Genomic DNA, 69128 nt, shown 5'->3' with positions numbered 1-69128 from the left:
CTGTTCCCTCAGCAAGTTGGTCTGTTCGTCAAAGAGCTGATCCAAGGAGGCTAGGTAGGTAGCTACTTGGTACAAGAGGACTTCTTCATGGCGGCGCCGTTCCAGGCTTCTCATTCGAGCTTCCCAAACTGGTGTCCTGATGGCTGGTGGGAAGAACCTCATTGGTGTGGGGGTGAGGTGTCCTTCGAAAATCCGGCACAGATAACGAAGTGCTTTCCTGACGGCTAGGGGATAGGTGTCCTGGTGCCTAAACCCTGTAGCAGTCACTCGCCATGACAGGATGTCGGGGTAGCGGTCACTTCTGGCGACGACTAGGATCACCCTGCAGCGGAGAGTGCCATGATGCTCGTACTCTCTGCAGTAGTACCTTGGGCGTTCCGTGACGCCAAGGCTCTCCAGGGCGTTAATCAAGAGGCTGGGGAAGCCAGGTGCAGCTTGGCAGTCGCCCTGGGTACATCCTTCCTCAGCCATCTGAAAACAAAGATATGGTGAAAAACTTGCACAATTATTTGAGGTACACAAAGGGGTAGATGATTTTTATTTATGGCGTCATGGGGGGTACAACTTCATGAGTACATGATTATTATTAGAGCAAAGGTTCTAGCTTAGAGACTACTCCTATCATGGGGACTCTTCCTCGATCCTAAGAGAGCGCTTCTTCAGTGGGAGATACTGATCCGTGGTGTCATCGGTCTGAGTACCCTTATCCCAATGGGTTTCCTCGGGCTCTTCTTCCTCTGTCTGAGTACCTACGTCCCAATGGGTTTCCATGGGTTCTTCTTCTTCATCTTCCTCTATCCATCCGCCTATTCCCCAGCGAGCCTCGTACCTCCGCATACGAGCTTGGAGAGCGGCTAGCGAGTCCTCGGCGCGTGTGGCTCTTGCCCGCTGTTCTTCCAGTTCTTCCTCTTTTTCATCCATTTGGACTTGGAGGGCGGCTAGGGAATACTCGGCATGGAAAGTCCTCGACCGTTGTTCCTCCATCTCCTGGGTTGCTTTTTCTGCTCTGTGGACCTGCTGTTTCAGTTGTGCTGCTTGTTCGCGATAGAGCTCATCCAGGCCGGTGAGATAGATGGATAGGTGAGAGACCGTGTCTTCTAGGTCCTCTTCCTCTCTTCCAAGTCCTCTCATCCTAGCAATCCATGTGCGTCCTCTTCCTTCAGTCGGCGGGAAAAATCCCATAGGAGTCCGCTGGAGGTGATGCCTGTAGATCACACGCAGACGTCGTAGGGCTTTGCGGGCGGCTTTCCGATAGGTATCCGGGAAACGGAATCCAGTGGTGGAGATGAACCAAGAGTCCACATCAGGATAGCGGGTGCTCCTTGCTATGAAGATCATCAGGTCGCACCGAAGAGTGCCCTTGGAGTCATACTCCTGGTAAAGAAACTCTGGCGGATCCACAACTCCAATGCGTTCCAGGCTGAGTATCAACAACTTAGGAAGGCCGGGCTCTGCGAAACAGATTCCGCCGATCCATCCATTGTCAGCCATCTGGAACAGGGCAAGAACCAAAGGTAAGTATTTGTGTGAGGAAAGGATTAAGGATAGAAAAGTCCTAGGGTGAAAGGTCCTGAAAACGGGTTTCGCTCCTAGGGTCACGTCCTACGGCCAACCTACGGCTCTGATACCACCTGAAGCGTCCCCTCATAAGAGAAGACTTAAATGTGGTACAAAACATCAGTCCCAGGAGGCTGATGCCACATTTATTACATCAGATGGTTCAAAACCTTACAAACCTTGGCGGACACTCGATACAGATGATAATAATAATTAACCAGGCTACGACATAACACCAGACCGCGAACCACATAGGGTCTACTACGGGCTCAGAGTACTGCGACAGCGGAGGCATCTCAACAGGGCCGGTTCCACAGGCAAGGTTGGGTGTAGAACGATAACCCTACTCGGCGTCGTCTGGTACGAAGTCCGGGTCTTCTTCTGTAAAAAGTAAGAGTGGGGTGAGTACAAACGTACTCAGCAAGTCCAACCACACCCACGGAGGGAGTTATAACAGAATAATGTGCATAGGTAAATCAAGGATAAGGTTACGGTTTAATTTGCAGAAAAACTGTATTTTATGCAGGGGTTTATTTCAAAGAAAAACCTTTTAGAAATCAGTTTTTGAAGTGACACGGGGTTTCCAATTTTAAACTGCTACCGGACTCCCCGTCCGTCGTAGCACACGGCACAACTGCCGGACACAATTCCAAAACAACTCACACCAGCCCATCCCAAAGAAACACTAGTTATGTGACCACACCGTAACTCGCCCAATACCGTGGGCACGGACTATTCGAATAGATTCTTATCTCTGCAGAGGTGTGCAACTTTACCCACAAGTAGGATACCACAACTCGAACACCGTCGTGTCGATGTAGCTCCCAACATAGCCATTACCCACCATAGCTAAGCCTGACTAGCCATCACGGGGTGCACCAAGGGGTCATCGACCATTCACTTAGGTATAACCGGGCATAAGTCACTCTGGGCTTATCCCTTCTCCTTAGTTACCCGTTGCTCTCAGCTCTCCTGATGGCTATCACACCAACTAGTGGGATTTATGCTACGCCGTTGCCCATTCAACGGTCGAGTGGTTTGCACGATAATGGAGTTAGGTGAGATGACACACCAACTCGGTCCTTAGACGCGACAAGATGGATATCTCCCTTCTTTGCCCTGCCACACCGGCATAAGCACACCAATCGGCAAATCACACAGAAATGCCGTCCATCTCGCCCATACTCATCTTTCGAAAATCCACATTTTATCCCTTCCCACACGCACACATTTTCTTTATAAAATAAATAGCATTAAGAATAAAGTTCTAAGCATTCCAATATCGATTAACGTCCAAGCAAAATCAGACATTAATCTAGGTGGTCAAGGAATGGTCATCACAAATCAAGGGGTGGCTATCCAACCGTGTTTTCATGCAAGCAAAACATATGCAGTTTTATAAAACAGACCATTGGGTTGTGTTTATAAACTAGGACAGAAACATGCATCAAAGGATGGGATTGAACTTGCCGTCTTCGTAGCCTTCAGGGAAGTCCTGTCCTTCGGGCTCGGTGTCGCGGAACTGGTCCTCGTTCTCCTGCTCACAGCACTGCTCGTGGACGGGCTCTCCTTCGTTCACTCCGTGGTCTACAGCGCACACAAACAAGAACACAATCAATACACAGAAAATAAAGATTTATCGTTGAGCTCGAATCGGGAACTCATAAGATATGGAGCACAGAGTAATATTTTTGGGTGGATTCCTAAAGGCATGGTCAAAACTATGCTATGAAAGGAATGGTAGAGTTTCGGGTTGACCAGAGTTTATTTGGTGCATGAAATGATAAGCCGATCGAGTTAAAGGATTAAATCCGGAGCTTTAGGATTAATCGGTGATTACTTTATAAATGAGAAGGGCTTAGTTAGAGATGTTAGTGCTACTCTAAAAATGAGCTCGACAGAGACCAGGGTCACTGAAAATGATGGTATAATAGTTGGGTGGAATTTAGAAGAGAGAATCAATGGAATCGGAGTTGAATTGGAAAAGCTACGTGGGACAAATGGCTGGCTATTTTAATAATTCCGAAAATGGAAAAAAGATTAGGTGTGTGACGTGCTCAATTAGCAGCACCACGTGAGTCTGCCTGGTGCATATGGGCTGGACGGCCCAACACCTGTGGCTTGCCATAAGGATTATACACACGAGCTTAAAAGGTCAGAGGAACGGAGCAGCTCGTGTTCTCCTCTGCTGCGGCAACGCCATGGCTGGGCAGCTCGAGCTCGAGCTGCCGGCGGCTCCGGCCACCGTTCTCTAATCCGAGGGTATGGGGAGAGACAGGAGGGTGAGGGGGTTCCACTTTGGCGACTTCGGGCATAGAAAATGGAGGTCGACTACGGCAGCCGTGGCAGCCATAGCTGCAGCTCCGAGAGCTCGTCGTGGGGAGCTCGCTGGCAGCAGGGAGGGGGCAGGTCGTGGGTTGGGTCTGGTAGGGGAGGGTCATGAGGTGCTCACCGCAGGAGGAATTGAACCGAGATGGACCGGGCGACGAGATCGACGGGGAGGTCTGTTCTTGGGGAGAAAACAGAGGAGCGGTGAATTGGAGCGAGGAGGAAGACGGGCGGCGGCGGCGCTGGCTACTCCGGTGGCGGTGTTAGTGAGCTCGGGGAGGGGCGGCACGGGGTGGTGAAGCTCGCTGTGGAGCTCAGGGGTGCTCCTCGACCCTCTAAATAGGCGGCTAAGGCGGTGGAGGCGAGGGTGCGGCGGTGGCGACGTCAACGGAGGCGCTGTGCTAGGGTCGCCGGCGTCGTACGTGCACAGGCGACGGCGTGCGCGGCGAGGCAGGATGGGACGCTTCGGCAGGCGGCGACCGCGCGCAGGCGACGCTGTGCCGAAGTCGCCGGTGTTGTGCGCGTGTGGCTCGGTACGGCCGTGCGTGCAGACGGCCGGCGTCGCGGCTCGGTGCGCCGAGGCCGTGTGCGTGCGCGCGGGCACACTGGCAGGCCGGGGCGGGGCGCGTGTACGCAGGGGAGCGAGCGCGCGGGCTGCGGCGTGGCACGGCTGCGCAGCTGGCGTCGCGGCGTGCACGGCTCGGCGCGCCGCGGCGCGGCTAGCGTGGGCACGCACGCGTGCGCGGGGTGCGGCGCGTGCGCACGGGCGTGGGCAGTGGCGAGCTGCTGCTGGTGTCGTGGTGTGCGCGCGAGCGTGGCGAGGAGCAGGGCCGGCGCTGGCAGGCGGCCGCGGCGTGGCGGCCGAGCTGGGCAGGGGGTGGCGTGGCGTGCGGGGCAGCGGCCGGGAGCGGGGTCCAGGGGGCGTGCGGGCCGCGCTCGGGGAAGGAGGGAGGAAAGGAAGGAAGGAGAGGGAAATGGAGAGAGAGGAGGGGCGGGATTCGCGCCGACGCGATGTGACCCCGGCCGGCCACGCGCGACGGTCGCTCGAAAGCAGGCGGGATTCGTGGCGTGGTCTACGGCCGGTCGGCCACGCGCGCGTCGCGCGGAGAGGAGGATGGGACAACGGGTGTTCGGGAAGGAGAAATGATCTCGGGATTTGGGTTTAGGGTTTTAGAAGGATCTCGAGCTCAACGACGAAACACAACATTAGCGCATGATTTATTTTAGTCAATTTTCAGTGGGGGGCTGCTCGTGGCTGCGGCGACATGCATCCTGGGAGGTGAGGTTGGTGTGGTTGGCGGTGACCTCGTGGCGGCTGCGGGCAGGAGGGTGCTGGGAGAAATCCTGCTTGGCGATGCTAGGCCGACAATGGCGACATCCTGGATGCCGTTATCCTGCTGAGGACATTGTCAAAGCATCCTTCCTGTTTCGACGGTGGAGTCTCCGGGTGAAGACCCTGCCCATCTTGGGTGGGCGGCGACGGCGCGCATTAGTGTCGTGTTTCTTCCTGAAGACGTTGCCCTAGGAGCTCCCCGTCTCCGTTGTCCGCTAGAGTCTTCACTGGTTGGTTTGGCGGCGTTCGGCCACGCATAGCGTCGGCCGTGCCGGTGCTGGACCCCAACCGTATTGGCGGCAAGGTGCAGAGGGCCTATGGGTGCTGGAGGGCTTGAGCTGGCGCGTAAGGTGCAGTGGTGATCTCGGTGACGGCTGGGCGGAGGTGACACTTTCATAGCAGTTTCAGATATCTGAGTCCTTAGCAAAGGAGTGTGAGGCGGTGGGAGAGGCGAGGCCAGGCCCCCACGCAGAGTGGCCAGGATCAGTGGTTTTCATTGGTGCTGCGACGGGAGTGTTCTACTGAAGCACCGCTGGAGCAGAGGGATCGACGATCGTGTGTGCGCGGCTTGAGAGTGCTAGTCCCATGGTGGAGGAGTTTAGGTAGCCACTCGGGCTTGCAGCGGGCTACATTTTTGGCGTGGCACAACGTTGGTGACGACGGTGCTTTTTTCGACGGCTTGCCTTCAGCTCCTCTCCCAGGTGGTGGTGCTGTAGCGTTGTGTTGTGTGCGTTTGTTTGTGTGGTGTGGTGTACGTTTCGGCACGTTATATATGAATGCTTCTTCTTCTTATATGACAGAGCAGTGCTCCTGCTATCTTTTCAAAAAAAAAACTTCTACTCCTCTAACCAGCCTTGATATTTTGGCCTGTTGGATTTACCGGTTGGTCTAGATGTTAGCAAAGTCTTCGGCCCAAAACCCCTCTAATCAGCCTACAGGTTCGCCACACACCTATCTTTCTGGAGTCTCCTACATATCTCGTGAAAGATGGTTAAGCAAATCATCTATAAAGCCCATTAAGTTCTAGTTGATGTTGAACTAGCATTTTGAAAATATTGAAACAATATTTTGAAAATGTTGAAACTCAACATTTTTACCACTTTCTTCTCTGGTGGCGGTGACCGGCGACGGGCGGCGGCGGCGGCACGCAGGAGGCGGCGAGGGCGCAGGAGGCGGCGGTGCGCTGGAGGTGGCGGGGGCGGGTGCAGGCAGCGACAGCGGCACGTAGGAGGCGGCGGCGGCGGATGCAGGCGGTGTCGACGGCGTGCAGGAGGAGGCGGCCAGGGCGACGGTGCGACCCCTGGGTGGCGGCGGGTGCACGGGAGGGAAGGAGGCACGAGAAGGTTAGAGTTTGATTGGGTAGATCCAATGGCTATAGATGATTATACGAATCTCAAACAGTGTAAGGTGGAGAAGAAAAAATCTTCGAGGAGATATATAGGATTGGCGTGTCTCTCTAGCTCTCGCGTGACGCCGGCCGCCGACTCATTGCTGCCCCTGCCGTCGTCAAGCCAACCCTCACCAAACTCATCTTGGTCTCCAATCCAACTCCCACCGCAAGCATATGCTCTAATTCCTTGTCCTCGTAGCCGCGACTGTTTTTCTACTGCGCTGGAATCGCAAGATCTGTTCGGATGCTTATCTTCTTCTCTGTTGGTAAGGAGGGAGCTGTCTTGACTGATTATGCTAGAATGTTAGTTTTGTTCTGGATCTCTCCTTACTTTGCTATGACCAATCAGAGTCTAATCTTTGTTTTTGAGATTATCGATATTCCCATTGCTACAGCACAATGACTGATCAGATCTTAAAAATTAGATATGCATAACCTTTAATCTTTATTATTTCATCTATTATATTAAAAAGAAAAGATAGGAGTATAGAAAAGACATGTCACAACTAGTTGATTTATACCTGAGCACCCCTATCTCATAGTAGGGCTAACAGAAAAGCTCGAGACTCACGAGCTATTTAAATTTAACTTGCTAAAAGCTCAACACGAGCTGAGTTATACTGCGAATCAAGTTGAGCTTGGGCCTATCTTGGAGCTCGCGATGTTAACAATCTGAGATCAAGCTATTCGATGAAGCTCCAGTATTTCTATTTGCATGGCATGGGCATGTTACTCGCTACTCTATTGAATGTCCAACGATCTGAAGTTAAAATAATATAGCTGGAGGGCAGAGCCTTTTAGGTAGCAAGCTGCCATGTCTCACAAGCTAAAATAGACACAAAATAGTAAAGCTAAATGTCCATTTATTTCTCTTTCTATTTATTTATCAAATTAAATTCATCTTTTATATATGCACTTCCTCACCTATCGTCAATGGCTACTGTCGCGAAGTTCGCTTTGTCGCGGTCTCCCAAAAATTAAAAACATCTCAATCTCATTGTGACCTGGCACGACCCCACCTAGGCACGGCTTGCTTAGGCGCGGTTACCAAACGGGCCGTGCGGTGCCCGTTCATGGGCTGACCTGCCAGTCCAGGCATGTCACGATGATGTTTTTACGTGTTGTGCCGGCCCGTTTGGCATGAGAGCCCGGCGGCTGCTGGCTGCGCGTCGTGCTGCTGCATCTCGCTGCCGTGTGCCGTCTGTCAGCCCGGCCATGCCACCGCGCCTCGCCATCCATTCGCTCGACCACGCCGCTGCCAGTCCGCCCGCGCCGATGGCCCTCGCCGTCGCCGCCGTCCGCCCGGCCACGCCACCGACTGCCGTCATCCTAGCCACGCTTCGCTGTTGCCCGCCTAGCGGCGCAGCCGCGGCTGTCCGCCGCCCGCAAGGTCGCGCCACACCATCATCGCCCGCCTTCTCATTGGTGCCCGGCAGACGGGAGCTGGTGAAGGGAGCAGCAGCCCGTGTGGAGGAGGGGTGGGAGAGTAATGTGGTAGATTTTATACCCAGGATTTAATTGGGGATGGACCGGTAAGGAGGGATAGGGTGGTTTTTTAATGGACTTGGTGGGATGGAGCTAAAATCGTGTGTTGGCCCACATGCCAGAGTGGCGCTAGGCACGGCAACGGGCTCGTGCGATGCCAGGCCGGGCACGAAACAGCCCGTGCCGTGCTTGGGCTTGGCTGAAATCCCTTTCGTGTGCCGCCCATGGGCCGTGGATCTGATGGCCAAGGCCAACTATAGTTCGACCTCGGCTCGGGATGCTCCGGCTTGAGGTGGCAGGCTCGCTCGAGCTCGGCTCATTGACAGCCCTCCCGAGTCAGGGCTCAGGGCTCAGGGTTCAGGGAGTCGGGGCTCGGCTCATTTCTGGGTGATCCTCCCTTACTCTTCCTTCCCTAGCGGTGGCGACTGGGCGAGCGGCGGCGCACGTCTTCGTCCAGCCCTTTGCCGGCGACGAGCATCCTCCAGGTATGCCCGCCCCTTCTCTTTCCTTCTGCTGCGCGAGATGGAGCACCGAGCACCCCAAACCCTAACAAAACTATTTGTATTCGGATCTGAATCCAGTTAGAATATATAACCTACAAACTTCGATTTCGTTTTGCAAAAATTATCGGGTGTACATGTGCACACCCATGTCCTTTGCTGGGTCCGCCACTGCAGAAGCACCTGGTTTTCCGAGCGAGCGCAGGAGCGGAGATGCAGAGGCTAGGGGATTTCAGGCTGCCTCCCTTCTTCAACTACCCGCCTTACTTCACGTAATCTCCCTTCTCGCAGTCGCTCTGTCTGCCGCCTTTTGCTCTCTTCCAAACTCTCCTGTGAAATACAAATACTAGGCCTTTCCTGTGCGTGCTGTCAGCGAGAATTGCCACAAACATGTTCCTGTTGTCTTCAAACATGTAGACTGCAGGAGGAACAGATGACTGAATTGGTGATGGCTGTAGTCGTAATTAGAGAGTTTTCTGGGCGAGGAGTTCAATAAAAGTTTGTGCTCCTAGTGTCCAAGTACTATGTTTGTTTAATTGAATGGAACACCTAGATGGTGCTCCTTTTTCTGTCTCTGTGGAGTTTCCAGTTTAGGAAATTCACCATCCATCCGATTATATGTAGATGAATTGCTAGTTTACAATTGTGGTTTCTGGATGGTATTCCCAGCGCTTAATGGCTTGGAATTACATTTTCGTTGGACCGAGATACTTCTTCCATATTTCAACAGCCTCTTTGAGATCCAACGGTACATTATAGCATTTCCTCGCTTTGTTCATTAGTAAAATTACATTTTCATTCTCTTCATATCTCGCTAAGGAAAACTCCACTTGAACCTGTTTTCAACTGCAATCTCAATACCAGAACTGAGAACTATAGCACTATGCTGACCTAACATATTACCCTCAGTTTGCAGCCTGTGCGCGAAACGCGGGAAAAGCAAGTCCAGTTATGGAAAGATCTGATACTTGATTACTGTAGAAGTCACAAGATACATACAATATCCCTGGAAGAAGATTTCCCCTTGTTCTCCAATCCAAAGATCGAGAGTACTATACATTCATATTAATCCTCGTTTCCTGCAAGTTCAGAGAAAACATGCTTTATTATTAGAGTATTTGTTAGTTATAGTTGTGCCTAGCAATCAAGCATGCTGATAATTTACACATAATACCTATCATGAATCATTTTGTACATACTGTACTGGTCTACATACATTAAATGATCTACAATTCAAAATTACTATATTTTTGCACACTTGTTTAGTCATTCCACTGCATTTACAGGTACTTTGTAATGCAGGATCTCTTAGCCATGAAGCGAAGGAAGTGTTCCTTGCAGCTCTTGTTAGTGAAGGTTCATTCTATAAACATCAATACTAATTTTAGTTACTTTATTAGTAGCTTATGGTAAATATGTGCAGTGTGGTGCCATTTTAGTTTGACAATCAGGCATCAGCATATGTTTAAATTTGTGCTGAAACTGCAGGTCGTGCAGAATGGATGGACAAAGGTCACAAGAAATGCCTCATTCTTTGGCTAAGAATACAGGATTGGGCCAATTTCATATTAAATTTTGTAAGACTTTTTTTTCTATTCAACATATTTCCTAAGGAGCTATCTGCTTATCTATTTATGACATAGGGCAATTTATTCACTGCAGGATGATATTTCTCTTTGCATTGTGCTTGTAGGTAAAGGATAATGGATTGGAAGTAATGACCATCGAAGAAATACGCTCTGGAATCGATACTCGTGGAACTGGTAAGTTTGAAAAACTCTGAAGTAGCCTATTTCCGTCACTCCAACATATCCATGACTCACTTGACAACAGCTTGCAGTAAAAGCACTACCGTGGCCAGATACATCCCTGAACTTTGCTCCAAGGATAATTTTGGTCCCTAAACTATCAAATAGGCCACTTAAGTCCCTCAAATTTCTATTTTGGATTAAAATGCTCCCTAAGTTGACTTGGCATACCATGTGCTCTTGCCATATCAGCAAGGGCATCATTTAAATAAGTCAGCATGATAAAGTAGTAGATTTTTCCACTTTGATTCACCATACCTATTATAATGGTTGTATACTACTCCCTCCGTTCCAAATTATAAGTCATTCCAAGAATCTTGGAGAGTCAAACTATCTCAAAGTTTGACCAAAATTATAGAGAGAAATATAAAGATTTATGACATCAAATAGGTGTATTATGAAAATATAGCTAACAAAGAATCTAATGATACTTATTTGGTATCATAAATGTTATTATCTTGTCATATAAATTTGGTCAAACTTGAAAAACTTTGACTCTCCAAGATTCTTGGAGTGACTTATAATTTGGAACGGAGGGAGTAGGTATTATTTATTATTAATATGTTTCTTGCAAACTATCAACTCCATGTAATGTATTATTTATAATTGGATGGGACAAGGGTTAAATGAGACAATATAACATATTGACTCATCAAGGACAACTAAAACTGACGTGGCATGAATATATGGCGTGCCACATCAGCCCAAGGACCATTTTGATCCATTGTGAAAAGTTGAAGGACTTAGGTGGACTATTTGATACTTCAGAGACCAAAGTGACCTTTGGACTAAAGTTGTGGGATGTATTTGGCTATTTCACCTTATTTATACTAAAAATGCTGGTGGTACTTCACCAGGAATAAAGCAAGCATGTCTCATAATCCAATTGCTTTATTTATACTCAGTTTATTTTGATTTGTGTGCTCTCTTACAGAACTTGAGGGAATCGATCGTGGTGTTCTCATGCGGGCTCTGAGGCAATTGGAACAGAAAGGCAAAGCAGCTATCTTCAAAGGCACTTCGGCCGATGACGAAGGCGTGAAGTTTTCTGTGTAAATTTCTTTGCGATCCTCAAACTGGCAGGCAAATAAACTGATCGATCAGCAGTGTCTTTGAACATGACCTGAAAAATCACATCGTTGTCAAATAGCGGTATTTTTTTCCTGCATGTTCTTCAGCGCTGTGAATGCTAAACTACCCTAATCCGTCTTTTCCTGGTTTGCTGTGGTGAAATTTGACAAAAACCTTATTAAACGTCCGCCGAGTGGCTGACAAGAAAAGGTTGAACTGCTCATGCCTCTTGTGCTGATGCGGTGATGCCGTAGAGCTGACCCTGATCTGACAATGCTGGTTAGCAAAGGAACTCGAGAACCTTCCTAGAACTGGCTGTTGATCACCCAGTTCACTGTAAAAGAAACCACCAGCGGCCCGTCCGGCAGAAACGGATCCACAATTCCACATAGTACTACATCCACTCGACTGTTTTCTCACGCAAGAATTGGATTCCGCCGTCCGGCCGCTGACAGGTAGACCACGCGGAATCAATCAGCAGCAGGCTGTCCCAATCACCGGAATCTGTGGGCGCAGCAGCATCTTGCATCCCCATCCATCCGTCGATTTATTTATTACTTTGTCGTTGTTCAGAAAAAGAGAAAGAAAAATTCTCCGATCATGAGGAGCAGCCAGCGGCTGACATGATATGAACGGGGGTTAGTGGATGGCAATTGGCATTTGATTTGATGCCGGCCGCTTTCACTGATCAGCTAGCCATGGCATCGCATCGCCATTCGCCACTAAAGTAAGGAAGGCCCCAGGAAAGGAGCGATGTGGTTCGATGAAGCTGAATAAACAAAGCCAGCACGCAAACCAGTAGCGTTCAGAGGACGCTCATTTACATAAATACCCTCCGTCCTGGTTCCTTCCCCCAGCTCCAAACTCCATTATTGGTTGATCCTTGAGAAGAGAGGAGGAAGAGAGGCAGAAGCAAAGGAGAGACAACAGTTCTTCAGCTAGGCAGGTTTGTTTCTTTTGCCCAATTCTCGGGTCATCTCTGCTGGTATGCTGTAGGGCTAGCTTTTGATGACAACTACTTGGTAGGAGTAATTTCTTTGATCTTGCTTGCTGGATATAGGAGGGCAAGGAGAGAGGAGATGGCGTCGAAGAGGATTCAGAAAGAGCTCAAGGATCTGCAGAAGGACCCTCCCACCTCGTGCAGTGCAGGTCCTACTGCCTTCTTTCTCGCTTCCTCATCTGTTGATTTTGCTTTTTTTTAGTCATATCCTTGTGTAGGTGTCAGATTTTTTTGCACATGCTTCTGAACAACTTCTTGTTCACACGCATGCCTCATTTAGTAGAACTGTAACAATGGATTTCTGACAAAACCAACCTGATAAGTAATCACCCTTTTGGTCCCAAGGAAATGAGTTGGTTCCATTTTCATTTTTAGGCACCAAATGACCGTTGACAATCTGCAGGGGGTGGCCTTTAGTATTGTTGTGCAAACTTATCTTATGTTTATGGAATTGGATTACTGTGATTGAAATCGTGCCACAAAATTAGTTTGTTCAGGGGTTATGGTCTTTGGCAATCTGAAGAATGGGATTAAATTAAAGCATTTAGAGTTATGCCACACACTTAGTTTTTTCTGCTCCCCAAAACAATAGAAGGTGATTTGTCAAATTATATGATTTCTTCGCTAAGTAACTGATGTGAGGATTAGTTAAAAAAAAAGAAATATCGATGGTAATACAGTTTAAGAATATCTACCATGCAAGCAAGGCATGCTATCCAGTGCGTACTTTTACTTTTACCTTGAATGTGCTTTTTTTTTGGGAACTTACATTGAATGTGCTGTTCACTAGAGCATAACAAGCTTTACATGGCATAATAATTAAAGTAGACCGTATATCAAAAAAATATAATTTTCTGGTTTGACACTTAATAGTGCAATGTGTAACAATCAAATTGGAAGTCTGTTAAAAATTGATCAGTAGTAACTATTCATTGATCTTTATTTTGTTTTGAATAATTTATAACATATCTGAGTATTTCAACTAGCTACACCCATGCTGTTTCATATTGATAACTTGTCAGTTATTAGTATAGAAATGCTTTAAGGGGAAGGGTATAAAGCAGCAATATATCATTTTGTGGAACCTAAGTTCTTCTGATCTTCTCAAGGGATCAGGAGACATCCTCTAGTTTATTTTCAAAAGATGTAGTGTACCAATGTTTCGGTTGATAACTTGATGTCTTCGTTACACTAAAAAAAACTCGACCGGGCGGGGGAAAGACCGCCCCCGCGGCATTATATTAAGAAGAGGCCAAGTTGACCCCGGCCGAGAAACCCCCCGAACCCCGGCTCTTGATCTTGGGTCTGGTGCCACGTTCCTGGGACCGTTACCCAACGGGCCAGGACCAAGCTGACCACTCAGCCCACTGGGTCTGGCGCCACGTTCTTGGGACCGTTACCCACCGGGCCGGGTCCAGGCTGACTACACAGCCCAAGCCATCAAGAGCACAGCGAGGGGGATTTTTTTCCGCAGGCGGGGGAATCCGCCCCGGTGGGGGTTCGAACCCCCCACCTGCGGGTGCCGCCGGTTGCGCCCAGACCGACTGAGCTAACAACCTTAGGCATATCTTCGTTACACTAGTTTATTGGCATGTGAAAATCAGGACATTAATATATCCAGAAGAACCACATGTCAATTTACATTATGGTGTGTTATTTTCTTTTGATTGTACTGGTGATGATATGTGTACATCTCATTAAGTGTTCACGTGAAGTAATAAGCTATCGAGCTTTATTAGAGGAGGAAACTGTCCTTGCAATTGCTTTCTTGCAAACAATAGGCTCTGAACTAAAAACTAAGGCCTGGTGACACAAATATTTTTTTCAGCATTCTTCGTGCTATTTGGTTTTACCTAGTTTGAAGATCTTTTAGTTGTCAAAATCTGTTTATATAAACTGTATATATGCCCGTCAGATAAGACATTTCAATGTTGTGCATAACCTAGAATTTTGTTCACTCAAAAGTCACATCAAATACCTAGTTGGTGACGACAAAAATCATATTTGACAGGTCCTGTGGGTGAGGATATGTTCCACTGGCAGGCAACAATAATGGGTCCATCTGATAGCCCATATTCTGGTGGAGTTTTCCTAGTTACAATCCATTTCCCTCCTGATTATCCTTTCAAACCACCAAAGGTATGGTAACTGATTAAGAATTTGAGCAATATTGTATCAATCCTTTGTTTCTGTGCATTTTGTATGGTTGTTGTTTTTGCACTTGTATTTTGTAAAAATAAGGATACGCACACACTCATTTCACATCCTAGGAGCATGAGTTTGGTTCATATGCACCTAAAGAACCTTTTTAAGGGGTTGAGAGTTTATTGGTGAGATGCCATGCCATTGAGCACATTGGTGAGATGCCATGCCACTAAGAACACTTGCTGAAACACTGAAATGTTTAGGAAGAAATATAAGAAAGAAAGAATCAAAGCCGTCCCATGTAAATTTGTTTGCAGTGGTAAATATAGGAGTATCATAAGCTAATGTTCGGATTGATTCTTATACATCAACTATCAAGTTGTGATATGACAAGAACAGCTGCACCATGAATGATAGTTCAGTTTTTTTTTATAGTTTTCCAATTTCTTTTAGGTGCTGCTTTCATTTTTCTAGATTTGGGCCATGAACCAAGAATGCTTCTGCAGTTGCATGTGCCCTTTCTAATCTAAATTATCCATCTAGTTATTGCGACGGAATAAGTCCTTGTGGTTTGTGATTCTAACCATTCATGCGCAAGCTTGAAAATTTCCCAAGTCCAGGAATTCATGCGCCATGCAGAATATCCATGCATCCTTACAATCCAAAGTCCACGGTTCCAAAGCATGTGACCTTGATCTATGCTATGCAATGTGCAGGTGGCGTTTCGCACCAAGGTGTTCCATCCAAACATTAACAGCAATGGAAGCATCTGCCTTGACATCCTCAAGGACCAGTGGAGCCCCGCGCTCACTATATCCAAGGTTGGTGACTCTCGTATGTAGGAGTAGCGATCAATCAATCTCTTTCCATGGCTTGAGCTTCCTACAAACACCGTGTTGGGTTCCAGGTGTTGCTGTCCATCTGCTCCCTGCTGACGGATCCAAACCCCGACGACCCTCTGGTCCCCGAGATCGCGCACATGTACAAGACGGACCGGCACAAATACGAGAACACCGCGAGGACCTGGACCCAGAGGTACGCCATGTAGAGGACCGGGGGTCACCGAAGCCGGCGCTGCTCCGCTTGTGTATTGTGTCGCTGGACCTGGGCGTGTCTCCTTTGCGTTCGATCGTGTGCTGTACTGCTGTATGATGAATCAAATTGGGTTTGCAGTGCACTGTGTGGTGCCGAATGTTGTATTGTGTCACTCCGAAGCAGTAATTCTGAATGTCCAGAAACTGGTGTGTGGTACTGTTTTGCGTTGGGTCATGTTGCCAATTGCCATGCGACGAGTCCATGTGTTTGGGTTCTTCCCTTCACCATTTGTTGGAGGAGAAGGCGATACGGGAGTTCCATATTTTTACTGCGTGGCAGACAACATTGAATATGTGAAATATCACGGAAAAAATGAAGCAACTTTTTTTTTTCTTTGAGAGCATGCAAAAATGAAACAACGTTCGTAAATATGAGTGACAGGCGGCAGCGATCAGAGAACAGCTCGTGAAGGCCAAGGAAATATATGAATACTCCGCGGGCCGGACGTGGGCTCGTCTGTAACTAGAGATAGGGGGCCGCAACTTTAAAGGCCCACAATTGAGGACGAGAATTTTCACAGCGGCCTGTGAGAGGCGGCCCTTGTAAATCCGTTATCGAGTGGGATTTGGCCGGCGGCGGCGACTCTGGCGGCCGCGGCAAGCCGGCAACCAGCAAGAGGCGCTCCGGATCCTGCCCCGGATCTCTTGAGCTCCGTGGCTCGGACGGCTACTGTGCCAGGAAGATGGTGTTTTTTATCCCGACTCCCGTGCGTTCTTCAGTACTGTATCTGCTTGCGCTCCTCGCGTTTGCAGATTTTTGCCCACCTCACATGTCGGTTAGATGCATGTTCGATCGTATCTTGGGAAATTCAAAATACTGTCTACTAGTATTGGTTCAATTTATCTCGGCGGATGAGCCTTGAGCAGCCATCCGCCGCTATGAAATCGCAAGCAAGATGATTTAGCGGCAATTGATGCTGCGCGTTGTCGCATGTCACTGTAACTGATCGTCCTAGTATCACTAGTAAATAAAATGTCCAAGTGTACGATGATTTCACTGGATCGAGTAAATAAAACCAGTACGCGAACGTTCAGATCGAGATTGTGAAACAGTGAGATGGTGGCTACTGCTGGCTGGCTGTGGCTGGTAGTTGATGCTGATTTGGTGTGAGAAAAATACTGCTGGCTAATTACAGCCGAACAGAGTGAGTGGATATGTTGAATGGGTGAAAAAGGTGACCAGCCTCATGCAACAGCGCAGTGGCGGACCCAGTGGGTACGCCATATAGGCTTAGGACTATCCAAAATTTGAGCAATCTTTTCTTTACTAGTTGATTTCCTTTACTACACATAATTATTTGAAAACTCTTATAGTTGTATTACCTAATTGTATACTGAATTATACCGTTTTGTATCTTGAAGTTTTAGCTAGGCATACCCTAGATTCAAATCCTGAGTCCGCCACTGCAACAGTGCATTCCAGTAGCAGGTTGGCATGTGTAACGAGCCATGATTATGATTTTGACGAGTCTTTTTTTGGATATAATTCAATAACATCTACTGCCCGTCGAGCATGGTGATGCATCATGCGCAGCACTGTACATGAAAACATCACGGGCGCCAGAGTGCTTATGGGTGATGCATATACATGTCTTAACGTATGTCCACGTAAAGTAACCAACTGCAGAAATTTTGCAGGCGGCCTTTAACTGAAACTAAGCCTAGTTGTGCAAATAAGGGTTTCCTTTGGGTTTTTTTTTTGTTCAGTGCTGTTTGATTTTGCTTTGTTCAAACTCTACTAGTTGTCATGCAATCTACGTTTCTTGAGAAATAAATTAGCATGCACAAGGCTGTAGCCCTGTATTTTCTTCAACTCATGTCAATACCCGTTTTGGCAATGCAAGTCTTAATTGGCAGATCGTACGGGTGAAACCATGGTCCGTTTGGCCCATCTTACAGCCCATAATGCTGGTAAAGTCTGACGCCGATATTGACTTTCCTGGTGATTATCCTTTGAAACCACCAAAAGGTATTGCGCGTGATTAAGAATTTTGCTGGATGGTCTGTCATCCATTGTTTCAATGCATTTTTCCTCTACTACACACATAACTCTGCAGGCACAGCTCATCTGGATAATATGACACAGACAGAGAAGTATGTCATGTACAGTCTTATGATTGTTGCAGCTAACTGTGGCGTGTCATCTGACTGTCGAACTGGTATTGGGTTCGGATGTTTTGATTTGATGCTGCCATTCATGCAAGGGAAAAACAATGCATCAGTACCAAGGTCGTTATGCCTGCCTGAGTGCCTGTTCTGCTCTGTTCGACTGTTCCTCCGGGAACCACAAACTCCTACAACACTAGCAGAAACGTTGGCCGTAACTGCATCGGCGTGTGCTCGCCTGATTCGCAGCCGTACGCACTCGTCTGACGACTAATATTTCTTCCGGCCTTAGAGAATCGAATCCAATCAATCGATCAGCGTACTAGTATGTGTTTAATCTTTGCTATGATGCGATGGTTGGTTCAAAACGCCAAAGCTGTGTTTACTTCAAGAAAGTATCGGATGTCTCCGAAGAGACACTTCAAGAAAGTAGTAGGTGAGGTTGGCCGCAGGCCTTTAGCTGTAAAATCCAGGAATGTCGCTGGGGGAGGATGCTTTCTCTGCTGTCCTCTGCTCCTGCGCGCTGTACCCCATGCGTTCTTACTGTGCAGCGTACCAACTCCAAACATGCACGCCCGTTCTGCTTCTGCTGGTACTGGCGAGCCAGAGTCCGCGAAGGTACAGTACAGTTCAATGTTCAAAGTTGGAAAAGGCAGGAAAAGGAGAGGAATTCGACGCGGTCGTGCTGTTGCCTTCCGTTTCGTTCCTAATCCTCACCATCCTCTTTACTACAGCTAGCTAGCGCACTTTACTTTTACTGCCACCTAGTACAGCAACTGAATCTGCTTGGTCCTAGAATGAAATGCAATGCAACTGGGATGACCTAAAGTGTCGAGTTCACCAAAGGTCGTGGTACTGGTTCGTCCATCCAGATGCAGGTGGGTCTGTTCCGACTCTTGTTACTGCCCTGTGAGCTGGTGGTACCTCGCTACAGATTTCATCCGGTTGAACGCTCCTGCAGCCTTGTCATCACCACTGGATGCCGGGCGGGGCAAAGTGAAACCAGAGAACGAGTCGTGAAAAAAGGGAAGGCAAGATCCACACAGTGCCGTCACGCCAAGCCCTACTACCCAGGCCCAACTTTTGGGATGGCCCGGCTTGATGAGAGCGAGAAAGAAAGAAAGGTTAGGGCCGTGTTTGGTTAGATGAAAAAATTTTCGCGCACGTTTTTCGAAAAAAGAATCTCGTACGCATGGAGTACTAAATGAAGTCTATTTGCAAAACTTTTTTAGGGACGGGTGTAACTTTTCGAGACGAATCTAATTGTTGTAATTAATTGATGATTTGCTACAGTGATGCTACAGTAACCATCCTCTAATCGCGCGGTCAAAGGCCTCATTAGATTCATCTCGAGATTTACACGGGGGGTTGTGGAGGTGGTTTTGTAATTAGACTTCGTTTGATACTCTAAATTAGTGGTCAAAGCGTGCTACAGTAAAAACACGAAAAAAACCAAACACGGCCCGATGGCCATATGAGAGGAGGGCATGCATCTGTCTGCTGCGCCTGCAGGTACTGTGCTGCGCCTGCAGGTACTGTGCTGCGCTGCAGCCTTGCGGCGGACGGAGCCAGTGTGGCCCCCGGACTCCGGTGTCCGGTGCCTGGGCAATAATGCCGGCGGCACGGGCGCTGTTGGTGGTTGCGGCGCCCCAGAAATGAGCCGGTCATCATGCCGCGCTCACGTGGCTACGCCCCTCCGTTCCGTCGCCCTGCAGCTTTCACTACCGGTGGCGTGGTGGCCGGGTGGAGTCCGGTGGGGCGTGGGCGTGCGCGCCGGCCGGGCGGCGGCGGAGATCGATCGATCTCGGCTCCTCTCCTCCTCCCCCAACCGTGGTCAGGAGGGTTGGTGAGCCGGGGCCCCGCCGTGCGGCCTGCCCTGGAGGTCTCCTGGACAGGACGGCTGGCGTGGGATCCGGAGGAGGGGACGCCCGGGCCGGCCGCAGCTGCAGTGCAGGGTACTCCATGGCTTTTGACATTCGATCACCGATGGAGATCAGAAGGTGGAGACAAAAGTCAGGTCATGGGCTCGGCAACAGCGCACTCTCCCGTCAGACACTGTACCGTGAACTACCAGCACCTCGAACCCTCGATCCAAGACACCTGATGCGAGTACGAGAGAGGAACTAGAGTACGTACTAGTAGAAGGTAAGCACCACGCCGAGCACCCTCCGGTCAAGCCCAAGCCAGCGTAACGCCCGCTGACGGCGAGGAGCCACTCCTGCGGTCGGCCCTGCACATCGTTGGGAACGTGTCACAGTTTTAGAAATCGAATTCTACTTTCTTTCTTTTTTTTTGAAAGAACAATCGAATTCTACTTTCGCCTGTCCCCTTCGGCCCCTCCCCTGGTCGGGTAGGTGGTGAACCAATCAGGCCAGTGCCAACGCCGGATTCGACCCCGTCCAGGTAGGTACTAGGTCGACGAGGTTGACGCGCGCCCTCCCTGTTGGTCGGTTTCCGTGAGCACGTTGGCATTGACACCACCGTAGAAGGCCGGGCAGCAACACCACCGCGTTTGCCAACTCGCGCTTCGCCGCCATTTCTAAAAAGAAAGCAGCGAGCGTTCCAAGTGTCCGCCGCGCCGATCCCAACACGAGGAAAAGAAGCGAGCCGCTCTGCTGCGGGCCGGCGAGGGCAGAGGAGGATAGGAAGCGGCTATCCCGGCGTGCGCCGCGCGGCGCCGCGCCGCCCAAGAGCGCGCCACGACGACGACGACAGGAAAGGGCAGACGGCAGCGCGGAACAGGACGAGCACCGCCCCGGCCCCCCGCGGACCACGCGACGGGCTCGCGCGCGCCCATGCCCATGCGCAGCGCAAGGCTCCAACGGGAACGGCGCGCGCTACCCAACCCACCACACCACCACCAATTCCATGCGATGCGTCCGCCCCCTCCTGTGGCCGCCTGTCCTCTGCGCGCGTGAACGCTGAACCCGTTGCCCTGCCGTGGCCCGTGGCTCCACCGCCCTGCCCTGTTGCCCTGCCAAAAGCCAATCACCTTCGCCGCCGCTACCTGCCAGGCGCGCCGGTTTTTGTTAGGGAACGGCTTCCGACGCTATCTGCTGCTGCCGCCTGCCTGCGGCCTGCCGCTGGTGTCTGGCCGCCCGTGCAAGGCTGGACCAACGCCGGCACGCCGCCTCTCAACCCTGCGTCCGGTTCCGGCTGCGCGCGCTTCTTTCCCAACGGCGTCAGCAGACTCGCTACGGTCACTCCCCATTCGTCCGTGGCCCGGCCCGAGGTAACGGAAAGTGCTCACGTCAATGCTGCGCGCAGCGCCTCTCTGCTGGCTGCTGCCCAGCGGTCCACGCTTGCCGCCGAGCTTGGCCGTAGCTACTGTACCCGGTCAAGCGGTCAGTCCAGTCGCACAGCACTAGTACAGCAGCGGCATGTGAAAATATCCATCTGCTTTTGGAGGGGTAGCTATCATGTCATCTCGATTGAGGCTCTCTTTTTCCCCTGATGCTTGAGATTGGCTCGATTAGTTAGATGAATCATGTTCATAATCTGCCGTGATGTTGGTGCTAAGTGCGGCAAGTACGAGTGTGCCATCTGTCATGTCCATTTGCCAAATCGTTGGGAGGCATGTACTCATCTGATCAAACAGCTCTGTTTAGGGACATTACGGTTTGGATGATGACTGGTTATTTCATTTTGGATGTAAAAATCACAATTCACACAGCAGCTCCAACGCATGTGCCACCGCAGCGGAAGCTCCTGTTGCTCATCTCGATGTTTTCCTTTTCCATTAGATGGACCATCTTACCATATCCTAGACTGTGCTTTGGTGCCTCGGTCAGGTGATCTTCCCGGTCCATGTGTTATTTCCTCAGTTTCAAATTGTAAGTCGTTTGACTTTTTCTCGACCCCAAGTTTGATCACTCGTCTTATTAAAAAATTATAGGTCGTTTGACTTAAATTTAACTATGTTTATATAATTTTTTTAAATAAAACCAGTGGTCAAATTTGATGTCAAAAAAATCAAACAACCTATAATTTAGAATGGGAGGAGTACAAGATATCCGGATGCCTTTGTCCTTAAGCCGCATCAATCTAAGATTGATACTTAATTTTCCGTATAGACTTTATAAAAAAATGCACGGTAAAAATACACTGTTTTAAGAGTTTAAATGGTGATTAACAATACCTTCTCATTGCTCATAAATGCAGGGCTGAAAGTATCCAAGGGATTGGAAGAAAAAGGGCACACCAAACTTACTTTTCCAAGCACTTTATTGAAGATTGATGAAACTTTTTACTACGTAAGCACTCCAGATACACTACTCCTAGTAGCAGAGGAAGTTTGCGCACAAAGGTCATTACAAGAAGCATTGAATCCATTGTACCGATCGAGCACATACTCAAATTAAAAAGCTCTACCTGCCAAGATCTGGGGCGCGCTCAAGATCTAACCACAGTAAATTTACCCCATGGTACGGTACAAATTAGGCACGTCCACTCCTCACCGCTTCTTTAGTGCTACATCGGTCCATAAAAAAAATACAATTCTCGCTTTTTGATAAGTCAAACAGTTTGAATTTTGACTAAAATTATATAAATAATAATAATAATATTCATAATACAAAATAAGTATCAGTAGATTAGTTATAGAATATCTTTTATAATAAATTTAATTGGAGACATAAGTAAGAGCTAATAATATTTACTATAAATTTAATAAAATTTGAAATAGTATGACTGGTATGAATTTTATAATTGCATTATTTTGTGTATGGAGGAAGTAACTAATCTGCGTGCGCGGCGGGGATGGGAGTTCATGCACGCATGGGCATGGAGGTAAGCGAGGCAGGATTGCAGGAGCGCAAGGATTTAAAATGTGCTAAAGCCGCGGAGGGTGTACGGACGGGCAGGGCCACCATACTATACGGTTTGTCCCTTTTTCAAGTGTCTAGTTAAAAGTAGCTCGAGCCAAACTTGATTCGATTAGGATTTACGAGGGACCTCAAACCGTAGCAAAATCTGCTACCGACGGTGGGCCTGGGGCCTGGCCTTTTGTGGCCCAGCACGGGGCTCACTTTGTCAGCCAATAATGCTACGGTACTCACAGGTTCCTCTGGCAAAGGGTACCGTGAAGTACTCACTACTACTTAGAGCAAAGTATTGTAACTGGCGATATGCGGGCGTATTCCGGTGGAGAGAGAAAGGAGGAGAGAGAGTAAACCGAGCGGATCGCGAGACGTCGACGGAAGCGAGCGCATGCATTAAATGAGCCCTCCCACCGTCTGTTCATCCAGTTCTCATTGGCTTATTTTTACGATGTGTATTAAAAAAAACGGAGTCCACCACCACTATCTTATTCGGTTGGGCTGACGTGGACATTCATTTCGCTGGAGAGCTAGCGAAACTATAAACCATGCTTTTAAACATGGCTTTAGCTCAGTGGATAACTAAAGAAAGGCCGGAAGGGTCGCCCGTGTGCCGCGCGTGGTGGGAGGTGGAGCCCTGGTCGCCACTCGCCCATCATCGCCTCATACAGAATAGGAACAGGCGGCCTTCTTCCTAATCTTCCTGGTGTCCAGTCCGCCGGTGCTAACCTTGACCGTCCACTACTATCCTATTACAGCAAGCTCCAAAAAGACAGCGCTAGGCACCTACAGCTAGGTAGCTAGTGCTAATAGGGACCCTACGTCAAGTAGTAGCTGCTCCTCCATTCCAAACTGTAAATTATTGCAACTTTCTTAGAGATTCAAAATATTTTAAATTTTATAGATTTACCCAATAAACTACAAACATCTATGATACTCAATAAGTTACATTAGATTTTTCATTAAGTATACTTTTATAGTATATCTATTTGCTGCTATAAATTTTTGTAATATTTTCTATAATGTTGGTTAAACATAAAAATAATTTGACTCTAAAAAAGTTGGAATGGCTTACAATTTGAAAGGGAGGGAGACAGGGAGTACCTGTTTGGTGTTTGGGCTGGTAATTAAACAAGTGCTTTCAGTGCGAAATGACGCTCCCGGACGCGAAATGTGGAGCAATAATATACTACATAGATCTTGCATGGAGAGAGAGAACAAAGGTTCTTACACCGTCACATACTGCAGGCACGACGCTAGCTCTTCGCTCAGATCCAAATTACGGGAGGTAATTGCTTCGGCTGTAAGCATTTGTAATTCTGTTGGCCTATGTAACACCCTGCCTCCGGACAGTCCGCTCTGGAGCGGCGGACAGTCCGCCCAGATAACACCCAGATATTTATCTGGTTGTGGACCCCGGTTGTCATATCCTCCTTTCTCCTCATCCCATCGACCAGAGACGAGCTCCGCTCGCTCCGCCATCGTACTCTTCCTTCGATCTCCCTCCTCCAGCCACCATACCTCGATTCCTTGCGCGAGCATCTTCCCCAGCACCTCCTCCACCTTCCCCAAATCCCAGCCAGCACCTTCCCGGCCGGAATCGCCCCAACCGCCGCCGGTCACCATTGGAGCCCGCTTGAAGCTTGCTCCACCGTCGATCCGCTTCTCCGGTCATCCTCCGCCCGAACCGACCGCGAGAATGGATTCGTGATGAGTTACTTGTGCTCCCTCGCCTTTTTCCCCCTCCTATTGTGCGTCACCGGCGCCGGGGACGGCTGCCGCCGCCGCTGCCGCACCTGTTACCGCCTGTCGTGCAGTGTCAAAGAGACGAACCGCGGACGGTCCGCCCAGGAGGGCCGGACAGTCCGCAAGTCAGGTTAGAAGTTATCCAGGGACATTGTTGTCTCTGATGGTTTCGCAGAATTGAACTGCGGACGGTCCGCTAAGGAGGGCCGGACAGTCCGCCGTTAGGATTAGAAATTTGTCCAGAGACGTCGTTGTCTCTGGTGGATTGGCGAAGGTGTATAGCGGACGGTCCGCTAAGGGTGAGCGGACAGTCCGCTAAGGGTGAGCGGACAGTCCGCCAGTCAGTCTAGAAATTCTCCAGAAACATTGGTGGTTCTGGTGAGTTTACAAAGGTGTACTGCGGACAGTCCGCTATCGGATCGCGGACAGTCCGCAGTATAGTTTTAAGTTTGTCCAGAGACGTTGGTAGTTATGGTAGGTCGTCAGGGTTGAACTGCGGACAGTCCGCCAGTTAGTTCATTTTGAGTATGGTTCTTTTGTAAGTAGGGAATTTTAGCTACACTAGTTTATATCATATGCGTGTGCATTAACTGGCATTTCATATATATTCATGCATATGCATTATTGCACCCATTTAGGTACACTAGATGTACACGTGTGGACACGAAGCACGCGATACTGGAGTCGAACCACAAGACGCTGTTCGATGGACATCTCCAGAAGCTGGAAGGAACCGCTGAAGCAACCGAAGACCCGGCCCAAGGTCGGAAGGGCCCAAGGCCTTAATAGCATTAACACTGACTTAGTGTTACCCCCAGGCAAGCCCCGGTACACATTCTACTATTTCAAATTATGACACCTATATGTGTCTCTATTACTTGTGCATTAGGTTTAGAAATTGTTTGGAACCCTAGTTGTATAATCCCTAGGTTTCCTTGAGTTATACTAGTATGTATAGGACGATAGTAACGCTATGCTTAATAGTTTCCGATAGAAGTCGAGTGATTTCTGTCACTTGCGAGATATATGATGTTTAGAAGTCGAGTAATCTCTGGTTACTCGCGAGATATATAATATCTTTATAACCAAGTTCCTGAGTTGTTGAATTTGATATAAAATGAATGGAAATTTGAGACCGAACGGGAAATGATGATGATATATAGGTGTGGCAGTAGGACAGGGTTCCTGGGTGTCTTAGTCCCGTCTGTGTCGGTTAAGGACCGTACCGTTGTCTGGCCCTGCCGATCATGTTTGAATTGTACTAGCCACATGCCGGGAGTAGGAGGTAGTCGAAACCGGTAAGTCGAGTACTGCATTGCTTTGAAAGTACAGAACTTCATCACCACCCCTTAGGGCGAGTCGAGTAGTCGCGGAGAAACGGGATGCATGTATTTACTTTTGGTGGTCTCTCGTTGAGCTCGGCTGACTATATGTAGGTAGGGCGGTTCTGTAGATCGAAGCGGGGAGGGGAATGGTTGGTGCGTGTGGTCCGACGGGGCCTATGCGTGCCGTGTTGGTTTGGTCTACCTTGCAAGGTTAAATCGGATTGATTCGCCCTCAGTCGCTCTCGAATATGAGCTGCAAGACTCGAGCTCGGATCACTGGGCCGCAAGGCTAGCCTCCTCCTTGGCAATAGCCTCCTCCCGTAGCTCCAGGGCTTTCTCCCGTCCCGCCGCCGCGAGCTCCCGGTCGAACACCTTCCGGAGCCCTTTCTTGTAGGACTCAAGGTCGGCCTCAAGCTCGGACCGGGCGGCGGCAGCACGGGAGGCTTCGGCCTTCATGCGCTCCTCCAGGCGGATGTGCCAGTCGCCGAGACGCTGACGCTCGCTCTCTAGAGCTGCCCACTCCCGCCTGAATGCTGCCTCGGCAGTAGAAGTTGCCTCTTCTATCGTCCGCCGGACCCGGACCAGCACCCGGGCGAGGGGAACCGCATCCTCCTCTGGGGGACCCTGCAAGAGCCCCCTACCAGAGACCACCTCCAGCTCTTCCTCTGCTGCAGGTTGGGAGCTGGGGGTGGGGACATCTGGCATAGACGTCGGGCCCTCGGGTACCGAGGTGCTCGCCGTTGCTGCGTCCGCTGCCGCTGTGCTCACCGTCGCCAAGCCCGGTGTCGGCGCGTCTGCCGCCGTAGCCGGGGCCTCGGGGGCCACCACGTCGGGCGTTGCTGCGCCTGGCACTGGCGCATCCGCTGCCGCCGCGTTGGGCGCATCGGGTTAGCAGAGGTCGCCGCACCCGAGGTTCAAACATCCGCCGTCGCCGCCGAGGCACCGGTCGCCTGGACCCCCGCTAACGAGCCAGCGGCGGCGGAAGAGCTGCTTGGGCGGAAGGCCCTGGCGAACGAAGAGAAGAAGCTCTTCAGCAAAAAGCGAAGCACCGGGAATAAAGGGAGTGAACGGAAGAACACTTACCCTGAACCACCGGGCTTCCAGCGTCCACGGAGGCTGGGCGACCGTTGCTGGCCTGGTGGTGGCGGTGGTGGTGGAGGTTGTCGCTGTTGTTGTTGTTGTTGTTGCTGCTGCTGCTGCTGTTGCTGCCGCCGAGGAGAGGCACGGTCCGTCGGCGGTGGTGGCGGCGCAGCTACTCCAGGGGTCCCGCGTGATCCGGGGGCCCGGGAGCTACCCTGGCCCGCGTCCTCAGCGGCCCTCTGACGCTTTGCGGCGGGCTCCTCAGCGGCCCTGTCACTACGGTGCAACCTGCACCGGCTCGTCTCCTCCGGCGAAGCGCCGGAGCTGCTTCGGGCCTGGCTGGGACCGCTTGCGGCGGAGCTACCAGCCACGGCCTGCTTGCCCTTGGCAGAAGGGCCAGACCCCGCGGCGCTCGGCACGGCCTGTTCCTCGGACGCACCGGGGATCCGGATCCCACGGTCCGGGTCGCCCCCAGTTTGGCGCGGTGCTAGCCCACCATCGTCAAGGGTCGGCAGAGTGGCCAGCACCGCGGTTGGCAGGCTTGAGTCCTCGCAGAGAGGAACGACACCCTGAGGAATGATCAGGTGCTCCGGGATGAAGAACTCCCCCGTCACCACCCGCACCACGACCTCCAGGCCTTCCTGGGTCAGATCGCTTTCCTCCCCACGGTGGGTCCTGCTGCAGTCTTGGGGCCCGGTGAAGCTCCAGGCAGGACGCGGCCGCTGCTTCAGAGGGGCAATCCGGCGCTTCAGGTAGTCCCCGAGCACGTGCAGTGAGGTGAGGCCGCCCTCCGCCAGCGTCTTGATCTTGTTTAGCATGGGGTCAAACGCCGGCGGCAGGGACGGCTTGGCCCTCGAGGACTGGCGGTCGGAGGCGGGTCCCTCGATCGGCATGGCGAGGCGCTCGTTGGCTTCGGGGTGGCGATCACCCATTCCTTGTGCCAATCCTCCCACTTTTCGCCAGTAAGCCCGGGGATGTAGGGCGTCTGCAGATCGCTCCTTGTCTGGAAGTAGTACGCCCCCACTTCATCCTTGCTCTTCCCGGACTTCACCAGCACGAAGAAGTGACGGAAGAGAATGACGCAGGGCCACACCCCCACGAACATCTCGCATAGGTGGACGAAGATCGATGTTAGGAGGATGGAGTGGGGCGTGAGATGCTGGAGTTGGAGGCCGAAATCCTCCAGCAGCATCAGGAAGAACGAAGAAATCGGCAGCCCCACGCTGGTGGAAATGTGCGAAATAAACAGCACAAATTCCCCAGCGCGCAGATCGCCGAGGGGAACCGAGCCTGCTCGAATTCCCCAGGCGGTCTCCTGTGGATTCCACCCAAGCAGGCGGCGCACCACGTTCAGTTCCGCCTCGGTTTGGAAACGACGGGGACGAACGAGGGACGCCATCTTGCTGTGGAGGCGAGGAACAATCTGCGCAGAAGAGCAAGGGGCGAGCAGGCTCGAAGGCAAAGGGTCGCAAAGGTTTGGAAGGAAGAAGGCGAATGCGGAAAAGTAACCGCAGCATGCGGTTCGGCCTCTTATGAAGCCTGATCCATCCGGCACGCCCCGAAACCGTCGCTGGAAGCCAAACGACGCTCACGCCTGGTGTTAGCCGCCCAGTCCATGACAAGGGGGCCCAGGCCCGCCTGTTAGGAGAGGCGGGTAACAAACGAAGGTGTGAAAAGGCGGGATTCGAACTGTCGTGCACGTGCGGAGCGAGGCGGAAGACGAACCGACGCGCCTGTACGAGCGCTGATAGGGTCAGACCTTTCGGGAACCGCGCTGGCGGAAAAGAATTCCTTTTACCCCGGCGGCAGTAGTACCGAGCGACGTACGCGTGACTAGGCGCACCACTGTGCATGGGGGCCTTGAGTCAGTGAGCCGTTGCGATGTGATGGGCTTGTAGGGAACCCAGTGGATGGAGAAAGCCAGAAAAGACTCCTGCAGCGCGCACAGTCTAACACTGGAGGCTTCAAGTTATACAGAGCTAGATCACAGTAGTGGCCCCACCTGTGGGTTCGTATCCTTTCCCGAGGTGGGCCCGGGGGCCACTGTCAGTACCCTGTAGCAGAGATACACACTCCTACTGCAGCAAGTCAGGACTCGCGTAGTCATCCATAACTACGCCCTAAGGGGAGGAGCTGCCGGGCCCCAGGGGTCCGGCTCTTACCACACCAGGCCAACGGCCCCGGACCCATTCCCCGCTCTGAGAACGGGTCCGGTGACGCCACGTGTCCCTGAGAAGGGGAAGCTCCGCGCCAACAGCCGAGGGCTCGGACCCCCCATAGGGGTCCGAGACCTCCCCGCGTCCGTCCGGACCTCCCACGCGCGTAGAACCAATATACCGCCGGGGCGGTCCGGGGGCGCCACATGTCCCGCAGGCGCAGGCGCGGGCGCGAGTCTTCTGCTGGAAGACTCGCCCACCCAACGTATTCAATGCGGGTGGTTGATGCGTGCTCTGCCGCCGCGGCATGCGGGGCAGCTTTTGTCAGGCCTCACTGTAGACCTTATATTACCGAGGTACACAGTGCAGCCACATGTGCCGCATCCACGCAAAGCTCGTCTGCCGCATTAAATGGATATGACGGCACGGCACCCTTTCATCATACCGCCTGCGCCGCAAGCTACACAGCCCGTTCAGCTACGCGGCAGGCTACGGCAAGTTACGCCGCAAGCTACGCCCTGGCACCGTTTCGACAAGACAGGGCATGGCTATGCCTGACGGAAGATTCCCACGGGCAAAGCAAGGAAATCCAGGAATAAGGTCTCCGTCGCTTGCAATGCCATAATGTCTGTACAGTATGTTATTTTATACTACATCGCTGGGCCCAACGGTTATGTACACTCCTCCCTTGAGATATAAAAGGGAGGAGTACGTAAAGCCAGGCCAAGCCAAGGGCAGACACAACACAAGCTCGGATTCACTCCGAACAATCCCATTCTCAACCTCTTGAGAGCACAAGCAATATAACACACAGTGGACGTAGGGTATTACGCTCCGGCGGCCCGAACCACTCTAAACCTGCTGTGTTCATCGTGTTCTTGCATCTAGATCGGACTAATCCTAGGTACCCCCGAGTACTCACCCTCTGGGTTTAGGCGGGTGCACTACGCCACCCGGCTGTGGGTTTGCACACCACGACAGGTGTTATTAGTAAGTTTTGTATAAATTCCTTCACACCGGCACATCTCCTTTCAGTAATTTCGAACTATACATGATTAGGAAAACCTGAAAATCAGTGTATCGTGCTTGAACAAAATGTATCTATTTACTTAAATAGTTGAAATGCGAAGTATGATTGATCTTATCATCTTGAGCGTCAAAATAATGACGTATAGGGCGTGCATGCACCATGTTAGTCATTTAAATTCATGCACTATGTCATTCATTTAAATTCATTTCTTGTGTTTGTTGGTTGGTTGAAAATTTTGTGCTATGCTGTCATTCGCAGTCCCCACCATTAAGATCATTTTAATGATAGGAAGTTTTAGGAAGTGTGTTGATTAGGACTCTGTTTTATAAAAAAAAATTGAATTTTTTTTGAATAAATTCATGGTTTCAAAGTTGTAGGTAACTCAGTTTTAGGTGTTGTCAAGAATTGTAAATTTTTAGATCCTTAGTTTGTGGGTTCTGAAATTTGACTACTGCCGCATCGAGATGTTAGACAAAATTTGTACTCTGCAGGGTGTCTCCAATTTGGCCATTTCGAAATATGAAGATAATAAGAGAAGGACCCTAAGTAGTGGTAGACCTCTTCGATACCTTTTCAATATAGACTTTTTTTATTCCGTTTAGATTATGACCTAGGAAAAATAGCTAAGATCATTCTATCTGTGGTTCATTGACTATTCCAATTTATTCAAATATTGATATTCCTACTGTTGGTCAATGTTAATTTGTCTCTAGGCTGTTCCTTCAAATGCTCGAAGATCACCCGTCCCGATCATTCTTGATAACTAAAACCACCCTGTTGTTCTTCTAGTATGAGAATTCGTTTATTTCTAATCGCTTTGATTCCTATACCTAAAGTGGTTCCACTTGCATTCTTGCTCAAATAAATATAAATAAATTAGAAACTTGATCACATTCAGTATAGTTATCCTGCATTAATAAGGTTCCATGTATATTGCATGGCAACCATACTATTGCATCACATCATATTGCATTTTGGTGGTAGTTTGGCTGACCATGTGGATTTCATGCCTTTGAACGCATTTTCTGGCTGCTCTCTAATCTCTTTGTATCCAATCGTGTTATTCGGATTTCTATTATGGGTTCTTATAGGGTGGAGATTTGTCCCACGCCCTATAGTGCCGCGACGGGATCTAGGGCCTCGCGTGTGCGGCCGCCACGCGATTGTGCTCCTGGGAGCGCGCCGGTGCTTAAGTGTGTGTGGATGAAACTGCACCATCATGTCTTTTTGTGCAATATTTGGAATTTTATTTCTCATGCGTTCATTCTTTAAGGGGGTAGGCTCTCGGAGAGTATGCTAACGGGTTGTTTGACGTTTGAATCTCTGGGGATCATAGCCACTAACCTGCATAGTAATATGTGCATCTTGCATAATACCACCTAATTAATAAATGAAATTGAGCAAGAATGTAGGCTTGGTGCCCTCTCTTTCTGATTTCATTTAGTCCCTCGAAGCTTTCAATGTGTAGGTAATGATTCATGTTCCAACCAAGCAAGAATTCACTCCCTTTAAGAATCGACTTGATCTATGGTTATTAAGAGTAATGTCGTTATTCTAAATGTAAAGAAGGATGAAAATATGCCGAGGGTTTAACCATGGTAAGGTTGAAGTTCATAGTAGGTGACCCATTAGCGAATCCACCACGAAAAATGTACACCGGTTTTGTTGAAGAGAGACGGCAAGTAGAAGAAATCAACTTGACCTAGCTTAGAACCTTTCTTCTCTACAGGATCCTATTAGAAACCGGCCCCTTTTCAGCTGACTTTGATAGTGATTGAGACCACACATATTATCCCCAGTCACTCGCTGCAAAAGCTGAAATCTAGGAGCTTTCCTGTGACACAATTGATTACTCCACTCAGCGGCACGGTTAGTCTGCGTTTAGGTAATGACCGTCTGGTTGCTAGGGAACTTATGTCCTCCAGAACCATATCAAGTAAGAAATTGTCAAATCAGCTGAAACTTAGAAATCCACTTTCGGCCTTTTTCCTTAAATCTCGGGACAAGATTTCTTTAAAGGGGTAGGATTGTAACACCCTGCCTCTGGACGGTCCGCTCTAGAGCGGCGGACGGTCCGCCCAGGTAACACCCAGATATTTATCTGGTTGTGGGCCCCGGTTGTCATATCCTCCTTCCTCCTCATCCCATCGACCAGAGACGAGCTCCGCTCGCTCCGCCGTCGTCCCCTTCCTTTGATCTCCCTCCTCCGACCACCATACCTCGATTCCTTGCGCGAGCATCTTCCACAGCACCTCCTCCACCTTCCCCAACCCCCAGCCAGCTCCTTCCCAGCCGGAATCGCCCCAACCGCCGCCGGTCACCATTGGAGCCCGCTTTAAGCTTGCTCCACCATCGATCCGCTTCTCCGGTCATCTTCCGCCCGAACCGACCATGAGAATGGATTTGTGGTGAGTTACTTGTACTCCCTCGCCTTTTCCCCCCTCCTGTTGTGCGTCGCCGGCGCCGGGGAACGGCTGCCGCACCTGTTACCGCCTGTCGTGCAGTGTCAAAGAGACGAACCGCGGACAGTCTGCCCAGGAGGGCTGGACAGTCCGCCCAGGAGGGCTGGACAGTCCGCCCAGGAGGGCTGGACAGTCCGCAAGTCAGGTTAGAAGTTATCCAGGGACGTTGTTGTCTCTGATGGTTTCGCAGAATTGAACTGCGGACGGTCCGCTAAGGAGGGCCGGACAGTCCGCCGTTAGGATTAGAAATTTGTCCAGAGACGTCGTTGTCTCTGGTGGATTGGCGAAGGTGTATAGCGGACAGTCCGCTAAGGGTGAGCGAACAGTCCGCCAGTCAGTCTAGAAATTCTCCAGAAACATTGGTGGTTCTAGTGAGTTTGCAAAGGTGTACTGCGGATAGTCCGCTATCGGATCGCGGATAGTCCGCAGTATAGTTTTAAGTTTGTCCAGAGATGTTGGTAGTTATGGTAGGTCGGTAGGGTTGAACTGCGGACAGTCCGCTGCTACATAGCGGAAAGTCCGCTGCTACATAGCGGACAGTCCGCCGGTTAGTTCATTTTGAGTATGGTTCTTTTGTAAGTAGGGAATTTTAGCTACACTAGTTTATATCATATGCGTGTGCATTAACTGGCATTTCATATATATTTATGCATATGCATTATTGCACCCATTTAGGTACGTTAGATGTACACGTGTGGACGCGAAGCATGCGATGTTGGAGCCGAACCACAAGACGGTGTTCGATGGACATCTCCAGAAGCTGGAAGGAACCGCTGAAGCAACCGAAGACCCGGCCCAAGGTCGGAAGGGCTCAAGGCCTTAATCGCATTAACACTGACTTTGTGTTACCCCCAGGCAAGCCCCGGTGCACATCCTACTATTTCAAATTATGACACATATATGTGCCTCTATTATTTGTGCATTAGGTTTAGGAATTTTTTGGAACCCTAGTTGCATAATTCCTAGGTTTCCTTGAGTTATACTAGTATGTATAGGACGATAGTAACGCTATGCTTAATAGTTTTTGATAGAAGTCGAGTGATTTCTGTCACTCACGAGATATAAGATGTTTAGAAGTCGAGTAATCTCTGTTTACTCGCGGGATATATAATATCTTTATGATCCAGTTCCTGAGTTGTTGAATTTGATATAAAATGAATGGAAATTTGAGACCGGACGGGAAATGATGATGATATATAGGTATGGCAGCAAGACAGGGTTTCTGGGTGTCTTAGTCCCATCTGTGTTGGTTAAGGACCGTACCGTTGTCTGGCCCTGCCGGTCATGTTTGAATTGTACTAGCCGCATGCCGGGAGTAGGAGGTAGTCGAAACCGGTAAGCCAAGTACTGCCTTGCTTCGAAAGTACAGAATTTCATCACCACCCCTTAGGGCGAGTCGAGTAGTCGCGGAGAAACGGGATGCATGTATTTACTTTTGGTGGTCTCTCGTTGAGCTCAGCTAACTATATGTAGGTGGGGCGGTTCTGTAGTTCGAAGCGGGGAGGGGAATGGTTGGTGCGTGTGGTCCGACGGGGCCTATGCGTGCCGTGTTGGTTAGGTCTACCTTGCAAGATTAAATCGGATCGATTCGCCGTCAGTCGCTCTCGAATATGAACACCTTGATCGCACCGCATCGTAGTGATGAGATGGAATGGGTATGATATATATATATATATATATATATATATATATATATATATATATATGTGATGAGGATTACTTTGGATTATTATGTAATGTTCCACTGTTATTGTTTTAGTTAGGAGGCAAATATTAGATGATGATTGCCATACAAAAACACTGAGCTAAAATATGGAAAAATAAGGATCCACCTTTAGTTGCTTTTCTGCAAAATAAACCACCAGCCAAATGCATTGCATGTCTAGGTATGTGGGTTAAGTATATCCACTGGTCGGGTAAGTCTTGCTGATTATTAGTATACTCATGGTTTGTTGTTTACCTTATTTTCAAGTATAGGAGTTAACCAGGATTCACATCGGTGGGCTCGATGTGACGTCCTGTCTTCACGCCTCGGTAGTTCTCGATTTATTTTGTTTATTTTATTTGTTCTCTATTAAAAATGCTCCTCGGGTTAAATTCTTTTCCGTTGCTATAATTTCTTATGTTTATTCTAAATGGAAAGCGGTTTTGTAAATAATTTAAAAATTAATTTCAATTGTTGTAAAATTTTATCATGCTGGTACCGTCTGCGCTCGCAGTTGTGCGAGACTATTGGTGTGTTTCGATCGGCCTGTGGGTTGGAAACAGACTGTTAGGTTACACTTAATTAAGCTAATGCGCCTAATGCGTTCACATAATGTCAGTTACGCTTAATTAAGTCATTTAACCGGGCGGTTCTGTCACAGCCTATCTCTGACGATGATTGTGTCCTCTCTCGGCGATGGACACACGACGGCACACGTGTATGGCCTATGCGTGCACCGCACGGGGGTCGGATGCGGTGGACGTGGACCTGGGGCTCACGTGCACGGTAAAAAGATCTCCGGGGCGACGACGCCGCGCGCGGCGGTGGAGCTACTCTACCAGCGAGCCCGGCAAAACCCCAAACCTGCTGCAGCCTGCAGATCACCGCCCCGCCCGGCCGTCCGGTCCGGTCGGCCGCGTTCGTACGTACGCATACCCGTAAAACCATCGTACCAACTTTTCTCTAGTATAGTTTTTTTTCATTTTCTTCGCATTAGCTTGCTTATTTGGACACTTTGTTTTCGCCCGAAGCTAGCAAGTCGTTTTCGTTTTCGTTTTCCAGCAAAGAGCAGAGTACCTTTTTTTAGGGATGGGGTAGCAAACAGCAGAGTTTTTGTCGTGCTAGATGCAAGCTAGGCTGCTGGCAGTACGACGACACGCCTGGTATTGCTAAGCAGCCCACGATGAGTGTCGCCCTGGACCCGAACTGGTGTCTGTGTCTCGTAGCAATGTCCCATGGTGTGGCCGTAGACAGTTTCAGGCTTTCAGCAGCAGTGTCACCGCTGAGTCACTCCAGATGCGTACAAGCGGGTCGGTTTGTAAACTGCGTTGGCTCGACAGCATCGGACTAAAGAAATCGGGCGGATTCTAGGCGCCCAAAGGCTACCGAAAGCGGCCCGCGGCACCGCAGGCATGCATGTGTTCAAACTGCACGCAGATGCTGCTAGCTAGCTAGCAGCAGTATAGTATAGTATACCGGGCGTGCACGCTCGCTTAGCTCGAATTCAAACGGGGGACCGTATGTACCTTCCGACGAATATACTCCCTCCGATTTTTTTTAAAATGACGTTAGGACATCAACCTTTAGCTTATTTGTAGTGTAAAATTTTGTCTGAAACGTCAAATATTAAGGTACGGAGGTAGTACTAGACAAATAAAGCAAACAAAGATCTCTCTGAGCTTACCTATTGGAGTGTGCTCTGCTCGCGACGTGGGTGCTCCGCGTACGTTTACCTTGCTGGTCTATGCTTGCCGGCCGTTGGTTGGTGCTCTTGACCTTGGGAATATATTCGATGCAAATCAATCTCTCCGTACAAACCGTGTAAACTTCAATCTGGATCGTGGAATCAACATCTAAGGGGCATGGAAAAATTAAATAATTTTATAATTAACCGCCCGCCTTTGAATTAGTAATCACACTTTTATACAAGTGAATTGCACCCCCTTTTTTTTAATACAAGTTAAACTCTCGAGCCGAACTGGACATACGTGCAAAACAAACCATATAAGGCAACCGATACACTTCGGATCTGCCATACTGTCTCGTACGAAGTACAAAAACATTTGGAACCCCAGTGGCCAGAGTTAGTAGGGCATGCCATGTTTGTATCTCACTGCGATTACGGAAATCTGGCTGGGTTATAAAATTCCAACCAAATTACTCTGTCTCGCCCTCAAGCCTCAACCCGACTATTTAAATCACAAATGCGACCAACCCTCACACCATGCATCCGATATTCCAGAGATCCAAACACCCAAGCTATTCACAATATGTAATTAATACAGATTGTTATAATCTATACCACCGAAAAAAGGTTCTTATAATCTATAGGCCATTCTCAGTGGAAGTGTCATGGACACAGTTATCTAGATTGAGAACTTGGTAACTGTGTCAGATGGGTTTTATGATGATGAAACTCTCCACACATTCCATAAAACTTCATCCTTCCCTCTCCTTGCCATGTCAGCAAAATTGATGATATTTAATGTCATAAAACCCTACACGAAATACCTATTGAGATTGGCCTTATAATCTGTTGGACATACAAACAGGGGTGTAGGACGCTAGGTAGAGTGACTGAACATATGTCAGCAAACAAATTATAAATCTAAGAACAAATGGTAATTGTGCTGCCGCATGGATATATAGCTCTCTCCACCAGCCATATATCTACAAATGCCTCTGCTCTCTGCTGCCTTTCCTCATTTCGATTCTCCTTTTGCTTATGAAATGGAGCTAACGGTGCATGTAGTCCCGTCGCAACGGCGGCGCCGCCAAGGACTCGGAGCGAGCAAGCAGTACGCACCTGTTGTGTTTCTCCTCGCTCGACAAAGATATGTGAGATGAAGTGCTGATGATGTGACAAAGCTGTACGATAGAGTTCACCAAAAATGTCCTGAAAGTACGTTAAGTTTTGCACAGATAGATGCAAGTGACACCGCTCCCCCAAGCGTGACACATGTATAAATAAATTAAACTTGGCGCAAGTACGTCATGTTGTGCTATACCTTGTCTCCTCTTCTCGGTCATGCAGACCGGTTGAAACACAAAGGAAACTTGATCTCGCGGAACTTGCTGTTCCATTAGCTAAACTCTTAGAACTTGCTGTTCCATTAGCTAAACTCTTAGAGTTTTTTTTTAAAAAAAGCCGCGAAGCTTTAAGTAGAAAAATTGTATGGATATCTAAGCTCTAGCTGCAATAGTTCCTACTAGGTGGGCCGCGCGCCTTGCCGTGCCCAGCAGCGATGATGGGCCGTAGGGGGATTCTAGCCACGGCCTAGCGGCGAGCGAGGAGCGAGGTGGGTCGAAATTCAGGCCCAGCGGCGAGCTGCGTCTAATGCCCAGCGCCACGGTGCCACGCGTCGCGCCAAGGGCGCCGGAGCAACCGGAGGGGTGCTCGGCTCTTGCTGTATAGGGATTAGACTATAATTGATCATTCAAACTCTAAGAAATTATTAAAGCTGGAGTTGTGAGCGATCGAGCGCATGCGCATGTGCATGCATTTAGTTGAAACCCCCATTTTTTTTTGTTGATTACCGATTTTCTAAAGCACTTGAAACGAATGCTGGGGCTCAATTAAGCTCCTCGTGTTAACCAGAAATGATTCAATACATTAAACATTTAAACCCACTATCTACTTATCTCGGATGATGAAGTGTAGCTATTTTGGTGGAGAGCTATCCGTTGAACTCAGTCGATCGCGTCTGGACAGGTGCAATTGGGTGGGGAGCAACGGCAATCAGTCAATCGCACATGAACTCAAGACGAGCTTCTACCAGCTTTGGGCGGGAGGAAGACGCGGCCTCGACCTGAATGGCTCTGGACGCCTCGTCGTCGGGTCTTGGCCAGAGGTGGTAATGGACTATGGTCTTAGTTGTCTCTTCACAGTTCAATAAATTTTTTAAATTTTTTAGTTTAAAATTGTAGCCTGGCCTTTTTAAAATCTAGTTTTTAGATTTTTTTAGTTCAAAATGTTAGGCTCTTTACCGCCCCTGGTCCTGGCTTATTAGCGCCAAACACGCAGAGGGTGATGGGGCGTGTTAGTTTAATTTAATTAATTAATTAATAGATCCGGGTCAGAGCCCCCCTCTCTGCTCTGACGCCGGTGCTCCGCCCGACGATTTGACCGGCCATTTTCCTTCGCTCCCCGTCCCCGTCCCCGTCCTCGGCCACGACCGACCGCCATCACGTGCCGCCCCACCTCCCTTCTCCCGCGCCCCGATGGCCACGCCCGACGCGACGTCCCCACCACCCCCGCAGCAGGGGCCCCCTCCCGTCACGCGTCGCGCCGCGACTGGGCTGGGGCCGCCTCCCGTCTGGCCCCAGCGCTCAGCGGGGGTGGAAAGGAGCAGCCCGAGTGCAGGACCACGCGGCCGTGCGTGTCTCCGTACAGCGGCCCCAAATATCGCGACGGGACGGGGAGCGCCGCTCCCTGCCTGTCCGCTGCTCGGGCTCTAGCCTTTAGACGGGAGCGCGCCAGGCAGTGGCATGGCATGGACTGAGCGCACGGGCGCGGGGCACCGCGGCTTGACGATCCGCCGCCCGCGCTCGCGCGGAACCCGCCGACGGAGGACGGAGACCTCACCTGAGCCGCCGCCGCCGTCGTCAGGGCACGCGGCGGCGCCGGCGAGCCGCGACCGGCTGGCGTTCAAACGGGCGCCCGGGTGGCGAGTCAAACAGCCGCCGATCGCGCAGGCACAGTGCCCCCATGCTGCCGTCCCCTCAGCGTCCGTGCCGTGGCCAGCTTCCACCCACTTGCGCTGCAGGCCTGCGCGCCAGCCAAACATGGCTGCAGCCTGCACGGCGCAGAGCCCGCAGCGCAGGCAGCGCAGGCTCGTCACTCGTGGAGTTTTACAGCTACGACGTGCTGGGGTAGTAAAAATTCAATGGGAGCCCATGCTGCTCAAGCTCAACGGCCAGCACCCAGCAGCAGCGAGCGAGCGCACGGAGCCTGGGGCTTGGCTTGGCGGTAGCGGTAGCAGAAGCAGCACGTAGCAGGACGCCTCGGGGTGATTAATCTGGGCGGCGCGGGATTTGAAATGGAACCCAGCCCGTAAACCCAGGCCGCGGGAGTAAATGCGGCTGGCGGAAGGGGTTAACCGGCAGGCTGGCTTTAATTACGGTTGTGGCCAGAGGTTTCTATCTGCCCAAACAAACAACACACCACCACCGCGCGGAATCGGGCGTGGGTTCCAACCGAGGCTGTCGGGTCGGGGGATCCTATAAGAGCGGCAGGTGGACCGCGGTAACCAACCCCCTCCCTCACCTCCTCCACTCCCCCCAAAACCTCCCCAAACCCCCAGAAACTCCCATCCCGTCAAGCGCTCGCTCCACTCCTCGGCCTCCACCTCACGCCGCCGCCGCCGCCGCTTCCCTTCCTCTCTGCACTCAAGGTCTTCTCCTCTGCCTCCACGCCGCTGCTGCCACCTCCCTTCGTTCTTCGCGCTCTCTCTACAGTATTTCGTTTCTGCTTATCCCCATTCCACTGCGTACTCCGCCAGTTTCTGCTGTTCCTTCCTACTCCCAAGTCCTCTCGACGAGGCAACGAAAGAAGCTGATCCTCTCCCTGTCCTCTCGACGAGGAGTCACTAGTCACTAGTCAGTCACCGCTCCTTCTTTTTCACGGAGCTCGAAAACCGTTACCCCGGCGTGGGCCGCGGCTGCTGCCTCTGCGCCGGTACGAACTCGGCAGGGGAGGGGAGGGGACGGGGCGCGGCTTTACTGCTGCCTCTGCTTTCAGCAACTCGTAGCTGCTGCTCCATTTCTGCTCCTCTCTTTAAAGAGCCCGTCTTTACTGTGGCCACTCTTACTGTGGCCACTCCTCTCCTCCCTCTTCCTCTTCCTTCCCTCCGCGCCCGCCTCTGCCTTCCGTCCCTTTGCTCTTTATTCCCCTGCCGATCCCCGGCGCAGGAGGGGATCCCGGCCGGCCGGCCTCTCCGATCGCTCTGTGGCTTCCTTTCCTGCCTGTGGTCAGGGCTGCAGGCCTTGCGTTCTGTTGGGTTTCTGGTTTCACCCTTGTGCCATCCATCCTAATTCCTAAAGCCACAGGGGTTTAACGACCGGCCGCGGCGAGCTCTCCGTGCTGCTGCCTGCGTGCCATGTCGCGGTCGCGCACGGTGCGTATCTTCTGGGACGACCCCGACCTGACGGACTCCTCCGGCGAGGAGGAAGGGTGCGGCAGCCGGAGGGTCGGCAGGATGGTCCGGGAGCTGCCGCCCACGGCCTTAGCAGCGGCTCCCGCTGCCCCCGCGCCGGAGCAGTGCGCCGCCGGGGATGGCGACCGCGGGAAGAGGCTCGGCGGCGGCGGCCCTGGCGCGCGTAGGCGGCTGGCCAAGGGCGGCCCCGGCGCGACGAGCACCAAGTTCCGCGGCGTCCGGAGGCGGCCGTGGGGTAAGTTCGCGGCGGAGATCCGGGACCCGTGGCGCGGCGTGCGCGTGTGGCTCGGCACCTTCGACACCGCCGAGGAGGCCGCGCGCGTCTACGACACCGCCGCCATCCAGCTCCGCGGGCCCAACGCCACCACCAACTTCGCCGCCGCCCAGTCCGGCTCCGGGGCCGGCCAGGACCAGGACGCGGACCCGGACCCGGCGACCCCCGGGTACGAGTCCGGCGCCGAGTCCTCGCCCGCGGCGTCGTCCCCGACGTCCGTGCTCCGCAAGGTGCCGTCCCTGTCCTCCCTCGCGGAGGACTCCTTCAAGGACGACTCCGACGCCGCCCCGTGCGAGCCGGCCGCCGGCGAGCGCTGCGGCCTGGCCGTCCTGGGGGAGGAGGCGCTCGGCGAGTTCGTGCCCTTCGAGGACGCGCCGGTCTACGCCACCAGCGGGTTCTGGGACATCCGGCCCGACGCGGGGTTCCTCTACGCGGAGCCGTCGTGGAACGCCTCCGCCTACTACCCCGCCTCGTCCGGCGAGGCGCCCGGCTGGGCCGCGGCGTCGCCGACGGCGCAGGAGAACGACTACTTCGAGGACCTGCGCGACCTCTTCCCGCTCCACCCGCTTCCCGCGATTTTCTGAAACGTTCTTCGTCTACACGGGCTGCTTCGTTTTTGGACGTCGAGAGTTGTGGTGTGTCTGCCTGCCTGCGCGCACCGGTCGTGGTCTAGTACTAGTAGTACTTTGTACGCCTTTTGCCGTGCCGTGTTTTTGTCGTGTCGATGAGTGAGAAAGTGTAACATGCCGCCGCCGATGAGTACGTACTGTGTAGTAGAGAGTTTTGAGGTGCGGGTACGAGTCTGTTGTCTACTCGCTTGTGTATGGAGAGATGAATGTGGTAAAGTGTTTTTGCTGTGCCGTCAGATTTGTACGCAGCTGCTGTGCTTGTACCGCTCGCCTCATCCGGATACCGCCGCCGTGCCGGTGTGTACGCCGCCCGCCGCCCTAAGTTTTGGCAACGAGCATGCGCTGCCGTCGGCCGTGGGGGCGGCGTGGTCCAGGCGCGCCGTGCTCGGAACGGAATGGGGAGGCCATGATGCGGTTGCGCGCAAAGTCTGGCGGGCTCGGTGGCCGGCGGGGGTCCCGCCGCGCGCCATGAGTGGCGGGATCGGCCGCCCGATCCGACGGGCCCGACCACCGCGGAGAACCACCACCGACCGACCGCGCGCGCTGGGTGGGGAGGGGCTCGCGCGACGGAGCCGCAGCCGGGTGCGCCGTCCTCGTGTCCGGCCGTCCAACGGACCAGCATGTCCGTTCGAGTCCTCCGGGGGACGGACGCGGCGTCGAGCGGTTCGTGCCGTAGCACGCCGTACGCGCGCACGCCGCGGCGCGCCCGTGAATCCCGTGACTCCGGCAGGAGCAGGCGCGCAGCGGCAGCGGTGGTCCTGGTCCTGGCTGCTGGATGTTGTGTGCTCTGCTCCCGGGGTCCTTCCTGACGAGGGATGAGGAGGGCGGTCGTCGTCGCTGGCAGGCCCACGACCACGTCGCGCCCCGGAACGGGAACACGTACGCGGCGGCGAGCAGTGTGACCACACGGGGAAGAGAACACAGGAGATAAGAGGGGGGGGGGGGGGGGGGGGAGGTAAGGCGGCAGGGGTGAGGGTGAGATCCGAAACGTACTACGTGGCGCGGGAGGGAGGAGGACAGGCCGTGCCTCGGCGTGGCGCCGGGTGCGCGTCGACATGGGCGAAAAATCGAGCCGCGGCCCAGATAGCTAGCTGCTCGTCGTCGCATGGGCGATGGGTGGCCGTGCCACCGGTCCGTCGTGCTGCGCCTGGACCTGCACGCGTCGACGGGGTGGGGACCCGTCTACGAGCTCCAGCCCTCGAGCCCTCCGCGCCCTACACGCCGCGATACTGTGCTGGAGAGCAGGGAGCAGTGGCCGCGGTCGGGGAAACGGTACCACCACCACCAGCAGCAGCAGCGCCAGATCGATCCATCGCTGGTCGGTCGCTGCTTCCTCCGAATCTGCCTTCGGTTTTACTCCACCACCAGTCCACAGTGCGTGCGCGCAACAAATCCCACGTGCTCCTCTCCTCGGCAGATCCTGTGTTGCATCAGTCGTCTGATCGTGGCTGACCCCCATTCCCCCCCCCCCCCCCCCCCCCCCCCGGGAAAGGGGAGATCGGTCCTTGCAAAGCGCTTGGAAGAAGTCACGTGCAAGTTCACTTTCCCCGTATTATTCGCCCCCGTTCAGCCCAAACATAGCATGTGTTAGCTGATGGGCCTCCGTTCACGCGTTTCCGGTGGTTTTAGCCAGCGTTCTTGCACTGGGCCTGTAGATTCGGCCTTGTTTGTAGAGCTACTTGCACTGCTGTTGGTTGAGACTTGAGAGCCTGGCCCCTTGGGCAGGCAGCGCCGTCAGCAGCAGGCGCCCGAAATGAAGGAATCTAGATACTATTGTGTGATTACTAAATAAATAAGTGCTTACTTATTTAGTACTGTTCCAATTTTTCTTTTAACGATAAAATGGGAAAGATCGTAGTTGTTAACCTGCTGAGGATAAGGCAGTGAGACCAGTATGTCACCTTTGGTACCCAGGAACTCATGATCTTGGCACCTGTCAAGTTTCAACAAATGCCCATGCAGTGTCCATTTGTCACCAAAACTGTCCTGGTTGCAAGAATAATAGCCTGAAATTAATCTAGCCTGCAGTAACAAGTTACGTTTTAAAATAATGAAATAGCTGATTGCAGGTCAAAACACTTTGCACAGTGTCAATCTAAAGAAGGGGATAATTTTACAGAAAAGCTATGTTTTCAAATCAACAGCCTTTTGTCCAAAAGTTTACCTTTTACACTTCGTTATAGGAGGACATGATTTTTTTTATTGCTGACAATTAAACCATTACTCACATCTATACTGAATGTAAAAGCTTCTTGACTATAGTACTTATCTGACAAGTAGTAGTATGTTGTTGTTCACTGGCTCGCTGATGATCGATCTACTTTAGCAAACCTAATAATGTAGTTTCATTAAATTTAGTTTCCTCATTAACATTGCTAGGAATCTGTAACAATTTTCTTTATGATTACAAATGAGCCACCTTTTGCTTAGCATACTGGCACATGGATAATTATTTTTTGGTGGCCTGAAGCTAGCCTTATTTTTAGATTACGCTAACAAGTAATGGCCTTTGCTATGGTACACCCAAATAACTGTGGACCGTTGATCTAATATCATATTACCTCTTAGAAGGTAATAGTTTTAATATTTATTCTATATATTTTAAATTAGAAAATAGAGGATTAGATCTAACATGCATGCATGATTAGTTGAGATCTCATATTTCTATTATTTTCACATGATGTGTCGGCCATTAAATTGAGACAAGAATTATTTTTTATCCTCCGTGCACGTGACATATATACCCAGCAGATTGTATGTAACGTTTTTTTGCCATCACGAGTTTTAACATAAATACATGATGTATATGCACAATTTAGATCTAACATGATTGATACGTCGATGGAGCAAGTGTACATGTGTGTGTAACTTCTTTGTTTTTCTTGGGGAATGACACGAACATGATTGGAGCCTTTGCATACTTGAGTTTGCATCATTTTTTGTGACATAAAGGAACCACCGTGAGTTTATAATGTTATTTTGTAATGATATGAGATGCATACCTTCAAGATCTAACTTGAGATGTGTATGACAAACTTGAAAAAAATATTTTTCCAAACAAGAGAGATCGACATGTAACAAATGTGTCTAGCTACCAACATGTAATTAAGAAACATGCACACAATTGAATCCTAACAAAATAAGGGAGGATATCGAGATTTTCATGCATGCGTACATGCAAATTTGCAAGCCTCTGCTAGATCCACGGAAGCAGCATGCAGGTAGTTAGGATAGCCGGCAGATTTTTCCTTAATTAATTAGTTATTTAGTTTTCCTCCTAATATTCAAGGGCTAAGATTTATTTGAACTCTTACCTCCTAAAAGGTAATTGGAGTACCGTAGCAAAGCCCACAAGTAATTCAGTGTCAACAAAAAATAGACTAATTTTCTTATGGGTATATGCTCATAGAATCATAGATTTCATGGCTAATTTGATATCTGATGAGCCAAAATGATTAATACGATCTGATGCACCACATATGTACTTCATTTTTTGATGGAATAGGTTATGACAGTCTTATTTTGAAGTTAATACGAAATTCTCTTCAGTATATATGCATTCTTTATAATATATGTAAATACATGTTCAAACATGTAGCGTATGAAACTATAGCAATGCATGTGTCGTCCTAACCCGGATTTGTCAACCTAGTACCTTTCAATCAGCAAAGAAAGCAGGTCGAAATGGAAGAAAAGTACAGACAAGAGAACTTGTCAGCTGTTCCCCGCCTCCCCAATATATTTGCTTTTTGTATCAGCAAGGGACCTTGTAGAGTTATTCAGTATAGTTTGTTGTCAGGCTCAACCTGTCATTTAACAGGTCTTAAATATCTTTTCTATGAAGCCAGATACAGCTTGCTGCCAAAGGTCTTGCCTATTACATAAACTAAAGCTGATCTTCCGAAAAGAGGATGCTATGCTGACGATGTTGCTGGCCAACAACAGCAAATGATTGGAGGAATGGAGGCTCAACGGGAAGTTTCCCAGCAAGAAACCTCCAAATAAAGCAGGCTAAGAGGACGCTTTGTCTTGTTCAACGCTAGCTATTTGGCAACACAACTAGAAGGTGTTCAGTGCATGCCTATGAAGAATGTGGTGCCATGATCAATCCGTGTTGCTAAATTGCAAAGATAATAATTCAGTTAAACAACGCCTGGGTGCCTATTAAATTCCCAATGTAACAGTGCAAATGGTAAAAATGACACCCCTGTCCCCCCCCCCCCCCGGCGCAAGTTGCGGCAAAAGACAATTGAAAACAACTTGGATATTCTTGTTACCGTAGCAAGCTGCATGATGATTTGTGATTTGGACAGTTTGCCTGAAAGTGTGAGGAAACGGTATGGTGCCCATCGCCAATGGGCAGGCAGCAGACTCGCTGTCGAATATCCTGGTCGAAACGACAGAAGCGCTTCTTAGCTGACTACGCGCGTCCTGGGTAGCGACGAGCGATCCCCAGCTGCGGCCTCCCGGCAGATCGCGCGCGAGACAAAACCGCAGGTCCCTTCCCGCCAATCCATTCACTGCCCGACCCATCACGACCCCTCCTCGATCTCTCGGCCCGGACGAAGAGCACCGTACCTAGTGGCCATGGGGAATATGCTGCCAACCAGCACGAGACAGGGCGCGCGGATGACGACGGGCTTCGCCTCGTTTCGGACGCCCCCCTCTCGTTCATCGACCTTGTGATGGGCCTCCCCGGCTCCCACCGGGCGCGACACCGGCTATAAAAAGAGCCCGAGCGAGAAAGCCGCCAAAGCACCGAGCGCCGCGAATCGATCGATCGAGCTAGCAGCTGGGCTCGCACGACGCCAGCGAGATGGCGGGGGCGGCGGCGGCGGCGGCGGGCGGGCCGAACCTGGCGGTGCTGGACGCTCTGGACTCGGCGCGCACCCAGATGTACCACATGAAGGCCATCGTGATCGCCGGCATGGGCTTCTTCACCGACGCCTACGACCTCTTCTGCATCTCCACCGTGTCCAAGCTGCTGGGGCGGCTCTACTACCCGACCGAGAACATGGACTACGGCACCCTCAAGAACAGCAAGCCCGGCACGCTGCCCGTGAGCATCAACAACATGGTCGTCGGCGTGGCGCTGGTCGGCACGCTCCTGGGCCAGCTCGTCTTCGGCTACTTCGGCGACAAGCTCGGGCGGAAGCGCGTGTACGGCATCACGCTCGTGCTCATGGCCGCCTGCGCCATCGCGTCGGGCCTCTCCTTCGGCAGCTCCGCCCGCGCCGTCATCGGCACGCTCTGCTTCTTCCGCTTCTGGCTCGGCTTCGGCATCGGCGGCGACTACCCGCTGTCGGCGACCATCATGTCCGAGTACTCCAACAAGAAGACGCGCGGCGCTTTCATCGCCGCGGTGTTCGCCATGCAGGGGGTCGGCATCATCTTCGCGGGGCTCGTGTCCATGATCGTCTCGGGCCTCCTCCTGCACTACAACCACGCGCCGTCGTTTTGGGACGCGATCCACAGCGACCCCAACCACGACCCCGTCGCGTCGGCGCAGAAGCCGGCGGCCGACTACATGTGGCGCATCGTGCTGATGATCGGCGCGTTCCCGGCGCTGGCCACCTTCTACTGGCGGATGAAGATGCCCGAGACGGCGAGGTACACGGCGCTGATCGAGGGCAACGCCAAGCAGGCGGCCAGCGACATGGAGAAGGTGATGGACGTGGAGATCCAGGCGGAGCAGGAGAAGCTCGCCAAGTACAAGGCGGCTAACGACTACCCGCTGCTGTCGGCGGAGTTCGCCCGGCGCCACGGCATGCACCTCATCGGCACGGCCACCACGTGGTTCCTCCTGGACATCGCCTTCTACAGCCAGAACCTGACGCAGAAGGACATCTTCCCGGCGATGAAGCTCACGAGCGCCGCCAAGGATGTCAACGCCCTCACCGAGGTGTTCCAGATCTCCAAGGCCATGTTCCTCGTCGCGCTCCTCGGCACCTTCCCCGGCTACTGGGTCACCGTCGCCCTCATCGACAAGATGGGCAGGTACTTTATTTCTTCTTCGATCGTGGATGTACGCGAACAAATTAAATAACATGATGCGCCCACGCAACACAGGTACCTGATCCAGCTCCTCGGTTTCTTCATGATGTCCGTGTTCATGCTGGTCATGGGCGTCATGTACGAGAACCTCAAGGATCACAACCACGCGCTCTTCGCCCTCTTCTACGCGCTCACCTTCTTCTTCGCCAACTTCGGCCCCAACAGCACCACCTTCGTGCTCCCCGCCGAGCTGTTCCCGACGCGCGTGCGCTCCACCTGCCACGCCATCAGCGCCGCCTCGGGCAAGGCCGGCGCCATCGTCGCCGCCTACGGGGTGCAGAGCCTCACGCTCAAGGGCGACGTCAAGCACATCAGGATGGCGCTCATCATCCTCTCCATCACTAACATGCTCGGCTTCTTCTTCACCTTCCTCGTCCCGGAGACCATGGGCCGGTCGCTCGAGGAGATCTCCGGGGAGGACGCCAATGTCGGCACCGGGCCGGGCGGCGGCGTCCCCGCCGGCGGCCTGGCCATGGGCGCTGCGGACGTGAGCCGGGACGACAAGATGCCTGTTTCCAGCACTGAGTGGCAGAGCTCCGCGCATGCGTGATCGATGATACATACCGCCATGGGCACGTACCAAACTATATATAGCAGTAAAGCACGTAATAATATTATTGTTACCGGTTTGACAGCGTGGGATCGAACTAATAAGGAGAGCAAGAATAATAAGAGCACCTATACTTAGATGTTGCCAAATTATTGTAGCTTGAGAGTGAGTGAGATCGAGTTCTGTATAGTTTGATTATATGCATATATATGGTTGTTGGCTTTGCAAAAAATGAGAGGATAAAAATGCATGTTGCCACCTATTTAAGTGTACTGTCAAGGGCATCCTATACTACTTAAATTGTAACTTATGTCAAGTATTCATATGACATTATTGTACTATGTATTGGGATCTCTTGCAATTATGCCTATTTCTTAGTGTGTATCTCCTCAACAATGGATTGATATTTTACTTATATCTTGTCCTATATATGCTATTTATTATGTGCGCTAACACATCTGCAAAAAGTCCTACAATTATTCTTCTCAAGTGAACATCTCTACCACCTGCATGCTGATCTTGATTTTTTTAGGGTCGTTGATGTTAATTTACAGTTGCCAGTTTAAAGGTTTCACATGGGTACGTTGGACACGAGATTGTTGTCGGCATCATCAGCATGTAAGTAGAAAAATCTTGTACTTAGAACTTTTTTTTTTGGTATGTGCTGCATTACTTTCTGACTGAGTTCTGACATTCTACTCTAGGCTATGCCCCACTGAACTGAATCACTGAAAGACCGTAAAAAGCCTAGAGCTAGCAAGGATATCCTGAATCCTGATCCTGGAGCAAACTGGATCGATTGATCGAGCACCGTTAATTACACCTTAATTAGCGCCGAATTACAAAGCAAATGATCGATTTCAAAAGAGCCTGTAGGCGGAGGAGGCGTCCAAGGGGTGGATGAGGTCGGTGAGGACAAGCGCCACCAGCATCAGCACGTAGGCGATTCCCTGGTCCACACTTGTTCCTGCCAAAATCATCATCATCATCACCGCCAGAAGAAAAATAAATCTCTTCTTCAATTCGACGCAAACAACGTAGCTGCATAGTGTGTTCCTCCCAAAACTAACCACTCGCCGCATCGGAAATTCCTCCCAAAAAATCACTCCATCCTAAAAAAACAATACAACTCTCGTTTTCGAAGAAGTCAAACAATTAACCAAATTTATACAAAATGATATTAATATTTATATTGTAAAATAAATATTATTAAATTAATCATGTATTATATTTCATACTAAATCTATTTGGAGATACAAGTATTAATATTTTTTATATAAATTTGATCAAATTTGAACTCCTCGGTAAGTGCGAGTTGCATTCTTTTTGGAGCAAGTACGAAGAAACAACGACGAGAAAGGATAATGGGGGAGGGCTGACTGACCGTCACTGGTTGGTGCCGGGGCGGGCGCCTCGGCGTTGGCCGCGGAGGCGAGCACGTCAGCGACGGCCGCCACAAGGACTACTACGGAGGCTCTCGAGATCGGCGCCATTGCTGGGGTCTTGTTCGTGCTCCTCGCGGGGACGGGGTGGGGTGGAGACAAACGCCGATCAAAACGACGGGCTGCTCCGGGTGCGCCCCCCTCCCTCTCGCTCTGGGGGGCGATCAGGACGAGAAGGAGAGAGCGCGCGCGGCGGCGGCGATCGGCGTGTCGATCCGGCGGCGCGTGAGGGGTGCCACCATTTACACCTATATAGATCCGGGTGGTCGAACGCATGCGGCGGGAGGGGGCGGACGGCCGCGTTCCTCGCGCGCTCGGATCCACAAGGGCCCGGCCCCGGCTCGGTAGCGCTACCTGCCGATCGGGGTTTTACCTGGTGATGAGTGATGACCGGCGACGCCTCACCCGTCGCTTATGTTTAGCATCAAGCGGTTGTAAACTTGTAATCTGTACCAAAGAGAGAAGCATGGAAACTGGAAAGCAAAAATCCAAAATTCTCCAGAGCGACGATCTCAGTACCAAAACAACATGGTTATGGTGGTGTCAGCCCACAATATTGATGCACAATAATATGGCGCGTGCACCATAAACATTTCTTCACCTTTCACTCGACCCCTGGACTGAAGTCAAGCAACTGGCAGAACAGATACAAAGCCACATCAAACCCAGGAACTGGCTGCAATCCAACCAAGCAAAGTGCAGAGAGAAAATCAAGATGCTCAGGCTCAGCACCCTCTGCATCTTCAGCTTCGCACGGTTCTCACAGAGCGACATCCAGCATAGCCTACAGAACCATCTCAAAGAGGATTCGCACCAATGATTTGTTTTTTCAAGGAACGCACCAATGATTATCCAAACCAGAAATAACTGCCAGAACCAAGAATACAACCAGCAGAACAAGCCACTTCAGCCTATCCACAGGCAACAGCAATAACATTTTCTCACACAATCCTATTGATACCAGCAAAAACTCGTCAAAGGAACACGCACCAAAAACGATCAACATGTTAACACGGGCCTATGACACAGACTTTCCAGTGGCTAGTCTCACTGGAACATATCACATTTTCCTGATAACATTTCCCATCAGCATTATTAACAACAGAGCATCTCGACCCTGTTTCAAATGGAAAAAAGAAACCTATCCATGACTTCTTTACACACTGCCACATTTACTCTTATCAATTCATCATCAATATCTCAACAGGGTGAGATGGAATCATGGAAACTAAAGAGTACCATACAATCGGCACCACTCAGTATGCCCTTTTTAAGCGCATTGCAAGTAAAGAAACAGAGTTACAGCAAGTCTGCAGCCGCTAATCTTTCTACTCAGCAATTATGTCTAATTTCAGCATGAACTACATAGTACATCACAACAAAACATGGTAGCACCTTCCATTAAGGTCCAGATATTCAAACCTTACCGGATACTGCTTTGTCACTTCAACGGAAGTATGGGTCCTCTTTGTTCCTGTAAATACTGAACAACTGCTCAGAGAATCCCATTGCTACTCTCCCGAGTAAATCTTGCCCCCCAGAATCATGCTTCACTAGTTCCTCAGCTGTTCTTTTCAGCGGCCCCTGAAGGTTGCCATCCAAAAGAAATCCTGCCAACCCAGCCGCCCTAAAGTAACAGCACCAAACAAGTATAGTTTCAGAAACCACTACAGCGAAGAACAAAGTACTGTCACATTGTTACCCGCATTGTATCAAATTATCACTATAAAATGTCTTATTTTAAATAAGCCAGCATGAACAAATATATTAACCTTGGCAAACCATTTCCAAAATGTATAATTTTACCAGAAAATGTGATGCACAGCTATCAGAACGTTGTAGAAAAATTGCTAGAAATAGTATTACAATGTTTTTTTAAAAAAAACAAGGAATTGAGCAATTGTTCTCAAGGAAAGGGCTTTACGGAAATACAATGATTATAATTTAACTAATGAGCTAATGATGCTTCGCTGAGTTTAATATCCATGCATAAACAGCAAGCTATATCATTGCTTGACTAAATTACAGGATATCTACTCATAGACATTAAACTATGCTCATAAAGCTCATTCAAGGGAATACACATTTCAAAGTTTAGGATTACTTTTTGCCACCAGAACATAGTTTGGAAACTTAAAACTGAACTGAAGACATCACTTACTGGTATCACCAAATACAAGGTCATTGCTCACTGATACAACCATACCCAAGTTGGAATTAAATTCTAACTGAATTCAAATATGAATGGCCATTGCTCAAAGCGAAATACAAATCAGGCAACTAGAATAATAACAATGTTTGTGACTTGCAAATTATATGATTTGTGCTTGATCTTGCCTTAAAAATTCCATGCGAGTTAAACTTATATGCATGTTAAAGCAACTTGTTGCTGAATATATACATTTATGGAACATGACATAGTACAAAGGTAAAGGCGAATGTTATTATCCTATAAATATCCTATGCAGATGTGGTTATGCCAAAAAAAAAAACAATATAAGTATGGACACAGGTATCATAATTACTTAAAGCATATGCCTTTTAACCTAGAGGGAACTCAGTTTCAACATACCTGAATACATCAGATTTGCTGATTCCACTTCTTCCTCCTTGAATTGTTAACTTCTTTTGTCGGAGAAGAGCACAGGCAGCTTGCATACAGATTTCATTATTTTCTAAGCATGAGGTATACACATCTGAAGCAGATTTCCAGTGCCTTGTAACTGCTGAAGGCAATGAACTCTCTACTGGCTTTTGCTCTGAATGCAGCGTGATCTGGTTGTTCGGCTGCAAGGAGGTGGGCAATGAACTCTCTGCTGGCATTTGCTCTGAATACAGCGTGAGCTGGTTGTTCAGCTGCAAGGAGGCTGATACTGCCTTATCTGAGGTCCTGAGTCTACCTCTATCACTGACCTCGTTATTCTGACAGGTCGTGAGCTTACCACTTTGCTTCCCAATGCCATTACTTTCTGGCAACACATCTATCTTGAGCACTTGGCCTTGTGATTTCTGTTGCTCTCTAATAGCTCCTGGAACCACACAAGTTTTCCCTGCAATTCCATTAGTTTCCAGTGGCGCCTTCATCTTGTGCATTCCACCATTTGTTCTCCCCTGCTCTCTGATAGTATCCTGAACCAAGTTGATAGTTGCACCTGACGCAGAACCAGTGCGTACGTTGGGCGTATCAGCACCGGCTCGCGCTGATTCCACAATTCTCCTCGCCGTATCCGTATGGGTTGGAGTTCTCACCTGAAATGGCGGACCAGCAGCAGAACCAATCCTCCCTCCGTCTTCAGGAACATCATCCTTGGAGGAAATTTCCCGGGGACTGTTCATGGCAGCGAAATCGGTGGGCGGGGGAGCCGGCATTGCCCTGGAGAGTCCTCCGCCCTCCCTCGATTGGCAAATCACGCCCTCCTTCCTCACCAAGTTTGCCACTTTCAGCTGGGGAGAGGCACCAGCTCTCTGCCCTGCACTTGCTTCGGGGTCTCCCCTGTTTAAGGGAGATCTTTCCGGCGGATGATCCCCCAAAGGTCCGACGGAATTGGCCTTCACATCTTCCAGTCCCTTCTTGGGATCACCATTAGGCACAGGCTCAGCTCTCCGCCGCTTCTTGATAAGCTGGCTTAGCGGGATTCTATCGTCGTCGGACGAGCCCATGTTCACGGGCGCGTTCCTCTTGGCAGAACCCCCCGCGCGGCGCCCCTTCGCCTTGCGAGAAACCCCCGCGATGTCCGGGCGGAACTCCCCCTCCTCCCAGTCCCCGTCGTCGTCGCCGCCGCTGCTGTCGCAGAGATCGATGACCTCCTCGGTGCGCCCGTCGCCCCGCGGCGCCGGGCCCGCGATCGCGCCGCTGGAGGCGGAGGGGCGCCCGGTCGGCCCGCCGCGCGCCGCCCTGAGCGCGAGGTAGTCCTCCCGCAGGACCTGGAGCTCCACGAGCGCGTCCGCGAGGCCCGGCCTGACCTCGGCGAGCCTGGCCTCCGCGTCGGCGAGCCTGCGGTCGCGCGCGGCGAGCACCCGCGCGGCCGCGTCGTAGTCGGCCCTGCGGCAGGTGGTCCGGAGGTGCGCCACGAGCTCCGGTCCCGAGAGGCGGTCGAGCGCGGCGTCGCGGTCGGAGGCGCCGGCGTCGGAGCCGGAGCCGGAGGACATCGTGCCGGGGCGGGCGCTTCTGGTCGGTGGCGCGGCGCGGCGCGGCGGGGAATGCCCTAGCCCCTAGGTAGGCAGGCCCGGGGCACGCACGTAGTAGGAAGAAATCGGGGGCGGGGGCGGGGGCCGCGGCTTGGCTGGCGCGGCGGATGGGGGATTGGTTGGGGGGTTTTTGGCCTCGAGGGTTGGGGCGGAGTTGGTGGAGCGGTGGAGGACGTGCTCCGGAGGAGTGGGGGCTGTTCGCCTCGAGTGTTTCGAGGATTCGAAGCCAACAGGGGACGGAGACGGCGGCGGTCGCACTAGTACTACTGGACTACTGGCCCTCTTCCTTCCGGTCTGCTGGCTGGACCATGGTCCAAAGGATTTCTTTGTGGGGACTGGGGGAACTGGGAAGGACGAGGAAGATTTTCTCTCTCACTTTTTTTTTTCCAAGGAGAAGCAAGCAGATAAGGAAGAAGCTCTGCGGCCACTCTGTATTTCCTCACTTAAAGATAGACTATAGACTACAATTCGTGACACACTGGGTATCTGGGAGTAAAGAGAAAACAACAAAAAAACTGGCAGCGGTTTCCAGCCTTATTATACCGTTGGTAGAAAACTAGAAACACCGGCGCCCACAGACAAAACTGTTTTTTCTTCACACGAGGAATGGAACACTACCTTGCTTACTAAGCGTACATGTAGTTCTTTAAAAAAAGAAGAAGAAGAAGAAGAAAAAGGAGATGTAGTTCATGACCAGGTGATGCCGTGATGGCCTAAACAAGAAGACACTACCCAAGTTTAGTGAAGCATTGTTGTATGCATAATGCATCTAACCAATTTTTTGGATGATCCGATCCTTTTAAACTTCTCTGCTACATGGCTTTCTATTTCGAATTCTAAAGTAAGTAGCGTGCATGGTTATGGGATCGTGGTTATAACGGCTCCAATTGCGCGCGCTCGTTAATAACCGCTCTAGCTGTGCACTCCATCAATAACCGACAAAAAGTTTCCAAGTTATTGTCTTTCCAACTTAGCTTCTATTTCGAATTTGAAAGTTTGTAGCGTGCATGGTTATGGGACCGTGGTTATAATGGCTTGAGCTGCACGCGCTCCGTCAATAACTGCTCCAGCTGCGCACGCTCTGTCAATAACCGATAAAATTTTTTCAAGTTATTGTCTTTCCAACTGGCTTCTATTTTGAAGTCGAAGCACGTAGCGTGCATGGTTATTGGAGCGTGGTTGTAACGGATCTAGTCTGCGCGTGACTCCGACAATCTTTTTTCAAAAACTATTTTGGAAGCTTTTCTACAAACTTTCTGATAACTTATAAGTCCTTTTTGAAATGTTTATAGAAAAAAAATCTTTTCAGCAAGTTTCCTGGAAAAATATCAAAATAAAAAAATTAAGAATAATATCCGAAGGTAATATCTTTGCTATCTTTAAGGTGACACTTTGACTAGAGATTTATACTAACATATTATACTTCAAATAAATATTAGGGGGGCGCTATTTAGCACGCTGGGTGCTAAATAAGTATCCAGCGCACTAGGCCCCCCTCCCCATCCAGAGCTAAAACAAGCCGAAATCGGAAAATCTCTTTCTGAAACCGGAAAAAACACGCGATATGGAGCCAAAACCAGAAAAGGTATTCCCCAAACCGGAAAAAGTATTCCCGAAATCGGAAAATTGCTATTTCAACAAAAAATCAATGTTTTTCAAACCGGAAAATGGTGCTTGTAATTGGAAAATTACCTAGTGTTGAAACCGGAAAAGATATTTCTCAAATCGGAAAATAGTTATCTCAACCAGAAAAAGACATGCCACACCTTTGGACAGAGAATCCAAATCGGAAAAGGTATTCTTAAAACCGGAAAATTGTTATCTAAAACTGAAAAATTACCCAAAATAGGATGAAACACCAAAACAAAGATCCCATAATCGGGAACGTGCAAGTTATTTTAAACGAAAAATCAAAATTTTCCGGTTTGGACCTAATTTTCCGGCCAGGTCCTTTTTCCTTTCTGGCTGCCTAAATTTTCTTGTCTCATAGCCCAATTTCCGATTAGGATTTTTTAATTTACTGGTTGCAGGATGGATGGCCATGACTCAGCTAAATTTTCCGGTCACATATTCCGGTTTGAACCCCTTAATTTTCCAGTCGAAGGATGAATAGCCATGATGGAGCTAAATTTTCCGGTCACGTAGACCTATTTTCGGTTTGAACCATGACTCAGCTAAATTTTCCGGTCACATATTCCGGTTTGAACCCCTTAATTTTCCAGTCGAAGGATGAATAGCCATGATGGAGCTAAATTTTCCGGTCACGTAGACCTATTTTCGGTTTGAACCTCTTAATTTTCCGGTTGCGGAATGGATGCTTATCTTTTTCCTGTTTGAAGAAGAATTTTCTAGTTTTGAGATCACATTTTTCTGGTTTCGGGGTTGGGAGAGAGGCACTGAATAACTTATTCAGCACCCACCCTAGGTGCTAAATAGAGAATGTAATAAATATTATTTAAATATTGTACAAATCTCTTGATGAATCCAGAAGCATCTATATCTCATCTTATTATCAGGTAGTGACTATCTAACATCGCAATCTACGTGATTCTTTTTTTTATTTGTAGCTAAATTAAAGAAAGCTAATGGTTATAGGTGTTACAACAATAAACTCGTGTTTCGCTAGAAGACGGAAGATAATGATGAATTGCTCAAAAGAAGACTATTCGTCAGTAACGTTTAGATATTTAAAACATCCAACGGATGACAGCATCGGTCATTACAACTAGATCTAACATATTTTTTCTCAACATTTTTATGCATATGTGAAGGTAATAAAGAACAAAATGATTAAAAAATTACTCAGCTAGATTAGGCTTACCGTTTTTCTCATAGTGTACCTACCTGTTAGAGTCAAGGGGTAACACAATGAGAAAGGGGACTTAAAACACTCTTTCTCTACTACTAAAAAGAACGATTGGGAGAAAAAAATTTGGTGAGACACTAACCTCCCTCCCGTGGTGGCTCTGCCGTACGACAATCTTGGCCGTCCGATCCCACGCCCGGTCCGCCCCCTATCCATCCGACCATCCCCCCGGCCCCCGTCCGCTCCCACGCCCGCACCCTGTCAGCCGCAACGTGACGCGCCCTCCACGAACCGCCTCAGGTCGACACCGCGCGGTCCCCGTCGCTTGCTGCCGCGCGCTTTGCCCGCCTCGGGTCGACACCATGCGGGATGCCGCCGTCCCCGTCGCTTCGTGCCGCGTGCCGTCCCTGTCGCGTGGATCCGACGCCCTCCGGGCCCGTCCCCGCCGCTCAGGAATTGGGTGCTCGACTCCGGACTAAAAGCCGCTGCCCTCTTCCTCCGCCACATCGAGGTACCACCCACTTCCCATGAGGCTACTTCCGCATCCTTAGCTGTTACGCCATCGATTCTCCAAGAGGACGCTGGGTGGGCGGCGGTCGCTGGGCTCGGGTTCCTTGGGGCCATGCTGGGTGTTGTCCCACGACCCTGGCAAGATCTGCCATTGTGACGATGATTATGGGATCCACGTGAAGGAGAGGCTGGATTCGTTTGGAGACGACGGGATCAGCTAGATACATGTCCGCCTGAGCAGTTTATCCATCGCGCCGGTTCCCGTGCTTGCGCCAGTGTTGTTCCCCAATGCAGACAAGCTCATCATCGAGGCTCCAGATCCAGTGACAGCATCTTTCCCTAGAGGTGTTGTGGTTAGCAAATGATTTTTTTCATTTAGCTTTAGTTTGTCAAATTTGTGTTTGATCCAAATTTGCCTTCTTAAACTCGCACGAATGTTACAGCTCATGGAGCCCACCGCCTCATTATGTAGGCATTCTGCATTGAGTGACCTGCTCATCGCCAAATCGAGGATATAGTGTAAGTTTACACGAGGAATATGGCATGGTCATGATAACCTTCTTCATGATATCTGAACTGTCCGCATGTTGCAACATAATGTTCTATATTGATGTACATCTTTCATTCATTTGACATGATTTAGCTTACATCTGTTATGGGCGTGACATGCAGTGGTTTATAGTTCCTAATAACTTAATTAGGTCACATGTAGTCTATTTCATTGTTCAATGCAAAAATGTAATGCAAGTAGATGACATGATTGTTTTCTAGCACTCAGCTTGTAGTAATTTTTTGCTGGTTTAGTGTTGTTCATTTGTACATTTTCAGCCATCGACATGTTGCATTCACTAATTGTTTTCTAGCACCTGCCTGAATTTGCTCTAAAATAACTTCATTCTGTCAATCAAAATTTGTGGAAACTTTGATCTATGCTTCAGGGCCAATCACGAGTCGGAAGGATACTACTCTGGTTGTGCCATATATCATGGTTTCACTTGATTGAGAAAAATATTTGATCAAAGCCAGGGTCAATGCTCCCTGCCGATACTAATTTACCCTGTCATCACCACAGTAAAGCTCTGAAATTTCTAATCCCCGAACCTAGAATAGCACAAGATCAGGTTTTGCAGTAAATGTGAATCCCTGATCCTAGCAGAACACCAGGTGTCCAGATGGAGTGATCAATTTTTCAGGCTTTTGCTTCCAGCTTTAGTGATCATATTAGAGCCTGTACCTCTACCTTTGCATTTTCCTCATTGATCCAAAGCTTTAGTGATCATACTAGAAACTGGGGCGCACCGTTGGTGCGCCAGTTTGAGCTGGTCCAGTGGATGACGTGTGATAGTATTAGCGCAAGCTATGTTTTACAAATTTAAAAGGCTATGTAACTATTGGGAACTATCTGGGAACGACCTGATTTTTAACTTTTATTTGTATTGTATGAAACTTTGAATATTATTTTGGGTATCGAAATATTTTTTTGTGGTGAAAGAAGGGATAAGATAGTTTATTAGGGAGGACGGAGCACAATTAGTCCGATACTTAATGTATTTGCGAAAACATGTTGCGATTAGTAGAGGTGTTATTTTTTTAAGGAAATAGTGGTTACATTTAAATATGATGCGTTATTGTGGAGGTAGCATGAGAAGCCATAGAAGAATGGTGATCGAATTGTACGTACAGTATTGCTATTGTAGTAGTAATGACACGGCCTTGCCGCGTGGACATGTATCCATCGTTGTAGTACGGTAGTTGATGCCGATTTTAGTTCATGCATGTAGTTGTTGTGTACAGGCAAATGTATAATTTTTTTTTAAAGCAACATAGTTAAGTTGAATCCACTGTTCTATTATTTTCGCATAGATGTCATGGTCTGCAGCCCGTTGTTGCAATTGGTATGATTTGAGCATTCAATTGTCATGACGTTAATATTTAAGTACTATAATATTTTGGGTATCGAAATGGAGGTATGACATTTGTTGCTGTATTTATTATGGTGAAAGAAAGGGTAAAATAATTTATTACGGAGGGTGGTGGCGCGGAGCACAATTAGTCGGATACTTAATGTAGTTTGTGAAATTATGTGATAATTAATAGATGTGATGTTTTAAGAAAGTTGTAGATATATTAAAATATATCATGTTATTATGGAGATCGCATGAGGAACCTTCGAAAACGGTAGTACAATATTTTTTTAACAATATAATATGCTATGTTGAATGGATTATGGAAATAATTGTGGTTAAAGAAGGATTAGATAATTTATTAAGGAGGTTGGAGCACAATTAGTCCTGTACTTAATGTATTTGCGAAATTATATTGCAATTAGTAGCATATTTTTTAATAAGGGAGCGGTGGTTGTACTAAATTTGACATGTTATTATGGAGGTAGCATGAGAAGCTATAGAAGGACGGTGATACGATATTATATTTTTAGTAAATTAAAATGTTATGTTGAACGAATTATGAAAATGCTTTGAATTTGAAAAACTTTGCTATACAGTAAAGTTGTAGATTTTGAATTTTTAGGCAACTTTTGTATTGATCACTTTTTATTTAAAGATATTTTGGTGTCAAAATTATAGATGCAACGGGTCCCATGTAAATATTTGTTTAAATGAATTGGGAAAGTATTTTGAATTTTTAAATTTGCTCTATAATGAAGTTGTAGTTTTTGAAGTCTTGATTAAATTTTATGTTGAGCAACTTTTGATTCCAACACGTTTTAGTGTTTAAATTGTACGTATAATGTTGCTCGTGTGGAAGTAATGGATAAAACAAGTTGTGGTTTGATTCAATTAAAATATGAGGGTTTTTTTGAAAAAAAACCTAAGAGAGGATAAGGACGGCGGGTTGATTTTATTAAAACTCAAGGTTTTATTTATAAATTTCCTTCAACCAGCACTGTTGGACTGCGGGTTGATTTTGAGAAAAGCTGAGGGCTTTTTTGAAATTTTTTTTAAGAGATGAACTTGGACCGCGGGTTGATTTCTCTTAAGTTCGAGGGTTTTTTTGCAAAATGGCCGGGGAAAGCACGATCTGAGCCGTCCGCCCGGCCGATCCGACGGCCGGGATTTGCCGGCGACGTGGCCTGCTCCCAGGCCAGGGAATTGGCCAGGATTCGTTAGGTAAGATTAGAGCCTGTAACTCTAGCTTTAGTGATCAGATTAGAGCCTGTACCTCTACCTCTACCTTCCAGGTTCCAATCATAGTGAGTGTCACATATCACCTTCCTATGACGTATCGTTCATTTTTCATCTTTGTTTCTAAAATTTTACTTGGTTCGATTTCAGAGGGGAATAACAGTGAATTTGAGTTGACAATTGGATGCAAAGCCTAGGGCCACCCATGTACCAGCACATTATGTACTGAACTTTGTTTGCTTCGTCCATAGTAATTAGTTAAACATCCTGTTCAATTCAATTATTTCAAGTGTTGAAGGAATTAGAATTGACTGTAAGCAAACAAACCAACCCTGAATTTTTTCTATGAGATGCCACACTCTGCGAACTCAGTAATCCTGTAAGTCTTTTCTGTGGGATTTTACTTGCTTGTTTGAAATGTAATTTTTGTGTGGGCTCACCAAATAAATGTGTTGTAGGCATTGAATTGTAGTTTACTACAAATAGCCCATCTGTATATACAAAAGATATGAAAAGTTTAAACTAGCTGTGCAAATGTTCATGAAAACAAACTTATCTAATTTATGATTTTTAGTATGTACAGGTAGAATACTTTTAACATTAAAACTTTCAGCACTATCATGACATCTTTCCATTCAAAGCTAAAAAAGGCATATTTAAGGTATGTTGCATAGCTAAGATATGTAGTTCACATCTTTCTTGTGTCACGTATGATTTACTGAGTGCAACTATTTGCCATGGTTTCAGAATCTACATGGTACATTGTCCTAGCTTTACCACTTTTCTATAGATTGCATAGCTAACTTGACCATATTCTTTGCAGGCAGATAAATCTGCATCCACCGCCATTGCCTAGACTAGCAGGAGGCACGCCGAAACCGCGTGACCAGCGATCAAGTTGAACGTGGCGACCACCATGATCTTGTGCATCCTTAGTCATCTATCCTTTCTATGTTTCCACATTAGAAGTAGGTGCATGAAAATGGTTTCAGCTTGTGTAACTTAATCGAGTAATCAATAACTTTTAATATATCATGATCATGGTATTGTATATATGCCTAATTGGCTTTAGTAGTGGCTGTAATTGACCATGACGCCTAATTTATTTTTCACTCATTTTCAATGTTTATTATTTATGCAATACTTCGTTGTATTGACAGTGTCCATATTTGCCCGTAGCAACGCACGGGCACTTACCTAGTACTCTTTAGAAAATGGTTATGTCAAAACTGTCAATTTTTTCACCTAACCTCCAAATTTTTTTTTCACACAAATGCTAATTTGAGTTGTCTAGATTTATTTATTAAATAATGTTAAATGTTGACCACAAAAAATCTATTGGTGAACTTACATCAGTAGGTTTATTAATATATGGTTAAGAAACTCTACATCTCATAATTTGTTATTAATTTTTATAAATACTGGAAAAAATTGATCATTCAACCAAGTACTTCATCGACTGATTAATTAACTTGCCCTGCAATGTCCTTTTCAGTTATATGGTTTTTCAATTTGTTTCATTTGCAACGATAGATGGTGCACAATTGTTTATTGATTGCAAATTGATCATGTTCTAGATAAGTAGATATCAACTCATCAATTGATTTGCATTATATCCTTTCAATTGTATTTTTGTTCATTTGGTGTTGCATTTACGATGATCTTTATTCCAGTGTTTGTGGTTTTAGTCTTATTAGTTTATATCATATCATCAATAAGTTTCAAGAAAAATCCTTAATTTTAAATTTAAGAATCAACTATTCGCTCGCAATTGTTAATTATTAAGGCCAAGAAATGATTTATTTAAATGGTGCTTTGCCAATTGAATATAAAAGTTCAAGCGGTGAAATATATGAAGAGTTTCAAATTTTCTTAATACTAATTTAAGATGTTCAATATCAAATATCAAGTCCAGTGGTTATGAGAGTCTCAGTAGCACCTCAAATCCTGGATTGTGTTGTGCTTTTAGTGGTAGGTGACGTTTCTGTCGATAATGAGACGTTTGTAGTGACTTCTTCAATCTTGAGAATTTGCCGGATCAGTTTTCGAAGATTCTCATTGAGATAGGATTTGCGTACATGTGTTCGTAGGGGGTGTAACTGCGTGCGTTGTGATTGTACCGTGTAATCTAAAATAAACAAGCTAGCACACTGATTACACACTGCGAAGCAAGAAGCTGAAATCTTACGGCTCCAACGACTGATAATTGATTTGCTTCACAAATTTTTCTGAGAGCTTATGAGTTCCTTTTGAATTGATTATAGCAAAATCTTTTCAGCGAGTTTCCTAAAAAATCAAAATAGAAAGTTAAGAAAGATATCCTAAGGTGATATCGTTGAGTTGGGACTAGAGAATTATACTAATGCCCCGTTTGGATGTATGCATTGAAGCCTGGAATTCAGAATTGGCATTGGATACACTCAATGCCAGCTGTTTGGATGATTTCGGAATTGGAATTGGAAACTGGACCCAATGCCAATTCGGACCTCTTCGCCTCCGTATTGCGCTGCATTGAGCGACCCGGCCTCCTTGCTCCCTCCGCGCGACTCACATGGGCGGACCTCCGCCGCGCGCCGCCCGCCTGCTCGCGGGGCCGCGCGCCCCTGTGCGTGGGCCGACTGTCCGCCTCGTCGAGCCTCCGCCGCGAGCTCTAGGGAGCCTCCGCCCGGCCGCGCGTCGCGGCCTCCGCCCTGGCCCTGCGCCGGGAGAGCAGGGGCGGGGCGCCGCCGCGAGGCCCACCGCCAGCTCCCCCCTCCTGCGGCCGGCACTCTGCCTGCGCTCGCCGGCGCCGCGCCCACCCTCGCTCCGCCCGCACCACGGAGGAGGATGGGGAGCAGGATTGGAGAGGGAGGGAGGGGGCGGAGGGCCGCTGGCGCCGTCGGAGTTGAGGGAGGAGGGGCGCCGGCTGGCTACTAGCCGGCGGGGAACGCCGTGCCGCCGCGTGCTTCGGCCATGGGCGCGGATCTCGATGGGGGCCCGGCAGCACGCCGCCTGCCCCTCGCCGCCCCTTCGCCGGCGAGCTGCGCGGCGCCCCTCCCCTGCCCCCCTCCGCGGCGAGCCCCGCGCCGCTCCTCCACTGGCGAGCTGTTTGGCTCCTCCCCTGCCTCCCTCGGCGTGGACAAAATCAGATGCCACGGTGTGGACATCCAAATATGAATCTGTATTCCCCAGCTGCTTTGATTCTATCTCCCAATTTTATCTACATCCAAACAATGGCTTTGGTATTGTAACCTAATACCAATACTAGGTTAATTTGGCATTGAACTTAATTCAATGCCAAGGCCTCCAATATCGACATCCAAACGGAGCCTAACATATTATGCTTCAAGCAAAAATATTTTAATATTGTACAAATCTCTTGATGAATCCAGCAGCATCTCTCTCGGTCTCTCTCGAGTAATATCACGTAGCAACTATATGGCCCTGTTTGGGGAGCTGCTGGAAGCTTTTGCTTCTTCACGAAGCTCTGAAAGCCAAAAGCTTCCCCAAACAGAGTCTGCAACTCTTAGAAGTAAAAGCTGGAAAAACTCATTTTAGTATTTTACACTAGCTATGGAGAAGTTCCTCTCCCGCAGCTTCTCGAGCTTCTGCGGGCAAACTGTTTTTTCATCCTTTCCCCCTCTCTTCTTCTCCACGCAGACCGTAGGGGCTCCTGCCTCTGCCGACCGCGCCCAGACCCCTCGTCGACCACCGTCGCCTCAACCCCAACTCCTCCCTCCGCCGGAGCTCCACCAAGCGACCATCTCCGGCACGGCCACTGCTCGGCCGGGGCCCAGGGCAAGCTCCCCTGTGCAGAGACAGCAGGGCCGAGCTCCGCGGCCGCGGCTCGGGGCTGGCAGGAGCGAGCTACCCTGGGCGCGCGACCGGGGCCTGCGGCAGCGGGGGCAAGCTCCTTGGGTGGCGCAGCTGGAGCTCCCTCCCGTGACGGCGAGGCGAGCTCCCCCGGTGGGCTCGGCGGCGGCAGGGGAGAGCTCCCTGGGCGGCACAGCCGGAACTCTCTCCCCTATCGGGGCAGCCAGAGCTCTGCTCGCTGATGTACGACACGCACAATCGCTTTTGATAATCTTCCCTAAATAGATATGGTTAGCTTCTCTAAAAAGCAGCTTTCTAGAGAAGCAAGTGAAGCTTTTTCAAGTAGAGTTTTTGGAGAAGGTTAAGCTCCTCAAACATGGTATATCTAACATCGGCAATCTACATGATTCTTTTTTGTGTACTGCTAAATTAAAGATGGTGGTAAAACGATAAACTCGTGTTTTGCTAGAGGACGGAAGATGGTGACGATGACGACGAGGCACTGCTCTAAATAGCTCGAATTGAAAGAACGCTCGTCGCCAACGTTCAATACATACATTAAGACTGGTACTTTAAGGGGTTTCAATGGTACGAAGGTTACTAATAACCTATGCTTTGATGATGATTGCTCACCTTCAAGACCGTTCAGGTGCGTCCTCCTCGCTGGCTCACTCCCCTGTATAAGAGGCACCATACCTCTCCTGGCTCACTCGTCTTAGTTAGTGAAATTAACATGAACACAAGAACATATCATACATATCATGCTGGCACAAGATCACTTGTCATGATTAAGATATTAATTGTCAGAATTAAAATGTATTGTAAAATGCGTGTGTATGGTCGATCTATACGGGCGGCAACCAACGGCACGTGACTTATGCATGCCTGAAAGTGATCGGGTGCTCTAGCCTAAGAGGGGGAGGGGGTGAATTAGGCACTCTAAAAACAAAGACATATGTCTCCAACTAATTTGCACAAAACTTAAACTAAAACAAACTATCTAGATGCGCAACTATGGTTGTTCTAGTGTGAAAACCCCTATCCCAAAAGAGTTTAGCAACCTATAGTCTTTCCTATCAAGAAACTACTCTATGAAAGTAAAGGTATACAAATTGCTAGTATGAAATGCGGAAGCTTAAAGAGCGGAATAGGAGATAGCAAACTCTTAACGCGGGTGTTTATCCCGTGGTTCGGTTAGCCACAAAGACACACCTACATCCACGTTGTTGTAACACTCACTAAGAGTATTGCTACTCGGCCACCAAGTCTTTTCCGTGAACGCAATCACGGTCACCTTGGCCCCGGGTTCCACTAAGGAGCTTCTCCACAAAGGATGGGGTCTCCACGTCCCCCACACAAAGATGTCGTCGCCGCTCCACACCAAGTCGGAGGGTCGATGACGTTGCCGGCGAGCTTCACGCTCCAAGGTGCCGGCGCACCAAACTCTTGTTTTGGTTCGCTAATGAACCACGGCACAAAGGCTAGAAGCCTTGCAATCTCACTCACTAAGAGCTAATCCTTTACACAACACTATCAAAGTGTGCTAAGGGCTAACGATATGATCTTGATGTTCTTGTATGGCTTTGAGATGTTCTTAGGTGTGTGTAGGATGTCCAACAACTCTAGCAATCTTCAAATGGCCGAGGTGAGGCGTATATATATGCCACCAAGTCTTGTAGCCGTTGCTCCAATGGTCATCAGAAAATCTGCGTATCATCGGATGAACCGATGCCTCTGGCAGGGGTAGCGTCGGTTCATCCGGTCACTCTAATACCCGAAGTAGCCGTTGAACTCCTGACAGCTGACACAGTGACCACCGGTTGAACCGATACTTTCCCGTCGGTTAAACCGGTCACTCACAGCACTCAACTCTTCTGCTGACGTCATTACACCGATGGTATGCACCGATGCCTCACCGGTTCAACCGGTGCTGAAGATTTGACTCTTGCTCGGCTTGCATCGTCTCTGGAACATAGTATGTTCATTGCACCGATGCCCCTTTTTGAACCATCGGTTCAACCGGTGCTGAAGACTTGGCTCTTGCGCGACTTGCATCGTCTCTGGAACACAGTACGCCCAATGCACCGATGCCCCTCGTGGATCCGTCGGTTCAACCGGTGCTTCACAGACTTGCATCAAAAGCCAGGCCATCGGATCATCCGGCAACCATCGGATGCACCGATGCCTATAGCATCGGTTCTTCCGGTGCTACTGACCGAAGAGCTTTCAGGGCACTGCCCCTGAGACCCGCGAGGGGCGGCTCCTCCTCGACCCCCGTCCGCTAACCGGGTAGCGGAACCCCGTAGGGGCGGCCCTTCGGGCCTTGCTACGCCTATCTTCTTTTTCTCTTTGTCATCACTTGAACCTAAAAATCTGAGAATGATCATCTTAACAATCATATTAGTCCAAGTGTTGTGTTGTCATTCGATCACCAAAATCACAAAAAATGGCATAAATGGTGCCATGTTCGTTTCAATGCCAGTACATTTTGGTGATCCAGCGGAGAGGAGAGATGAGCAACCGAACGACGATGGCGTTGAAGCGGCTGAACAAACAGAAACAGAAGCAAGCCAGAAACCGAAACGGATACACTGGGCTGGGCCTAACCTATCGGGCTCGCCCTCCTAAATTCTTCTTGTTCTTCGGTGCGTGATTGGCCCACGACGCAAGATGAAACCTTACGGCCCATGCACACTTTTTCAATCATCATCCGGGTGATTTTGTTTATAGGCATCAATCACTTTTTCAATCAATGAGATAATGACACGCCAATTCTAAAAAGAGAAAAGGAGAAAACTGGGTGATAGAGCCATTTTTTCAACCAAATATGCAAAATACATCAATCAGATAAAACTGAGTTAAAAAGGAGAGAGAAATCACTCAGATTATATATCACTTATCAGCACTCAACACACACCAAGAATGTAAAGAATAAAACAACAATAAGAAAAGAACTTATCAGCACTCAACACTGATCAATGTAATTAGGTATAACAAAGGATTAAAAACTAAAGAACTGAAGCTACATCACACAACAATGAAGCGACAAAAATACTGAATATCACTGAAATACTAAAATATAGAAGAAACTTTACCATGTGTAGGATAAACAGAATACAATGAAGCAAACCAAGACTCTGTTGCCTCTGCTGTTGGACCACGCGTAGGCGTGCAAGTCCGTGGCTAGGTGAAATCAAAGGCGGAGGTCTGCTATTGTTGGCTCTATTGCTCCTGTGTGAAGAGGTGAAGACGTTGTTGTGCAGGATGTACGCCTCGCCGGTGAGATTTGGTTAGGGACTCAAAGTTGATCTATCTGTGTGTGTTGCCTTGCGAGCTGCGACGGCAGCAGCATATGACGTTCGTAAAATAGATCAGCACCACATTGTAGCTTGATCTTCTGATCTGCATGCCGATCTTGTTGAAGAGGTACACTCATGTTCTTGGACTAGAAGGTCTCTTATCGAGCACAAGGTTCAGTCGATGGCCGCCGGCCGACTGTAATCCACGATCTTGTCGTGGCCCCAGCCTAGGTCATCTTGATGTCATGTTAATGCAGGGCCTACGCGACGGCCGCTAGGCAAGCCATCACTGCAATTGGCAGCATAAACGGGCTCATCTTCTCAGCTAATTCCGGCCATTTCCGGATCTAGCTCGTGAGATTGTACATCATGGAGTTCGCTAAAAGATTGTCCAGCATGGAGGAACGAGAAACTCTAGTCTCCACATCATAGCTAGAGGTAAAGGAATCAATGAACTGAAAAAACAATTGAATCTAAAAAAAAAAATCTCCACTGACATGGCACAAGAAACAGCAAAATCGAAACGGCCCAACAAAACTAAGAGCTAGCCCATGCCATGCCCCGCGCTAGAGGATTTATACAACACAGCACGGATCTTAAACAAATCCGAGCTGCTAAAAAGTGAGTGAAAACATGGATACATAATCATCCGAGTAATATATAGAAAAATCGAAACAAATCCTCCCCTCCCCCCACCCCCCCCCCCCCCCCCCCCCGCCACGCTGCTCGAACTTTTTACAATTCAATCCTTTAAAAAAATATTTATGTTTAGATCCCGAGAAGAATTAAATCCACCAGACAAATTAAATCCATATTTATACTCTGAGTCGCCGCCATAACTCACGGCGTTAAGCTAACAACTCTCGGTACCGTGACTCATGGCGCTGAGGTTCTTGCCACCCTATTTTGAAGCAGCTGAGGTGGTGCCAACGTGTTAGGCAGCTTGGTGCCACGCCGAGCTTGGCCATCGAGCGCCCGGTGCTTGCGGAGGACGGGAGCCAGACGAGGGCGTCAGACATGGCACTGATAGGGGCGGCGGCAGGTGTACGCAGCGATGCGGCCGGCAAGTGAAGGCAGCGGCGCGGCCGGCGATCGAGAGAGGGAGTGCATGGAGTCAGGTGCGAAGGACCCGGTATGGCAATGTATGGCGGCCGCCATACCTTGCTTTTTTGACAAGCACCCCTACATCTTTGATCCTTTTGTTGCCGGCAGCCGTAGGAGCTCGGTCTCCAACATTCTGAGTAGAGTAGGAGGCTGTAGGAGGAAGAATTACAGTATTAGGGCCTCCACGGTGTGTGTCTAAATTGATGTTCAAATAAGAGAGAAAATTTGGACATCACTCCACACACTGTACCTAGTGGTGCCAACTCAAAGTGGTGCTAGAAAAAGAAGAAGCGAGACATGTAGATTCACCGGTGCTCAAAGAATAAATAAATATACATTTACTGTAGCAACGGGTGACAGTTGAAATCTGACATCCACTCCCTACTTCCAGCCAACGTCCACATTCAAACGGTCACAAAAAAATTTACCGTTGGCTCATCTTGGCCAAAGTGCTATATATACAGAGACCCTATACACAGAGCATACATACAAATATACTGCTTTCGTATTGTAGTCATGGAGAACACTTCCTCTTCTTTCTCAAGTATGTTGAATTCTGCAATCACAAGTGGGGAGCCACAAAATCAAATTAGTCAGCAGCAGCAGCACCATTTCCCTCCAACCCAATACCCCCATGAACTATCCACCACCACAATACCCTCCCACCTTCAACCCTCAGTATTCCCTGCTTGCCGGTGCCGCCGTTCTCCGCGAGACGCCTGCTCCACTTCTTCTCTCCTTCCGATTCCACCAGATCCAACCAATTGAACTGGTGCTGAAGCAAAATCTCTAGAAGGGAACTCGGATTATTTGCGGGATCATGAGATCGAGCGAGCGCTCCGCGCTGGGGAACAGCAAAGACGAAGACGGAGGGAACGATGAAGGAAAGAGGAAATTTTTGTGCCGCGCGAAGGAAACAGAGTCGCAGATTTTTTTACTTCCCGTGAGCCCCAGCTGATAGCCAGCATCGCTCCTGCCTTTTGTGCACGCTGCGGCTCTACACAGCGATGCCCGTTTTTCTCTATGTGGGTCCCACTATTTTGT

At 49.4% G+C, this 69128-nt stretch overlaps 6 protein-coding genes and 2 long non-coding RNA genes across 10 annotated transcripts; 5 read left to right on the top strand and 3 right to left on the bottom strand.

Moving 5' to 3' along the window:
• The first annotated feature begins 8418 nt into the window (after window positions 1-8418).
• LOC120710050 (vacuolar protein sorting-associated protein 25-like) lies at window positions 8419-11650 on the top strand. 2 transcript variants are annotated; one of them, XM_039995690.1, is made up of 7 exons: window positions 8419-8578; window positions 8771-8865; window positions 9503-9642; window positions 9896-9949; window positions 10082-10170; window positions 10287-10356; window positions 11336-11650. In XM_039995690.1, exons 2-7 carry the CDS (start codon window positions 8807-8809, stop codon window positions 11455-11457), a joined length of 534 nt encoding a protein of 177 aa, XP_039851624.1. In that variant the 5' UTR covers window positions 8419-8578; window positions 8771-8806; the 3' UTR covers window positions 11458-11650. The 2 variants fall into 2 exon arrangements, with proteins under 2 accessions (XP_039851624.1, XP_039851625.1); XM_039995691.1 differs by having other exon boundaries at window positions 8445-8578; window positions 8774-8865.
• Window positions 11651-12135: 485 nt separating this feature from the next.
• On the top strand, window positions 12136-15893 carry LOC120710051 (ubiquitin-conjugating enzyme E2 5A). Its single transcript, XM_039995692.1, has 5 exons — window positions 12136-12418; window positions 12533-12621; window positions 14484-14611; window positions 15334-15438; window positions 15525-15893. Exons 2-5 carry the CDS (start codon window positions 12552-12554, stop codon window positions 15663-15665), a joined length of 444 nt encoding a protein of 147 aa, XP_039851626.1. The 5' UTR covers window positions 12136-12418; window positions 12533-12551; the 3' UTR covers window positions 15666-15893.
• Window positions 15894-39405: 23512 nt separating this feature from the next.
• Window positions 39406-41432, top strand: LOC120710048 (pathogenesis-related genes transcriptional activator PTI6-like). Its single transcript, XM_039995689.1, has one exon. It carries the CDS (start codon window positions 40237-40239, stop codon window positions 41149-41151), a length of 915 nt encoding a protein of 304 aa, XP_039851623.1. The 5' UTR covers window positions 39406-40236; the 3' UTR covers window positions 41152-41432.
• Window positions 41433-46075: 4643 nt separating this feature from the next.
• On the top strand, window positions 46076-47800 carry LOC120710047 (inorganic phosphate transporter 1-11-like). Its single transcript, XM_039995688.1, has 2 exons — window positions 46076-47193; window positions 47266-47800. The coding sequence occupies exons 1-2, from the start codon at window positions 46091-46093 to the stop codon at window positions 47798-47800; spliced, it is 1638 nt and encodes a 545-aa protein (XP_039851622.1). The 5' UTR covers window positions 46076-46090.
• Window positions 47801-48660: 860 nt separating this feature from the next.
• LOC120710046 (arabinogalactan protein 16-like) lies at window positions 48661-49410 on the bottom strand. Its single transcript, XM_039995687.1, has 2 exons — window positions 49185-49410; window positions 48661-48767 (listed from the first exon to the last, which is right to left on the bottom strand). The coding sequence occupies exons 1-2, from the start codon at window positions 49291-49293 to the stop codon at window positions 48661-48663; spliced, it is 216 nt and encodes a 71-aa protein (XP_039851621.1). The 5' UTR covers window positions 49294-49410.
• Window positions 49411-50222: 812 nt separating this feature from the next.
• On the bottom strand, window positions 50223-53406 carry LOC120710045. 2 transcript variants are annotated; one of them, XM_039995685.1, is made up of 2 exons: window positions 51815-53406; window positions 50223-50869 (listed from the first exon to the last, which is right to left on the bottom strand). In XM_039995685.1, exons 1-2 carry the CDS (start codon window positions 53389-53391, stop codon window positions 50689-50691), a joined length of 1758 nt encoding a protein of 585 aa, XP_039851619.1. In that variant the 5' UTR covers window positions 53392-53406; the 3' UTR covers window positions 50223-50688. The 2 variants fall into 2 exon arrangements, with proteins under 2 accessions (XP_039851619.1, XP_039851620.1); XM_039995686.1 differs by having other exon boundaries at window positions 50779-50909.
• A 3221-nt stretch (window positions 53407-56627) lies between these two features.
• On the top strand, window positions 56628-61012 carry LOC120710044. Its single transcript, XR_005689811.1, has 3 exons — window positions 56628-57091; window positions 57190-57265; window positions 60713-61012. It is a non-coding gene; the product is annotated as an uncharacterized LOC120710044 (long non-coding RNA).
• Window positions 61013-68388: 7376 nt separating this feature from the next.
• Window positions 68389-69075, bottom strand: LOC120710043. Its single transcript, XR_005689810.1, has 2 exons — window positions 68751-69075; window positions 68389-68640 (listed from the first exon to the last, which is right to left on the bottom strand). It is a non-coding gene; the product is annotated as an uncharacterized LOC120710043 (long non-coding RNA).
• Window positions 69076-69128: the final 53 nt, after the last annotated feature.

Source organism: Panicum virgatum, chromosome 5K (assembly GCF_016808335.1).
Source record: "Panicum virgatum strain AP13 chromosome 5K, P.virgatum_v5, whole genome shotgun sequence".
NCBI classification, from domain to species: Eukaryota; Viridiplantae; Streptophyta; class Magnoliopsida; order Poales; family Poaceae; genus Panicum; species Panicum virgatum.
This window is presented reverse-complemented; position numbering and strand designations above follow the sequence as displayed.

Excerpts from the sequence above, each read along its gene's own strand:
- LOC120710050 (XM_039995690.1), top strand. The coding sequence starts at position 8,807 with ATGCAGAGGCTAGGGGATTTCAGGCTGCCTCCCTTCTTCAACTACCCG. Across the intron at positions 9,643-9,895 it reads CTCCAATCCAAAGATCGAGA|GATCTCTTAGCCATGAAGCG; the intron begins GTACTATACATT and ends TTTGTAATGCAG. Across the intron at positions 10,171-10,286 it reads CCAATTTCATATTAAATTTT|GTAAAGGATAATGGATTGGA; the intron begins GTAAGACTTTTT and ends TTGTGCTTGTAG.
- LOC120710047 (XM_039995688.1), top strand. The coding sequence starts at position 46,091 with ATGTACCACATGAAGGCCATCGTGATCGCCGGCATGGGCTTCTTCACC. Across the intron at positions 47,194-47,265 it reads CTCATCGACAAGATGGGCAG|GTACCTGATCCAGCTCCTCG; the intron begins GTACTTTATTTC and ends CACGCAACACAG.
- LOC120710046 (XM_039995687.1), bottom strand. The coding sequence starts at position 49,293 with ATGGCGCCGATCTCGAGAGCCTCCGTAGTAGTCCTTGTGGCGGCCGTC. Across the intron at positions 48,768-49,184 it reads CCCGGCACCAACCAGTGACG|GAACAAGTGTGGACCAGGGA; the intron begins GTCAGTCAGCCC and ends TGATTTTGGCAG.
- LOC120710048 (XM_039995689.1), top strand. The coding sequence starts at position 40,237 with ATGTCGCGGTCGCGCACGGTGCGTATCTTCTGGGACGACCCCGACCTG.
- LOC120710045 (XM_039995685.1), bottom strand. The coding sequence starts at position 53,391 with ATGTCCTCCGGCTCCGGCTCCGACGCCGGCGCCTCCGACCGCGACGCC. Across the intron at positions 50,870-51,814 it reads AGCAAATCTGATGTATTCAG|GGCGGCTGGGTTGGCAGGAT; the intron begins GTATGTTGAAAC and ends CTGTTACTTTAG.
- LOC120710051 (XM_039995692.1), top strand. The coding sequence starts at position 12,552 with ATGGCGTCGAAGAGGATTCAGAAAGAGCTCAAGGATCTGCAGAAGGAC. Across the intron at positions 14,612-15,333 it reads ATCCTTTCAAACCACCAAAG|GTGGCGTTTCGCACCAAGGT; the intron begins GTATGGTAACTG and ends TGCAATGTGCAG. Across the intron at positions 15,439-15,524 it reads CCGCGCTCACTATATCCAAG|GTGTTGCTGTCCATCTGCTC; the intron begins GTTGGTGACTCT and ends GTTGGGTTCCAG.